At 40.9% G+C, this 72,089-nt stretch overlaps 1 protein-coding gene and 1 long non-coding RNA gene across 2 annotated transcripts; one reads left to right on the plus strand and one right to left on the minus strand.

Moving 5' to 3' along the window:
* Positions 1-36,726: 36,726 nt before the first annotated feature.
* LOC145354223 (uncharacterized) lies at positions 36,727-50,041 on the minus strand. Its single transcript, XR_013888831.1, has 2 exons — positions 49,611-50,041; positions 36,727-37,156 (listed from the first exon to the last, which is right to left on the minus strand). It is a non-coding gene; the product is annotated as an uncharacterized LOC145354223 (long non-coding RNA).
* A 109-nt stretch (positions 50,042-50,150) lies between these two features.
* emx2 (empty spiracles homeobox 2) lies at positions 50,151-56,090 on the plus strand. Its single transcript, XM_080205844.1, has 3 exons — positions 50,151-50,916; positions 52,321-52,505; positions 54,819-56,090. The coding sequence occupies exons 1-3, from the start codon at positions 50,529-50,531 to the stop codon at positions 54,984-54,986; spliced, it is 741 nt and encodes a 246-aa protein (XP_080061970.1). The 5' UTR covers positions 50,151-50,528; the 3' UTR covers positions 54,987-56,090.
* Positions 56,091-72,089: the final 15,999 nt, after the last annotated feature.

Below are 72,089 nucleotides of genomic sequence, written 5' to 3' on the forward strand. Positions count from 1 at the left end.
TATCAACTATCTTTTCTTTGAGAAAGTGTATGATGCACACCAGTCTAAAATATGAAGTATAACCCTTATAGATGCTTTGTGAACTTCTTAAATAGCACAAATATTATCTCAAAAATGAATCACTCTCTTTTCCAATTCCCGTAGTATCACAAGAAAAGCAGGCCTTTGAACAAGTCAAGCTGTAGCCTTCAGGCTAACTCCAACTTTATGGATGACACAGAGAGCTATTTTAGAAACCTGCTTTTTTGCCTTTTTTCCATGTTTTCCTTTCTGTGACAGCAGGGCAATTTTCATCACTGATTTAGATTGAAAACCTGACATACAAAGAATCATAGAGATTTGATCCGAGGGGACAATTCAGTCCATCAGGTTTCTGATGACTCTTCGTTGGAGCAATCCAAAGTTACTTTCTATTTCCTTCTATCTTTGTCTGCTTCAAATATTTATCTACTTATTCCTTTAATAATTACTATAGTTTCTACCTCAACCATTTTCTGTGGTAAAACAGTCCATGATCAATAACCCTGAGGAAAAAAAATTATCCTGACCGTTTTCCTCACTGTTCGTGGTAGTCCAACTAAAGGCAATAACTTCTCCAAAATCATAATTGTAAAAACCTCTATTCTGTGGTTCCAACTTCTGAAGATACCCAAGATAAACTACCAGCTATTGTAGCAATGTGAGAAAAGAATCCAACTGGCACTCAAAATTGACATGATATAAATGTAACAGCAACACTTTGCCTTGGTTCAGATTTGGCTGCATTTAAGTGCCAGCGGCAAGTTGTAAGCACCAAATTGACCATATAGCCAATCGCAAGGGAGAGAAATTGAACAACTTCAACACAAGACTGACTGGTACCTTGGCTTTGAGGGCAGCGGTAATTCTCAGAAGGGCCTCAAATGAGCTGGCAGCCTGGCAGGATGTTTGGGTCCAAGAAAGCACACTCCTACTCCGATGATCATGAAAATAAAAACTGAAATCTTTATCTAGCTTTTTTTTAAGCAGCCTCCAATGGGCCCTTTATGGTCCCTCTAAGGTGCACTTCAAGTGTAGTTTGGGCCAGGTAGATCACTGCACAAAATTCACATGACAAATACCAACTTGTCCTCAGGTGAACAGGAAACTGTGAATTCAACTTCTCCCAGCAGAGGAATTTAACAATAACTTTGCATCTGCTGAGAAACTTTGTTACTTTGTACATTAGTGTGCTATTTTTAAAGATGTGTTAGAATCCTACAGTGCAGAAGGAGGCCATTAGATCCACTGAGTCTGCACCAACCAGAATCCCACCCAGGCTTTTTCCCCATAACCCCATGCATTTACCTTAGCCACATCCCCTGACACTAAGGGGCAACTTAGCATGGCCAATTTACCTAACCTGCACAGCTTTGGATTGTGGGACCCAGAAGAAACCCATGCAGATATGGGGAGAACATCCAGACTCTGCACAGACAGTGGCCCAAACTGGAAATCAAACCCAGGTCCCTGGTGCTGTGAGGCAACAGTGCTAACCACTGTGCCATCATGGTGTTCTGATAGATGAGAGGTGATCTGATGGAGGTCTTGATAATTAAGAAGGGATGTTATAGGACAGACACAAAAAGATCTCTCCACTCGTGGTGGAATCCTAAACCATGCACCATTATAACAGATAGTCACTCATAAATCCAAAAAAGAATCAGGGAAAACTTATTTACTCAAGATTCTACTTAATCTTTTGATAACTGCAATGGTTTCTACCTCAATTACCAATCCAATCCACAGATGGATTTAAAGAGAAAATTGGTTGAGTACATGAGGGAGAAGGATATGTTGATAGGATGAGATGAAACAAGGTGGGAGGAGGCCTGTTGATGTGAATGATCTATCTCTGAGCAATAAATGCTATGTAATTTTAGTTACTTAGCAACATTCAGCAGATTATAACTGAACCAAAATTCAGTCATCTTCCAGAAAATATTAGATCCAAATAATTCATTTCCAACTAAGAAGAGGCTTTAAGTCAAACGATGTGAACGCGTTCATTACTTTATTGCATCTTATAGCTGGCTTATTTCTAACAGCCACAGCATAAAGTTTAATATGAATACTTCTCAGAAGTTTCCCTGCCCAATCATTTTCATTGTAACGTCAATCACTGTGTTAGTATTCAAAGCCCAGAATACTTCCCTTGAAGTACTTACCTTTCTGTTGTTGCTTTAGAGCATAGTCTATTATGATGTAACTCATTCTTAATATAAACACAGATCATCAGTGAAGCTGGTTTTTCAAGTTCAAGTTTTACAATCAGGGGAGCATTTTACCTGCCACAAAAAAATCTCAGCCACTCCAACTGATTTCAATCCATGAAAGCAAATAGGCAGTAAATCATGGAAAACACACTAACAATTTCCATATAAGTGTATACAAGCCAGACATTTCATCATTAGTATAAATTCAGTAAACTATCTTTTAGCTTCTTAATTTAGTTTGCCAATTTAGTTCTCACTTTAGTTAATCACAAACCTAACATCTATGTTACTCCCAAACTACATTGTGGAATACAGAAGGTCATCAAGGCATCTGTTGGAGACTTTGGAGTTGAAGAAGACATATGGGTTGCATAGAAGTCCCAAGAATCAGAAGATCAGAGTGTGAGCTATGGCACATAGGTTTGGAGAAGGTTATAGAGTTGGGCCAGGATTTGCAAAGCAAGGGGGATTGAATCCAGCTAGGATGGTGTGGCTGATAAAGAGTAAAATCTTAGGAAGTTATAGTTCTGAAAAGAATTTCTGAGGGAACTTGGGACAATTTCTTTTAGGGGAGAAGGATAATGTAGCAATGGGCAGAAAGATGCAGCTATTGAGTAAAATCATCAGGGACTATATTGTCACTGATCCAGAGGTGGCAAAATCTTATATAATGATGGGTGAATAAAGTTAAAAGTTAAAGTTTATTTGTTAGTCACAAGTAAGTAAGACTTACATTAACACTGCAATGAAGTTACTGTGAAATGCCCCTAGTCGACACACTCTGGTGCCTGTTCGGGTCAATGCACCTAACCAGCCTGTCTTTCAAAATATGGGAAGAAATTGGGGCCACCGGAGGAAACCCACACAGACAAATTCCACACAGATAGTGACCCAAGCCACGAATTGAACCTTGGTCCCTAGTGATGTGAGGCAGTAGTGATGAAGACTGATGAAAAGTAGCCATTTAAAACCTCCTGGAAGTCTGCCTAATTCTGCTTACACAAATTCTTCAGCATTCCAATCCAGTCCTTAAGTCAGTCTCTCCCAGCATAGCTAAAATGATCTTGCTGCTGTTACAGCAGCTATCCATTATATTCTTCTCCATTTCTTTTCAGCTCATAGTAGTTTTTGCCTTTAGCCAGGATCAATAAATATCCCTATTCTCTTGAGAACATCATGCCTTTAAAAATATTTTTAGGCTGATGTATCCGTGCACATGACCTGTCAGCCAATTTTACTATTTTTAGAAATGCAAATGACTCTCTAATGTCCTTTTGAGAAGGAAATCTGTCACCTCTATCCAGTCTGGTTTACATGTGACTCCAGACTCACAGCATTATGCTTCCCTCTTAATTGCCCTCTGAAGATGCCTAATAAGCCACATAATTCTATCAAAGCCACTGTGGTTCAAGAAAAAGGTCCATCACCATCTTCTCAGGGCAACCAGGGAAGGGCATTAAATATTAGCCTTGCAAGTGACAACCGCATGCTAATGTATCCTCCATTTAACCAAGAAAATATATGGCTTCTTTTCAGATGTGTTTACCATCTGAAAGGCAAAGACAAGTTACCTTTCAGGTGGCAATCTTCATTGTGTTTAATGACTGTACACTCAAATCTTTCCCATACTTTTTATTTTCTGATGCTGAATGCTTTATTGTGTATTTTAGTTCAGAATTTGTGTTTTGTTCATTCATTCTTGTTAACTGTTTTGTCTAGGAATTCTGAATCCTACAGCCATCGTCTGTTACCATTCTGCAGATGGTTGGTGGAAAGCCTGATGAAAATGAGACCTAAAGACTGTTTCACCTGGGGGTTTCTGCCAAACCTCTCCTGAAGCTATAGTGGACAACCTAGAGAACTTCTGGAGAAATTCCAGATTAAGGTTATGATTCACACGTGCCAAAAAACTACTCAGCTGCAAAACGGAGCTCCACAATGCAGCCAGTTTTGACAATATGGAAGCTCAGGGAGGATAGGAAAGCTGCAGGTCATTTCCAGTGACTTCTGGCATGGCCCACATGGTCACCATATTTAGAAGGGGAATTGATAGCTCTGTATAGTCCAAAATCATGCAGAATGGGCAGATGGTGATGCTACTCAGCATCTAACACTGACAGAAAACTGTGGATAGGATTCTCCCAAAAACAACTCTAAGTGCCGTATTTGCATAAAAACTGGAGTAAATCCTGCTGGTTTTTCAGTAAAACACTGAGCAGACCACTGTGAATGTGTTGACTTGTCATAGCGGAGATCAGCGCATGCGCTGTACCCCCCACTACTGCCTTCCAATTGCTGGCCAGCTCCGTGACCCCACAACGCTGGCCGTGTGACCCTCCACACCCGATTGATGTCCCTGTCTGGGCCCGTTAGTGGGGAGCTGTAAATCCTGCTGGAGTGAGGCACACCTGGTGGGGAGGAGGGAGAGTGCTAGCAGGCACAGAGACTTTGGTCCTGGGCCCGCTAATTATATGCAAATCCTTTATTCAGCTCCACGCTGATTTCTGGCATGGAGCTGATGATGCCGGAAATCTGGTGGTCAGAGATGCGCGGAGGCCATTGTACCCAGCAGGAAGCCCAGTACACGACCTCTGGTTGAGTTTCCCGGCCCGCTGCACTGCTGGGAGAATCGCCCCCTGTGACTTTAGACTTCAGGGATCCTATTAACAATCTCTATTAAATGCACACAGCTGAATATGGAAACAGGTGGTTGTGGGGACCTACCCCCATCCTCCCATTAACGCTATTTAAAGGCTTCAATATGGACTTTCAGGTGAAATGCTTTTGACTTTCTCTTGCCTCTACAGAGTTAGTTAAGTATTGTCTGCTGCATTGTTGGATCAGCTCACACGACCAGCTTGAATCAGACAAGAGTGATGGTTGGACCTTTCCCATGGATTTTAAAGGTTTCTGGATGTGGTCTCAGTCAGTCAGTTGTATTTCCTCTTGGGCTGCAGCACAATAGGGAGATAGAACAGAGTCACAAGAGTGGGACTTGGTCATCGAGGGAGCAGGACAAGGGCTCTCAAAAGAAAACCATATCACCTAGCATATTTAGAAGGTACTTCTTCTACCTCCCCCTCAGCAAGGACATTGTCTTAAGGTGGCTACCTTACCAACAAGGTAGTCATTCAGCTGAGCCATTGTCTCCAACTGGATTTGCAGCTGCAAAGCAGGGCACAGGCAGCGCTGCCAGTGACTGTCAAAGTCACCATCACCATTGATTTCTATGCCACAAGATTCTGCTAGATTGGCAGCATCACAAAAATTTCCATTTTGTTTTCATTTGTGGGACATGGGCATCGCTGGCTGACCAGGATTTATTGCTCATCCCGTGTTCAGAGAACAGTTGAGAATGAACCAAATTGTTGTGGCTCTGGAGTCACATAAGGGCCAGACCAGGTAAGGATGGCAGATTTCCTTCCTTAAAGGACATGAATGAACCAGATGGGTTTTTCCAGCAATCGTTTCATGGTCATCAGTAGATTCTTAATTACAGACTTTTTTATTTAATTCAAATTCCACACTCTGCCAAGGCAGGATTCAAACCCAGGTTCCCAGAAACATTAGTTGTGTTTCTGAATTAAATAATCTAGTGGTAATACCCACTAGGCCATTGCCTCCCTATGATATTTGGTTTGCTGTGTCCCTGCAACAGAAAGGTCATTGCAAAGAAAGAAAATTTCATTGTCTTCTCTCTAAGCAGAGAGAGCTTATGGGAGAGGTGGGAGGCAGTGGTATAGTGGTAATGCATATGTTACTCGACTGTAGGCTAATGCTCTGGGGCATGGGTCCAAATCCCACCATGGCAGATGCTGGAATGTAGATTCAATTAATAAAATCTGTTATCAAAAGCTATTCTCATTTATGGTGATGATGAAACCATTGTTGATTGTTGTAAAACCCCACCTGGTTCTCATATCCTTTAGAAAAGGAAATTTGCTGCCCTTACCTGGTCTGATTCCAAACCCATGGCAAGTTTGGGAACCGTGTTTGTGAGTATGATACTGATTTAACTTTAAAGGGGAGCAAAGTAGTAATATTTGTTAGTTTTTAAGTTTGTACAGAATTTGTAAATACTGATCCAACTTAGGCAGAGTAGGGATGCTGGCAATTGTAATTTTATCAATGTGACAATAAACTATTAAAAATAAAAGTTGTGTGCATTGATCATTTTCTCCACCTGGATAGTTTCAGGCTGAACATTAAAGTTAGGAGTATGGGGAGGAGGTGTGCGTTCATTTACCTACAGTGGAAAGCTGCTGACTTACAGTGGAGCAGACTGTGGATGTTTGCGCAGGACACTCTTAAACAACTATTGACAGTTGTGCTCCATTTCAAATCACGGGTAAGGGTGAGGTGGGATTTGAGAAGGTGTATTGACATCATCAGATACCATCATCATGGACAATTTCAATGACACCAGTTTCAACAGCCTCAATGTCTGACGCATCAATAAATTAAAGTCCTGTCCAAGGGGCCAACGAAAGGAAGCAGGCCCATATCTGTTGCTGCCTCCTGCTACATGTCACCTTCTCCTGCAAGAGAGTGGAGACAATGGCAATGATGTATTACAATGTATCTGAGAGATGCATCTGCCGTAGCTCTGAATAGCTGTGTAACGTGTGAGATATGGGTGTGATGCTTGCAGTAGGGGCAAGTGCCTATGAATGAGATGCAGCATATGAAGCATGCCGCAGTGTATTTAGAGCTGGGCTGCGTGTCACAGTCGTGGAGGTGAGCAGGAGGGTGCAGAGTAATCACAAATTGCAATCCCTGTACTCATAAGCTGGCTATGACCAACTTTTAGCCCTTCATACTTAAACACGTTGCCCACCCAATCTCTGCATTGCAAATGGGGAAAAGTTAAATTGCCTATTGTTTTCAGGTAGTGTATCATTTTCTGCAAAAAATTTGCCATGTTTATACAATCCAGAACAATTCTTTATCTTATGAAATGTAAAAACCACATCAGTCCCATGATAATGTAAAGAGTGCCATCTGTGGGCCATAAGCTTGGTTACAACTTATGTTATTAAATACACTATATACTTACACTATAAAAATCACCTGATGTGTTTGCTTAAGTATTAAAGCAGATAGCAGTGAACTTTTCAGGGTGTGAGGAATGTCAGTGCTGAGGGCCATCAATTTGTATTTTTTGCTGATATTAAAAATTTCTAGATCATGCAAAACACATTGCATGAAACCTTTAACTCTCTCTACACTTCGCCAACAATGGACTTGTGCATGTTGGTTCGGAAGAGCAGCCCTATCACACGATACAGTATATTCATTTCCTATGTAAGCCATCTTGTGGTCAAAAGCATTATCGCATGTAACAAACCTGTATATACTTTTTAAATGGGTTGAAGATCTTGCTACACACAACACATTAAGAAAGTATTTGGAGAAAACCATAACTGAAGTAAATCATTTAAGCTTCAAATTAAACATTTACTGTAATATATTATTTTAATTGTTATGAAGCTATTCCAAATACGTAAATTGCTTTATTATTGCCATGTACTGTTGGGATGTGTTGCAGTGTCATTGCTCCAAAATGACTGTGGGATCATTTGAGTTGCAGTTACAATAGCTTGAACTTCCAGTTGCTGGCAATGTGCCCAGCTGATCTTGTCAGAATTAGTAAGGTCAGCTCACTTGTTATGAATCAGGAGCACAGGGTGGGAGAATTGTTTTTGCATTATAAGTTGTGTAGCAATTTATCAAAAGAATTGAAATAGCAGGAAGTGCTTTCAACAAAATTAATTCAATCTAACAACAAAGAGCACAAGTTTGTGCACAATAGAACGTTTGCTCAAATGTTATGTCCGATCAACACTTCTCTGTGGCTGGACTGTAGACAACCACATGGTCAAAAGACTGTAGACAACCAAATGGTCAAAAGATGCAAGGCCTTCTAAATGTGTGATGTGGAGATGCCAGCCCTGGACTGGGGTGGGCACAGTAAGAAGTCTCACAATATCAGTTTAAAGTAAGCACTCACCTGATGAAGGAGCAGCGCTCCAAAAGCTTGTGATAACAAATAAGCGGTTAACCTGGTGTTGTGAGACTTTTTACTTTTAAATGTAGGTACACAGAATAATGCTGAGAATATCTTGGAAAGAGAGAGTAAACAGTGGAAAGATTCTAAGGGATGAAATTATTGAGGGCGCTGCCAGAGCTATGTGGAAGTTGATGGCAGTGACATTGAATCCCAGCTTTCTCAAACCCTCAAGATCAGAAAGCCAGTGTCACATAAATTCAATAAGTTGGCAAAAAGCTGGTAAAGTCAGAAAAGTGCAAGCTTTCGGCTTGTTAAATGAAATGGTCACCATATCCAGTATATTGGAGCATAAAGGCCCTCTCACTTTAACACCTACAACCTAAGTGTGGAATTCTCCTCACAAGCTTTATTTTTTTCTTGTAGCCTCTTAAAATTTTCAAATTAAACGTTCTTTTAGCACTAAGCCACCCTGTTATACCCTTGGTATATGGACAGTTTGAGAGATACCCTTCACATGCTTACATTCACTCAATGCTGTTAATATGGCCCCAGAAGACAATGGCCTAACCTCACCTGAACTATAACCTTAACCCTAACATGGAGAAGGTGGATATTGAGTCCAGCATTAAGGGCAGTGATGAAACAAATTTAGAATTATAGACATAAACATAGATATTTATACAATCAAATACTATGTGGAATGTGAAGGCTACTGAGCTTTAAAGACTATGAATTGTCATGTTAAGGAAGGTGACCGATCCAGGATATGTGATGCAGCTTGCGATGAAAGACACATGTTCTGAGTTTTATTTGATTTACCTTTCACAGGGAAGGAGGAACTTCATCAAGATCTGACATTAGGCTTATCCTGGAGGTAGCCCACTATTGTCTTTTGGCTCTTCTGTTGCTTCCCATCAACGAATGCCTCAAACTGTACAACCTTTTCCTCTTGAAACCCATATCCATGGCATCACCTGAGTGAACTTTTGTCAACTCCACCATCTTGATTTTGTTGTTTCTCAGCCTATTGTGAATTGAAATAATAATCCAGTAAAAAAAGGTGAACAGGCTTTTCAACATATTAAAAACTCGATGGTTTGTTTGATGAGCATGCATGTGTGCCAAAGCAGCAGGTTAAGTTTGTGTGCATAACAATGGGTGTAAATAACTTCTGGGTGATATTTCTGAAACTTTGTTTGGGTACCACCACTGGGTCCACATTAACAGATCATCTGATTTAGGAGATATCAAAAATGGGCCAGTGCAGCCAAAATTAGTGTTGTACCCATATGTGTATTATGGTTTGAAAAGACATTCATTTAATTAGTACTGGTTTGAAAGTTTCATCTAGCTGGAATACTGCATTAAGTAAAGTGCTGCATCTTGTTTTCCCATTAAAAAAATTTAGTTAAAAACACACCAGATGCAACAGCGATTTGTTGATTAATAATGGCTTTAATAACTGGAAAAGGGAACTCGATTCTGTTAGCGGGTACAAAAGTCCGAAATGCACAAAGCAAGCATGTTGTTCTGGGCAGCCTTAAGAGACAGCATGGTGATGTGGTACAGCAGTTACAAGTAGCAATTGACAGTGAGATCTGAGAAAGACGAGAGTATCTTCAATTTTCCACAGTGACACAGTGGTTAGCACTGCTGCCTCACAACTCCAGTGACCTGGAGTGAAACAGTCCTGGCTGGGGGGTTGGGTTTGTGAAAAGGCTAGCAGGCCCAGAGACCTCAGTCCCAGCTGGGTCTGTTGGCCATTGCCAAGATGCCACTAGTGTCAGGAAAACACTAGCGAGTCTGATTTCTTATGTACATGTTCATATGGAAATAGAAGTGTTGTAAAGTCAAAGGTGACTCGCTCTGGCTTCAAGTAATAATTGATTTAGTAACAATAATATATATACTTATACACAAGAGAAGGGTCTTACAGAACTGCAATACACATCAACTTCTTCTCGTTGGCTCCAACTGTGGTTCCTCCCCATCTCAGGATATACTCCTTTGCTCCCGATTGGCACAGTTTCATGCACTGCCTCCCCATAGGGTCCAGCTCGATTAAGGGGAAACGTTATCACATACATAGAGTAATAGAGGTCTACAGCACATACAGTAATAGAGGTCTTTGGCCCATCAAGTCTGCACCTGTCAAAGACAAACCATCCAACTATTCTAATCCCATTTTCAAGCTCTTGATCCATTGCCTTGTATGCATTGGCATCACATGTGCACTCCTTCCCCCACTAATTCCAGACTCCACCCATGAATGAAACAAAAAGAACATTAGCAAATGTAGGCATACATAGCACAACAAAACATCAGAGACACCCCAGGGAAAAACTCATCACAAAGTCAATCTGTCTGGAGACTATTAGGCTCTGGAGGAATGCCTCAATTCGGTACTGAGTCCTTCAGTGAGTAAGGAATCTGGGCAGGCAGATGCAAAAGGCAAACTCATCAATCTGGGGCCAACATCCTTTTCAATAGCTACTGCTTCTTCAGCTTCAGAAACCGTGGGTCACCTTGGCTCCACATTAACAACGTGAATCCCTGGAGCAGCAACTTGCAAACATAAGCCCACCCCAGGACACATCTGTTGGTCCCCAGTATCAGGCCCAACTCTCTTCCTCAAATGATCCACATGCTTTTTTACACAGTGACTTTGTTCTTCTACAACATATGAAACTGGTCTCGCTCTTTCTGCAATTTTGTCTGCCACCACATCAGATCACCTGCAAAGTTCCTGGCCATAACTAGATCATCGACCTTGAATAAATCTCTGCCCCTTTTTCTTGAATCATGGATTTCTTTCTGGGAGGCTTGTCATGCCTCCACTTCACCACCAAATCTGGAAATACCAAAAACAAGTGGGTTCCTGGGTAGTGTGTCGTGTTAGTAATTCAACCCTGTCATTTTAACCCCCGTGGTCACTTTCACAAGAAACTTGCCCCAAAGGTAAAGGTAGTGGCCTGTGAGTTTGGTTTTGTTCGTAGATGATTTGAGCATTTGTAGAGTTTGCTCTGCTAAACCATTGGAAGCAGAGTGGTAAAGGGCTGACTGAGCATGGTGAATACTATTTGATTTAACAAATGTTTGAAATGCCCTCCCTGTAAATCCTGTGCCGTTGCCTGACATTAAGACCTCTGGAATGCCATGGATGGCAAAAATCCATTGTAACTTGTCAATGATGGTTATAGCCGTGGTAGACTTCATCAATTGAACATCCAGACATTTAGAATGAGCATCACCCAGGATGAGGAACATATGTCCCATGATTGGCCCTGTGCAGTCTAAACCATGGCTGACTGGACCACTCCCACGGATGCACATTTGCTGGTGTTGGTAATACCTGTTGGGCTTCACAACTCGGGCACTGACTGACCATTCTTTCCATTTCTTTATCATGCCTGGCCACCAAAGGCGACTTCTAACGAGTTCTTTCATCATACTTTGTCTAGGGTATGCATTATGTAATTCTTGAAATAAAAGCCATTGCTATGAGATGAACCTCCACAATAGCACGGCATCCTCACTTATTGAGGGAATTCTCCCAAAAGTGCTGAATTGGTGAAAAAACTGGTGCAAATCATGACTGTTTCACTTCAATTTCAGACTTGAATCTCCCACACTCTGTGCAATGCAGAGGTCGCAGTTGTGAAAATCATTGAAAACCTGGGGCGGGAGGTGGAGTGGGGCCTATTTATGCAGAGTCTGACGGTTCTGGAACTCTGTACCTGCACAATGGCCCCGATCTGTCAGTCTCTCCATTTGCTGGCTAGCCCGGGTCCCTTGAAATACTGTTCCCCCCAGCCTCACATGGCCCCACCGCAGCTCCCACGAGCATTTCCGGGCCAGCCTTGAAACCCACCCACCCCCTCATCTGGGACAGCCCCGATCTCCAGCCATTGCCCCCCCCAGCAATCCCACCCTCCCCATCCCGGCAGACCCCTCCCCCTGCTGATGCTCTCCCTCCCCCCGTGAGGCAGAATCCCTCCAGCAGACCACTCCCTCCGGTCCATCCCAATCGCTGGCCTCCCTCCAGCTCTGACTAATCCCTATGCAGAGTGGCAGCAGAACTCCCACACTCGCTGATTGTTCCCTAGGCCCAGTCCAAATAGGCTCTGCCCCCTTGGCCTCACCCATAATAGGCTCATCCCTCAGGCCTGCCACTCCCCATGCCTTGCCCCTTAGACTCTGTCCCCTTGCCCCCAATACCTACCCCCTTGGACCTGCCCCCTTGGCCATACCCCATTGGCCCCACCTCCTTGTTCCCCCCAGGCCCTGCCCCTTTGGCTCCACCATTTATCCCATTGGCCCCACGCTCTTGGCTCTGCCCTTGCCCCCGTCCAACCCCTTTGCACTACCCGATGTCTGATGGACAGTGCCAAGGTGCCCCCTGGGTATGGGCACTTTGCCCCTTGGGCAATGTCGGGGGCACAGGCTAGCAGTGCCAGGGTTTCCAAGCTTTGGGAGCACTACCCCCCTACCACTCAGCCTCCTGGGGGGCCCCTATTGCCCCCTCCCATCTGGCAGGACCAGCACGGTCCCAACTGCTGCTGTCCTCCGGTTGTAGGAGATGCGCAAGTGTTGGGAATGCATGCGCGAATCCCGTGAAATGGCCGACACGTGATTTTCATGTGCGTTTGGATGGGAGAATTGGGCCCGTTATCTCCATGCTACACTGCAGGTAAGCTCTGATTTGTGCTGACTTAAGGTCTGATTTGCACCATCCTTGCATCACCATCCTCTTAACTTTTGACAACAACTGTGTCCCTTTCAGTCCAAGTTTTTATAAGAGTAGCTAAGATTGACAAAGTCCATATCAGGTGCAGTGCCAACACTACTTCTTGTGGTACAGGTGGTGACGGCACTGTCTGAAACCGGGGCAGGTGGCTGAGCGCATCCAATATTTGTGTCCCTGGCCTCTCCTGTACACAGCTAGCAACAGGGCCCATCTCTGCACCCTGACAGAGGCACCAACTTATCCTCTCGGAATAAACCTAGCAACGGCTTGTGATCTGATACTATGATGAAATGTCTGCTATATGTATACTGATGAAACTTCTTCACCATGTAAGTTACTGCCAGAATCTCTTTGTCAATCAGAAAACACTTCTTCTCAGCATCTAATAATGTTCTTGATGCAAATGCAATTGACTTCTCTGTTCCATCTGACATCGTGTGGAACAAGACTGCTCCCACACCACTTGGTGATGCATCACAGGTAACTACCAATGGTTTGGTTGGATCAAAATGTACAAGCAGTGTTGATGACTGTAAAGCTTGATTTACTTCAATAAACGCCTCCTTTTGTGCTTCTCCCCATTTCCACTGCTGATGCTTCTTTAAAAGTTGGTGAAGTGGTACTAAAATTTTAAACACTTTTTAAAGAACCTGCCATAATAATTTACCACCCTTAGGAATGATTTTAGCATTTTTAGTTGTGGTACTCCCTTTATAGCTTTAACTTTATCCTCTAAAGGATGTAAGTCTTTAAAGTCTAACCTGAAACCCAGGTATATAATTTCATCTGTCTGGAAAGTACATTTTTCTCATTTCAAATGGATGACCGCTTCTTTAAATCTTCTTAGAACTTCTCTAAGTTTACCTGTGCTCCCCAGGAGCACTCCCATAATTAGGACATCATCAAGGTACATCACTTCTTTAGGAATACCCTGCAATAAACTTACCATCATACACTGGAAAATGGCACAGGCCAATGAGACTCAAAGGGTAAATGTGTGTACTGGCAAAATCCTTGGTGGATATTAATGGTAACTAACTGCTAAGAATCTTTACTCAACTGCAGCAGTTAGTAGGCAAGATTGAGATCTAAATTGGTTTATTTAAGACCCCTGCTAATTTGGCATAGATGTCCTCAATTTTTGGAATGGGATATCTATCTATCTGAATTCCTCAATTTACAGGTAATTTATAATCCCCACAGATTCTTATAGTGTGTTTGGGTTTTAGAAGAGGAAAACAGCCCACCAGAAAACTGTACAGATTTTGTAACACCTATGTCTTCCAATCTTCTTAGCTCCTTATGATGGAATGCATAAGGCGCTGGGCAGGCCTAAAAAAAATTAATCGTGGCCTCAGGTTCAAATACGTTTTGGCTTTAACCTCTTTCATTCATTCCAGTTACTTTTGGAAAACCTCAGAGTAGCTGCACAGTAGCTCTTGAAATCCTCCATCCTGAATAGTTAATATCTCTAGCCAATCTAATTTTATCTGCTTCAACCAGACTCGACCCATGAGACAAGATATGTGACCCTTAATCACTAGAACAGGTAATTGTGTGTTTGGTTTCTGTAGGATACTGTAACTGTAGCTGACCCGAAGTCTCCAACCTTTCTCCTCTGTAAGTTGACAAAATAGTTCCTGAATCACTCAGTGTTAAGAATCTTGTGACTTTACAGCTTTGACTGGGTGATCACCTATGGCCTGTGAAGTCATATTAGGGGCCACACAGTTGTTGCTGATTCCCAAGGATAATTCGTACTTTCCACTGAATAGACTCAAGGACAGGGTACCACATAAACTTCCCTGGTCAAGGTTTTGCAATCACATGGCACTCTAATAACACTTGGAAAAGCAAATACATTAACCGGCCACTTCTTTCCAACACTTCCACCTCACTGAGAAAGATCAACTCCCAGAACCCTTATTGGGAGTTAGTGAAACAGTCCTTGCCCACCAGTAGCCACGGTCCATGAATGCAAGAAATTCAAGGTTGAGAATCAACCCTGATGAGAAATGTGAGATTGTATTGGTTCATTCAGGCTCTTGACAAGCAGTACGTTCTTTCCTGGTTTGAATTAGTTGGCAGCCATTCTCTTCCCTGGGCCCCAATTATTTCCAAGCCTTCAGCACCTAGGTAAGGTGTCCCTGAATTGAATGCAATGATGTTTATTACATTTAAAAAACAATGTGATATTGTATACTTTGGGGTTAAGGGTTAGCATTGGGGTAAACATTTAGGGTTAGGAATCAGGGGTTAGAATGTAAAATTAAAAACTGCTATTGCCAATATGTTGTCAATAGCACAAACTGCTATTAGTTACATCTTAGAAGCATCTATATAGACAGAAAATCTTGCAATTGAGTCTCTGTCTATATATGCTGTGTTTGTGAAACCAACTCTCCACTCACTTGATGAAGGGGCAGTGCTCCAAAAGCTTGTAATTATTTATAAACCTGTTGGACTTTAACCTGGTGTTGTGAACTTCTTACTGCGCCCACCCCATTTCAATGCCAGTATCTGCACATATATGGACAGTATAATGGCTACTCTGGTAGAAATACATTAAATTGAGCCCTAATTTATCATTTGTGTGTCTTTGCAACTTACTTGCTCAACTTCTTCGGAATTCTTTCTCTTGTGCCCCGGAGCTCTCACTACCTTGATGTTAAATTATTACAGTAGGAATACAGGTCTCAGGTCAAACAGGTATTTAACCTGTTTACCGTTTCTTACCGTGTTTACCCCAGTCCAATGCTGGCATCTCCACATCATTAAATTATTAAACATTTTCCTTTTATCCATCACAATATTGTCATCTCACACACAACCATTTCAGGATTAATGGACTCCACAATATTATTTTTTAGTAAGAACTGATGAATGGTATTTACTAAATACGTCTACCACCCTTTCAACATTGGTTATCCTCTCCTCTCAGAATTCCATCTTCTTGTTAGCTTTTATTACTGACAGATCTTTAAAGTACCTTTCTGTTCTATTTGATACGTTGGATTATATTTTAGTTTTCCTTATCCTGACGGACTTCTTTTCTTATTTTCTTGTATTCTACTTTAATTTATTCATTCTTATTTTTCTCCTGCTCATAATTTTAATTGGTTTCTAACCTATTTGTTTATCCATTGCATTGTGAAGCCCTTTTCTACTACAATACATTTATTCCATATTTCTGCCATTTTTTGTTAGAAGCATCTTACAGTTGCTCTACAATTGTGAATGCCAATTCCTCCTTCCATTTTCCCTTATGTTGCTTGTTTCTCATTCCAACTTCTGCATGCAATTTTTGAACTGACCTTTTCATTTTATAGTTGTTCTTAAACCTTATCATGTTTAAAGCACTGCTCCCATAGTGTTCATCGCATTTAGCTAATTTATCTGATTTGCTCCTAAACAGATTTAGCAGTACATTCCAACCTTGTAGGCATATTAACGCAATACTTAAGGACAAGTCATGTATTCATTTTAGAAATTACATTCCTTTTTTCCCAAATTTACATGCTGTCCATCTCAATTATTAACTAAAATCTCCCAGAACATTAATTTTGTTATTCCTGCTGAATTCTCAGTCTGACTGCAGATTTCCTCTTTAATAGCCTTTGCTCAGTACAGAAGAGATTATTCCAAGCTAATGCTGAGAGCACTTTTTATCTCGCCCTCCAACCACACTGAGCACCTTTATCACTTTCTTGTCTGCATCAACCCTCTCTAGAGCATATTTAACTAAAAGTGTCACCTGCCATTTCATCTTTTCTACTCTTCCTAAACATATTTTATCCTGATAGTTTTTTGAATAGATGATTTATTCACACATTGGTCCAGAATTTGTGGTTGTATTGATGGTGAAGCTGTCAGCATTCACCCGTCAAAAAGACTAACAGCAATTTTGTTAAACAATGAAACCCAGAAACTGCTGTCAATGATATCCTGCTTCTTCCAAGGATGTGCTGTTCTGCAGTTTTTGCAGATGCATTCAATGTAAAGTCAACCATTGGTGTAACCTTTGCACTTTTGCACACAATTCTTGCTGTAAAAAACATTGTGTTGTTGAGTGTGTAACTGAGATTTTAATGGCATACTGTGCATGGCACGGTGACACAGTGGCACAGTGTTGAGAACTGTTGCCTCAGAGTGCCAGGGACCCCGGTTCAATTCTGGCCTTGTGTGGAGTTCGCACGTTCACTCTGTGTCTGTGTGGGTTTCTTCCAGGTGTTCTGATTTCTTTCATAGACCAAAGATGTGTAGCCAAAAGAGAAAATGCTGGAAAATCTCAGCAGGTCTGGGAGAGAAAAGAGCTAACTTTTCGAGTCCAGATGACTCCAGATGATCAGGGCAGAAAAGGAGATATGTCAAGACTACCAAACAATGTTATTCAGAAGCCAATAGAGAAAATGTTGGAAAATCTCAGCAGGTCTGGCAGCATCTACAAGGAGAGGAAAACTTTGACAAAAGGTCACTGGATTCAAAACGTCAGTTCTTTTCTCTCCTTATAATTACCAGAACTAGAGGGCACAGCCTCAAATTAAGGAGGGGGGGGCGGAATTTAGAACAGAGTTGAGGAGGAACTTCTTCTCTCAGAGGGTGGTGAATCTCTGGAATTCTCTGCCCATTGAAGTGGTGGCGGCTACCTCGTTGAATATGTTTAAGTCACAGGTAGATAGATTTTTGATCGATAAGGGAATTAAGGGTTATGGGGAGCAGGTGGGTAAGTGGAACTGATCCACTTCAGATTAGCCATGATCTTATTGAATAGCGGGGCAGGCTCGAAGCGCGAGATGGCCTACTCCTGCTCCTATTTCTTATGTTCTTATGTTCTTACAGATGCTGCCAAACCTGCTGAGACTTTCCAGCATTTTCTCTTTTGGTTTCAGATTCCAGCATCTGCAGCAATTTGCTTTTATTCAAAGATGTGCAGATGAGGTGGATTGGCCATGCTACATTACCCCTTAGAGTCCAAAGATGTGTAGGTCTGGGGGATCAGCGGGGTAAATATGTGGGGTTACAGGGATACGGTCTAGGTAGGATGCTCTGTTTGAGAGTCAGTCCAGATTTGATGGACCAAATGGCCTCCTTCTGCACTGTAGGGATTCTATGGTTCTAAGTCATAATTACTGTCCACCTTTCAGTCCTGTTAAACAATTTTACATGTGTGGAATTTTATTCACATAAAAGAACATTGAAAGGTACTGCAATAATTAATATCATAGACACTTTTAAAGTTTGATTAATATTTCAACTTTTATCTGAAAACCACATGTATATCCTAAAGTATATCTCACTTTCTGCACAATGTCCTAAATTATAATCCAGACAAATTCCTTCCTTGATTTGATTTGATATCTTATTGCCCGTATTAGCTTACAGTGAAAAGTATTGTTTCTTGTGTGCTACACAGGCAAAGCATACTGTTCATATAGATGCAAAGGAGAGAGTGCAGAATATAGTGTTACAGTCATAGCAAGAGATCAACTTAATGCAAGGTAGGTCTGATGGCAGCTGGGAAGGAGCTGTTCTTGAGTCGATTGGTACGTGACCTCAGAATTTTGGATCTTTTTTCCAACGGAAGAAGGTGGAAGAGAGAACGATTTGTTGTTTGCACGAATTCTTTGACCTGATTGGTATATCAATTATCAAAGCTAGATGCTGTGAGTGCTGAAATCTGAAATACAAACAGAAAGTGTGGGGACATCCCTCTAATCCCTTAACTCTCCCATCGAAAACCATTCCTCTAATCCCCTAACTCTCCATTGAAGACCATCCCTCTAATCCCCTAATTCTCCATCGGAGACCATCCCTCTAATCCCCTCAGAAAGTGAGTTAGCCATCCAGGTTAATGACCTTTTGTCAGAACTATAATGGCTTGCCAGCCTGCCCTATCTGCACTGTTACTAGATGCCATAGATACTGCCAGATTAAAAGTAATGGCAGAACAGAGGAAATTGAAATTCAAGAGCCTATTAAATCTTTTGTGAGCCATGTTGGTCAAGATTAGTGAAATGTGCCATCTCTGTACCAGTGATCATGAAATCCCAAGCCATATTAAATTATTATATGAATATCTAATAAATTATATATTCCAGTAAAAATGCTCAATTGATTAATGAGTTCAGTATAAAAAATGCAAAATGTCTAGGAGAGAATGAGTAGAGAATAAAGCAAGATCAGCAGTCTGAATTTGAGCACAGTGAATAGAAAGAATCCTGGCCAGTGCTTCAGAAGAAGAACTTTTCCCTGGACAGCAGAATAGAAGCTGAACATAGAACACTACAGCACAAACAGGCCCTTCGCCCACAAGTTGCGCCAATCACATCCATACCTACCAAGCCATAGAACTACCTGTAACTCCCAGTCCCATTAAATCCCATATACTCATTCAGTTCGCCTCTACCACCACCGACGGCAGCCGATTCCACTCACTCACCACCCTCTGAGTGAAAAACCTACCCCTAACATCTCCTCTGTACTTGCTTCCCAGCACCTTAAACCTGTGTCCTCTCGTAGCAACCATTTCAGCCCTGGGAAATAGCCTCTGAGAATCCACCCTATCTATTCCTCTCAACATTTTATAAACCTCTATCAGGTCACCTTTCAGTCTTCGTCTCTCCAGGGAGAAGAGACCTAGCTCCCTCAACCTTTCTTCATAAGGCATGTCTCCCAATCCAGGCAACATCCTTGCAAATCTCCTCTGCACCCTCTCAATAGCTTCCACATCCTTCCTGTAGTTAGGCGACCAGAACTGCGCACAGTACTCAAGTGGGGTCTGACAAGGTTCTTATAAAGTTGCAGAGTTAGGGGATTAGAGGGATGATCTTCGATGGAGAGTTAGGGGATTAGAGGAATAGTTTTTGTTGGGAGAGTTAAGGGATTAGAGGGGTGTCCCCACACTTTCTGTTTGTATTTCAGATCTCAGCACTCACAGTATCTAGAACCTGAGCCTGGAATGAAACAAAGGTGGATCTGTTGTGTGGAGGGGAGTTGGTGAGTTAATCAGAGCAGGGGACCTAAAGATCTAATGGAGAGAGAACTAAGAGTCAAGACCTGACAGCAGAGAAGGTGGAAGTACTCAGTGGATCACTCAGAGCCAAAAACTGAGAAATGTTAAAAATGATAGCCAGGTTCTCACAGGTATGGGATCAAGGGACATCTTGTTGCACAGTATTCTCCTTGTACAAGTGCACAAGATAGTTCATGATGACACCACAATGAAAACACTTGCAGTGCTGCTTAAGTTGGGATCTGAATGATCAAAGCTTCAGATATGGTTGGTTGTATAATATTGGTCTCTAGATCTGCAAACTGAATGTTTAAATGGCCTTTACAGTGTTCTATCCACTATTTCAAACAGTCACACATTAACACAGATAAAATATAGCAGTGTTAACACTCATTCAGAGTTCACCACATACTGTTGACCGGGTTGTCAATGTAAATATTCACAAAGATACACCTTAGGATATACCTGATGTAAATGATGTTGGGATGATATTATATCGCTTTCCTTTTCTGCATCATACAAGGGCACCCCCCTTGAGTTATATGTATTATAGTATGTGCCTCTTTTGTTATTGTCTGTGCTATGGCTCATCTTCTCTTGTTATTATCATGTTTTTAGAATTCTCAGAATATTTTTCTTAGTTTTATAGACTTACTATTACTTTTTGTTTGCATTTTTTAATACCCTTGTTAAAATATTAAAATTACAAAATTTGATTCAGTAGTGTGTATAGTTTTTATGCTGAGATGAAAACATTGAACAAAGAGGGGAAACATGCTCATGGTTTTACCATTATGATGGGCTTCCCCTGGTGCAGCATACCATTGATGGCACAAGTGACCTTGAGGACACTGTAAATAAATTCAGAGATTTGCAACTGCAAAAAATATCACTCACTGAATGTTCAGTTGGTAAACCATCATACTTAGCCCACCATGCTGGTGAATGCCTGATATCCTGGCAGCAGTCATGATGTAGTCATGATGAATCTCATATATATAGATTCATCATGATTACAACATGATATATACATATTCAATATATATATTCTATATATATGGAGGGGACATGAAGAAGAACATTTTTATGCAGAGGGTAGTGGGTGTCTGAAACTTGATGTCCGAGCTGATGGTGGAGACAGAGACCTTAAACTCTTTTCAACTGTACCTGGATCTGCTATAAGCTACAGTGTTATGGCCCTTGTGCAGGAAGGTGGGATTAGAAATGGAACCTGGGAGTCTCCAGGCCAGCATGGACAAGATGGGCCAAATGGCCTCCTTCTGTGCTGAAAATTTTCTATGGTTCTATGCTGGTGTTTTGTTCCCTCAGGATTTGAACCTGCACATCAAATTAAAGGGTATCTGCTGGAAGAGAAGAACTTTCTGCTCTATACTTGGCTCATGCCTCCAACACAACCACTGATGGCCAGCATGCACACAATGACAACCATTCTGCCATGAGAAATATAATTGACAAAGCAATGGTTTCACTGTCTCCAGGTGGTGATGGCCTCATGGTTTTATCACTAGACAATTAATCCAGAAACTCAGCTAATGTTCTGGAGACCCAGTTTCAAATCCCACCACAGCAGATGGTGGAATTCGAATTCAATAATAGAAAAACCTGGAATTAAGAATCTACTGATGACCATGAAACCATTGTCAATTGTCAGAAAAACCCATCTGGTTCACTAATATTCTTTAGGGAAGGAAGGAAATCTGCAGTCCTTACATGGTCTGACTTACATGTGACTCCAGAGCCACAGCAATGTGGTTGACACTCAACTGTCCTCCAGCAAGTAGGAATGGGCAATAAATGCTGGACAGAGATGTCCAGGTACCATGAATGAATAAAAAAAAGGAATCCCCCAGCTCTCTATAGAGATTCTAGTGATCTGCTATATACGCCACAATATCTGCTATATCCTATCATGAGGACACAGCCACTAGAGAAAATCTCAGGACAAGGAGAAACAGGAAGAAGTGGGAAGCAATTGAGCATGTACACTTTCCAGCTAGACTGTCCTTGATCGCTTCATTTGACTCAAGTTCCCAAAAACATAACCCCAAATCTCCATTGTACAAAAATCTCCATTGTACAACAATCCCCATTAAAGTTTTAAAGTTTATTTACTAGTGTCACAAGTAAGCTTACATTAACACTGCAATGAAGTTATAATGAAAATCCCCTGTACATCAATTCCCATTGTGCAACAATACCCCCCATTGTACACCAATCTTCATTGTACACCAATCTTCACTGTACACCAATCCTCATTGTACAACAATCCCCACTGCACAACAGTCCCACATCTTACCATCTCTTGGATACAGGTGAGCACAATGTTCTCTTGGCCACATTGCTGAAATAAAAGCAATCACGAAACAATTGTTCTATTGCAGCTTCATCAACAAAACATCCAATAATTCATAGAAACTTGAACGAGTCATCCTTATACATTCCCTTAGTACTAGCCCTTCAGGTGCCTTTGCCTGGCTTAATGCTCCTACACAGTGCTACTCTAGTAGCTTCACTGAGGCTGGTGGAAGACTGTGACTTTCACTGGAAGATACTGCAAAGGATATGTAGGACATTATCGAGCAGTTCTGGGTCTGGAAGGCCTGGTTTTAGACTGCACCCTATAGACAACAGAAATGGGCTTTAGCAGATTGACAGGCAACAACAAAGGGTACCGGGGGAGTGGCAGTGAATAGTGGAGCATGAATACTGTCATCTTGAGAGGGTAAGAAATCTCACAACACCAGGTTGAAGTCCAACAGGTTTATTTGGTAGTAAAAGTAAAAGCTTTCGGGACACTGTTCCTCATCAGGTATTGAAGGAGGCCAGCACATTCATGCTCCACTGCTGTTCCCCCAGTGTGACACTAAAGAAATTCAAGTCACTTGTTGGAGTACACATTGCTTTACTGTTTTAAGAACTTGAAAGCCTCATGTGATAACAGAGGTTGAGCCTGAGATTTCACAGTTCTCAGGCTGAGCTTCCAATGCAGCACTCAGCTGCTGGGTGGCTTCTGCAGATAATCCAATGGTAGATGAGATGTCAGCCAACAGGCGCTGCATCATGATCAGGTCCACAGGTGTTCTCATGGAGTTAGCCATCACTTCCACATGGGAAAACATGAGTTCCAAGCTCCAAGGAAAGCCCTGGGCCACACTGGTGTGTCTTCCCACATGCTCCTGGACAGTGATAGCAGGCTTTTTGGCAAGCGTGTCAATGCACTGAGCATTATATCGTGCATTCTAGTAAGCCTCTGTATGCTGTCCCATCAAGGTCATCATCTTGGTCTTACAAGGGAACTAAATGTGAACTTGCCTCACTCACATCCATGCTCTACTTCCTCCCTGCCCTGACCACAGCCCACTCACACCCAATGACTCAATGAATATAGATCCCTGACCTATGCTACTCTCTAAAATGTGGCAGCACCACTGTCTGAGCTACTGGATGTAAGTGTGAGATTGAGGCACTGTGTTTTGTCATTATCAGGCCTTGGGCATCTGAAAGGAGAAAGGAACAAGGGTGATGTTGTAGTGAGGGGAGGAAGGGAAAAGTTAAAAAGTGCATACTAATACCATCTGCAGCTTCAATGGCCTGGACCTTGCAGTCAGTAGCAAAGTGGATGTGTTTCTGACGGTGTGAAAAATTATGATCTTACCTTTCTCATAGGATGCAACAGGAACATGTTCTCCTGCCTAGGAGCAAACTAACTGCCGGGTTGCCCATTACTTTGTCAGCCTGGATCAGAAGACCCTGGAAAAAAATGAAGGATAGTATTGGGTCGGCAAAGTCTTCATGGTCAGCAGCAATGTGAGAGACATCTGAGCAGCATAAGTTTTAAATGCTGCAAATAAACCTGATACAGGTTCAGAATTTGGTAGTCATAATTACATGAGCAACTGATGGGCTTTTGTATGGAAAATGTCAGTGGAACAGATTTCATGAATAAGTAACTTTTGTCATGATGTAGTTCAGATTGACTGTGGCTCTGAAACCATTTGTCCACAATCAGCCCAACATTTGCCAGAGGGAAGTAATTATCCATAGATAAAGATTAGAAAAAAGGGAACTTAAATTTCTCCTTGATTCCCAAAAATGATTAAAGAAAAGCTGCAAGTTATCAATTTAACATTAAAACGAACGTTGCTAAATCACACATCACAAAAGTTACATTCATCATTTCTCAACAGTATTGGGGTACAGAATATTCAGAGCATTCAATCATCTTCATCTTATCCTTATCAATATACTTCTTGTTAGCTATTTGCCAAGCTCCTTTCAAATGTGGGAATTTCCAGAGTATTCCTTATTATCAATGGAAATCAAATCAACAGAAATACTACTTTGTGGAAAAGTTGTGTTTTTGTAATTCTTCCATGGGATGTAAGCCTAGCAGCAAGGCCAACATTTGTTGCCCATCCCTAATTGCCCTTCAGAAAGTGGCGATGAGCTGCCTTCTTGAAATGCTGCACACATATGGCTGTTAGGAAGAGGGATCCAGGATGTTGACCTAATAGTAGGTATGGCAATATGGTCCCAAGTCAGGGAGATGTGTGGTTTGGAGGGCAACTTGTAGGTGATGGTGTTCCCACACGTCTGCTGCCCTTAGAGATCGTAGGTTTGGAAGGTGCTATCAAAAGAACCTTTGGAAATTGCAGCTGTATGTCTTATATATGTTATACACTGCTACCACAGTGCATCAATAATGGAGAGAATGAGTGTTTAAGGTGATGGATGGGGTGCTAATCAAGCAAGTTGCTTGTCCTGGATGGTGTTGAGCTCCTTGAGTGTTGTTGGAGTTGCAGGCAAGCTGAGATCTTCCATCAGACTCCTGACTAGTGACTATTTTTCTTACATTACATTTTTTTTTACCATTGAGATTTTGCACCCATTGCATGGATCTCCCTTGCCACCCTGCACCTCGCTTCACTCAACCAAGCATTTGCTGAAAACATACATCATAAAATGTGCACTTAAGGATCAGCAAACATATAGGATCTTCCAAACATTCATTACATTAGACATAATATTCTGTGGGCTTGGCGACCTCTGCACCTGAATTCCTGTGTGTGTTTATGACATGTAAAGCTCTGTTTTGGGAATGGAGTTTCATAAAATCTTCCATGTTGTCTGGTCTGATCATTATAATTCTTTGAGAAAGACAGAAATTTGAAATGAAACTAATGATTTTGTGCTCATAACAATGCACATCAGTTTTGGCACAATTGCAGCCAGGGCAAAAACTTCAAATACATATATTTGGAAAAAATCCAAGATGGAAACCCTTTTTGTGTGTAACATCTGGTGACAAATTCCTGTAATTTTTCAAACCTATTATGCAAGTGAAAATTTCCTTATGAGATTAAATGATCTTCCTGTTATCAACAAAATTCTTTGTTAAATTGTGTCATTTTAATGTGATAGAAATGAACATTGAAGATTAGGTGGACCATGATGCTTTATTGCTGGTTCACCACAACAGATACTCAGATTATGTTTCAACTGCTTTTAAAAAAAACATTTATTAGCAGCAGCATTAAAAAAATTCCATTAGCAATTCTATCAGGGCAAGAGTACATTTCAATAGTTATCAGTAATTGATGTTGTAATAAGCTCTTGTACCAACAGAAATCTGACTTAATAACTGTAATTGTTTTTCTAAAACTGCTGCTATCAACAAATTTCTTTGCCAAATTGTCCTATTATTAGTTAGAAAGGAGAAACTTAAACATGAATGCCAAGATTTGCTTAGGCCTCCAATATAGTTCACAAGCAGTACTTTACTGTATCCATTTTAGCTGTAATATGAAGGTGCACCATTAAATTGATAAACTGATTCTCATGCTCACATTTGTTTGAGAATCCTAGAAGGTAAAATTTGACAACTGTGTTTGAGGATAAGTTTTCTTAAAAAATCCTGTTTCATTTTTTCAAGAGCAAGAATGGATATCAATAATAATCAGCTCGTCTTTTAGGTATTCCTTCAACTTACTTGTCTTGACTATTTGGGCATGGTGGTACAGTGGTAAGTCTGCTGCCTCACAGGGACCTGGATTCAACTTCCGACTTGGGTCACTGTCTGTATGGAGTCTGCATGTTCCTCCTGTGGCTGCATGGGTTTCCTCCGGGTGTTCCATTTTCCTCCCACAGACCAAAAGACATGCTGGTTAGGTGCATTGACCATGCTAAATTCTCCCATTGTGTTCCTGAACAGGCACTGGAGTGTATTGACTAGGAGATTTTCACAGTAACTTCATTGCAGTGTTAATGTAAGCCTTGTGACACAAAGAAATAAACTTTAAAGCTGAACCCTTCCCTTCCCCAATATTACCATCTCTTCATTCCAACCATTTTAAGTGGTACAGGCAGGAAGGAAAATACTAAAATGTGTTTGTATTTGAAAAAAGTCTTTGACTGCTTTTTTACCATACAAATAGAAATGGATGACAGAACCATGGGTCCTTCCAGACTTTGAAACTCAATAATGCACTACAGAATGAAATGTGACAAAGGTAACAATTTTTCTCAGCTCCCATTAGAGTCTTTGAGAAGGATAGCACAGCAAAACAGTTAAACTTTAAAGCATTTGCTTTGGTTTGTAGAAAGATTATGTACATGTAGCAATAACCAGCCCCTCCCATGTTTAGCAACTAAATCACAAAATGGAAGCAAAATTTATTTTTTTAAAATGTCATTCATAATAAGGTCCCATTGGATCAGGGCGGAAAGCTGTTTGTTACTTGTCCTAGTCTAGATTACTGATGAACATTGTGTTGTTATGACCTTATGATAACAGGCCATGGTCATGTGGAAAATTAAGTGTTGTACATATTCATCCAGATGTAAAGTAAAATGCAAAGAATGTTCTGGATTATGTCCCAACAATGGTTAAAGGAAATTTGTGTAGGTGTTTTTGAGGTTGATGGGTTTGTACAATGAGTGTGTATTATATTAATATTTTAGCCCAGCTCCTGAGAAAGTGCAGTAAATTAATTGTAAATCTGAAATTGAAGTGTCTTCTTGATGACAGTAGCTTTATCAGGCATTGCAGCCTCCGCACATTGGATTTGCTGTTTTTATCATTCCCAAAACTACCAGTCTGTGCAGTCAAAACTGTACAGAACCAGTCTATTCAACTGATTCTGTACAACAGAAATTTGCGGCCATACTGCACAGTTATATTATATTTATGATTTACAAATGTTGTTCATTTCATTTAATTAACCTTTTTGTTTACATTTTAAATTTCTGCTGTTGGCTTCAATCAGAAAATCTCCAAAGGCAGAACTGAAGATACAGCTGAAGACAAGAGTGATTTAATAATATACTGAACACTCCATAGGTACAGCAAATGCTTCCTAACATGCCATGCATGATTATCTGATAGGCTGCTTGTGATCAATTCAAACCAAGTGTCTCTAACCTATAGAGTGTTTAGCAGGATTTTTTTAAACAAAAACCTTATTCACACAGCCTTGGTCAAACTGAGCTTCATATGGAGAAACTGAGCACAGAGAGTTAATTTCCATTCTACTGTAGGTATACAAGATAATTTATTTAATGGTATGGATTATAGAGATACTATCAATTGCTACGTGCCAGACACTGTGATAGATTTTTCCTTAGCTGTAAACAATTATTTCATAAACCTGCTTAGCTATAAAACATGTGTTCACCACATGATCTTGCAATCTTTCTGTAAGGTTTCTCTAGATCACTGGACCTGATTCTAATCAGCAGCCAATGGCCTTTAAAAATGCATTGTCCAGATGAAAATATGTTTGGCAAACTTTATTTTTGAAGAGTTGGGGAGGGAGTAGAGCCCAAAAGTGTTATGTGTTATATGTATGGTAATGAAATCATTTGGTATGGCAATCCAATGTTTGGGAGAAAAATCGAAACATGTTTGCTAAACACAGAAAATAGGAACAGGAGTAGGGCATTCAGCCCTTGAAGCCTGCTTCACCATTCATTTTGATCGTGGCTAATCATCAAATTCAATACCCTGATCCTGCCTTCTCCTTATATCTCTAGATCCCTTTAGCCCAAGAGCTATATAATTTATTTATGAAATCACACATTTTGGCCTCACCTATTTTCTAGTGGTGGTGAATTCCACAGATTCACCACTGCCTGGGTGAAGAAGTTTCTCCTCACCTCGGTCCTAAAACTATGTTTTATCCCCAAACTATGACTTAGCTCGGGAGCCCCCACCATCGAGGACATTCTTTCTGAATCTACCCTGGCTAAACATTCCTGTTTGACATGAACGTAGTGTCAATGTATCCAATTCTTACCCAGCCAGACCTGTCTGCTGTGGCGCTGTTGGGCCATCACTCTCACCTCTGAGTCTCGAGATCCCAGGACCATTCTGGGGCTTAAGCCTGAAATTCAAGGCTTACGCTTACCTGCAATATGAAGGGAGTGCTGCGCCTTCGGAGGTGCAGTTTTCTAGTTAAATTGCTAATCCGAGGGCAGATGGACATAGACGATCCCATGGCACGTTTTTGAAGATCAGCATTGGAGGTAACTCTGGTGCCTTGCCCAATAATTACTCTGCTATCAACAGTGGTGACTCTATTTTCTGTAGGTCAGGAGTGACTACATTTTAAAAGTATTGATTGGTTGTGCTAAAAACAAATTACTGCGGATGCTGGAATACTGATTGGTTGTGAAGCGCTTTGGCTCGTTGGATAGTTATGTGAAAAGAGCCAATTGCCAATTGCAAATCTTTCTTTCTAAGAACCCTCTGTGACCAACTGATCTCTAAATTAGAGATTGAGAACAACACCTCCCTTTTAAATTGTGATCCTTTTTGGAGTGGCACCTCTGTTTCACCCTGGTTTGTATAAATTAGAGCCAGTGTTCGAACTATAAACTAACAAAACCTGAGTGTTTATCCTAATCTCTGACATCATTATTCTCAACTAACAAGAGAGCGCTGCTATCTGAAAACTCCATTATGTCTAATTTCATAAATTTAAATTGCGAGTTAAGTGCGATGATGCCAATAACCCAGTGAAATGGTGGTAAATTTCAGAGTCAACATTTTTGAATCTCTTTATAATAGGAAAATACATTCTTCTCGAATGATGAAGTGTTGAAGCTGTTTAAATGGAAATTCTGAACATGCGGCTTGTAAAATAATAATTAATGGGTTATTTCCGCAGTTTTGCGTCTTACTCCTCGACGATGGTGCAATTATAATGCTTACTTAATGCTTTTTCAAACGTGGCCATGCTTGGCACAGGATCAGCTGAATCATAAAATTCTAACTGATCCCATCCTCACCTGCATTCTAAGTGAAATGCTTTCCGAGTTTTTCGTGCACCGCATCACAAACATGTTGCTTCATAATATTAACCTCTGTTGCAAATGGCCATTTGCACATAAAGACATATGTACGTATAGCTTAGTGAATATAATTCCGCCCTGACGTTCAGAATGTGGGAATAAATTAGCTAGTGGCTGAACGGTCAATCATCAGGCACCCCAAGCAGCTAATTCCTCAGTTGGATAAGCGCTAGTATTTGTCTGGAGACGGAGGTTGTTCTTGGCATCCTCTCGTCTCCACATTTGCCTTTTCCAACCGCCTCTCAATCCACAGTAAGTTCGACTGCACCAAAAACTCTGGCCGATGCCCCCGCCCTGAAGAAAAAGTTCTGCCCTTTTCGACAATGACCGAATGTTGGAACGGTGCGTGTCGAAACTTGGCCGTTTCAGTTGATGACACTGCGTGTTTCTGAGTTAACAATTCAACTTCGTGTTTGTCTCGCACAATCTAAAAAAACAATTATCAACTACTTTTAAAGGGCAGCAGCAATTCGAATATAGCAGTAACATCCATCAGACAATAAAGTTTAAATGTCATCGACCTACCCAATTCACACATTTGGCGTGGGACTGAAGTCAGAGGTTTTTTTTAATTAAAGAAAAGTAGCTTAAAAACACACTTGAAATGGTAAGGGGTTGGTTTCATGAATCGTTAAGTTCGATTAGTTCTGTCTATGTTCCAGGTGTTTGTCCCTTTACATTTTAAACCGGTTTATTGACCAACATTCGTCTTTGTGAGGCAAAACCCTGTTAACAATTAATGAGCTCCGGGTTGTATGTTAAGCGATTGTAGTGACTATTGTACCACGTCCCTCTTACTCCACTAGATTTTATTTGGTCGCTTTAAGACGGGATGCCATTTTGATAATAACAAAATAATTTTAAAAGAACACAGTCTATGAATCAAAGAGGCGTGTCACAAGCATTAATACAGCTGATTTTTCAAAGTGGATGATGCGAGCAAGCGAGGAAAAGCCGCTGTGCCGCAGCAATAGGGAACGCAAGCAGCAGCCAGCGGAATGCCAGGCATTTTAATACCATTAACCTTTTATCCTTTCCATTATATCCCGATTGTCCGGTTCAATCTGTACAGTAGGCTTTCTTTGACATTTTCAAGCAATGATTTGCATAAAGCATATAATCTAGACGCTCCAAAAAAAGTTGGAAATTAATGATCTGATCCGCCGTTTAATTTTAATGAGTACATGGAGATGTGAATGAAATCCAATTCTTCATTAGTACACCGATATCGACATATTAGATTTCGACCAATCGCAGCTTATTTACTTTACCTATACTTTTAATAAGGAATCTTTCCGATGAGATTAACTAATGACACACATGGTAACCTAAAGACAGTGAAACATATCTGAGATCATTTTATGAAAATAGCCGTAATAAGTCTCGCCCAAACAATAAAAATAATGGTTAGACAGTTTTTTTCAAGAATAGCTTCTTCCCTGCTGCTATCAGACTTTTGAATGGACTTACCTCGTATTAAGTTGATCTTTTTCTACACCCTAACTATAACTGTAACACTACATTCTGCACCCTCTCCTTTCCTTCTCCATGAACTTTGTCTATATAGCGCGCAAGAAAGAATACTTTTTACAGTATACATACATGTGACAATAATAAATCAAATCAAATCAAATCAAGAATACATTGAAAGTATATGAGAAAACCCCCACGATAAGGTTGGTGGAAATGGGTTGTATTTTGTCAAGAAGAGTATAGACAAAAAAAAAATCGTTTCAATATGTTTACCTATAAAAAAACGTTTAGACACTCTCTTCCACTGGCGATAAAACTGACCTGGTGTTTAATAAACCAACAATCTTAGATGTTATAACTGTATCACCATCCTGCGGTCTTTGCAGCTTCGAATTATTGGACCATAAGACATAGGAACAGAATTAGGCCACTCGGCCCATCGAGGCTGCTCCGCCATTCAATCATGGCTCATAATTTTCTCATCTGTTCCCGCCCAATATGTTTAAAGTGAAAGAACAAATAAGTGTATTTGTTGCAATTCCCTATGCAGGACGCGAATTATTGCAGCTTGCTGCTGTGCAATTCAGATGAACTATGTTTAACATATTTAAGAATTATACTTGCTCTTCCGCTGAGCATGATTACTATTAGAGATGGAATTGCCCATTGCAGCTGCGTTCTAAGAGTGTAAATAAAGCCTGACAACCTGCGGTCAATGGTCAGAATTTTTTATGTTGGTTTTGTGACTGACTGATGAATTACTCGTCACTAAGCTGTGTGTGTATTTTTGCCTGTCTCTGACGCCCTCAGCGTTAATATTGCCGTCAGGTGACGTCGCTGCCTGCTTCTGTGAGGACGGGTCTGTGCACTTTCTTACCTGGGGAGGTACCTGGGGCAATTGGGCAAAGGAAATCAGATGCATTAAAGAAATAAACTGGAACACACGCAGTGAGTGACAACTTTGGACAGACTAAGAGAGATGTGACCATTTTACTGATTGCTGTTGGTATAAAGGGCAGACACGGAATTACCCATTGGGACTTAATGTATAAGAGACCTTGATAGAGGGGTCTGACAGGGAACACTATCCAATCACAGCACTCTTTGTGGACGAAGCTCATCCACTTCCTAGTATAAACTTCAGGGTCAAAAAGGCACCCAACTAAATATAGTCTAGTTCGCAATCAATAGATCCGGACTTCCTTTTAAAGAAATCTCCACTGCAAGGTTTGCAGTTGCCTCAACGCTTCCTTTAACTTTTATTATTCTAAATAAATCACAATAAGTGAATGAATTTACTGCTTTAAACTGCGTTTCTAAAGTCCAGGCGCTTGATCAGAAACACATTTTGATTTGGTTTATTATTGTCACATGTATCGGGACACGGTGAAAAGTATTATTTCTTGCGCGCTATACAAAGTATACCGTTCATTGAATACGTAGGGGAGAAGGAAAGGAGAGAGTGCAGAATATAGTTTTACAGTCACAGTTAGCGTGCAGAGGAAAACTAACTTAACATAAAGTAGGTCCATTCTAAAGTCTGATGGCAGCAGGGAAGAGGAAAGGAAAATTCTCGTTCGCATCTTTTTCCCGAGTGAGGGTCGTCACTCGGGAAAATATTATTTATACCGCATAGAGTCATTGTCCGTCCTTATTCTCCCGAATCCCTTCATAAATTTGCAGCATTGGCGAGGGGGACAGCGAAGCTGATAACCTCCCAGAGCCGCCTCTCAGTTTGTGTGATTTCTCCATTTGATTAGTCGGTTCCTAAATATTTTAATTTGGATAATGGCGAAATATATTTAATCATTTCTGCCAAAAAAAAACTCAATAGAAAACAGGTACATTAGGGACCAAAATGATTCTTGGGACCATACGACTAGGGAGTGGTTAACTGACTGAGTCGGCACTCTGAGGCAGTTCTCACCTGGATTTCCTTCAGTTGCAGTAGGGGTCCTGGCTAGCAAGGACACGTCTCCCCTGAGCCTGTCCGCTGAACCGCTCTCCCGGCCCTTCCAAATGCCCTGGAGTCAATCCGGTTCTTACTGATTCTCATTTTGTTCTTAGTTAACTTGGAAAGTCACAAATACGCGCGAATCTGCACCACGCATGGCAGCAAGAACATTCCTCTAACCGATCACACGAAACGGGAAATGGAATTATCATATATTAATCCTGACAAAGTCTCTGGCGTCATGTATCATACAAATGGCCGGTGTACCCAATTATATATGTCAGGCAGAGTGATCTACACATGCACTGTATCATCTATGTGTGCAATACCAGGTTAAACTGCGGGACAAAAATTTTTCCACTTGCACTTTTTTTTAGAAAAACTGGCCCTAACAAAACTTATATTGGTAGGTTTCTTTTCGAAGAAATCGACCATGTTATTTTGCACATCCTGGTTTCTTAAACATTTATATTCCTGACGTTTCGGCCCGTTGAATGGGAATTAAATAGGATGAAAAAGAGGCGCATTTGATTGTGTGGGCGCTTTAGTACGTGCAAATAAATGCCCCGAAACTCCCTTCCAGAAGCTGGAGCTCAGGAATGAACTCATCAATGGAGGAATTTGAACCCGAGCGCAGTAATGACGCTGTGGATCAGTGCGGGGCGAATGCAGGCTCAGCTGGCTGTTTGCATTGCGAATCGCCGCACCGTCTCCGTTACTAAAAGAGAATCTACACGCAAAGATGACTTCATGGGGTTTCTAGACCCGTAGAGACGTCAGCCCCCTGCTGTCTCCTGACGGAAGTTAGGAGACATGATGTGGGTATGCCGGCGTTGGACTGGCGTAAACACAGTGAAAAGTCTGACAACACCAGGTTTTAGTCCAACCTATTTATTTGATAATATACTCACAAGCTTTCGGGGTTAGCCCCTTCGTCAGGTGAATGGAGAGTTCTGGCCTCAGACAGAGCATATAAAGCACAGACAGTTTAGAGATTAGTAATCTCTGTCTGCGGACGAAGGGGCTAACCCCGAAAGCTTGTGAGTATATTATCAAATAAATAGGTTGGACTAAAACCTGGTGTTGTCAGACTTTTCACGGAAGTTAGGAGAACCAGGGGCAAGGTTGCTGCACCCAAATCCGGGGAGGGACCGACACTTGCGCCGCCGCTTGTCTGTTCCAGTTGGAAATTCAAGTGAAAATATGTCAAATTGTTTAGCGCCCTGGTGTTGTGTTATTTTTTGGCACATTGCCTTTTGCTACTGATTGAAAATGAGCCCTTACAATAATTGATATGAAGACAAAGTGCGCGTGAAGATTAGAGAAGGCGATTAAATAACAACCTGATTCGCCGATCATGTAATATACTGTCTAACTGAGTAACTTTTGCTTTATTTTTTAAAATCCATTTTAAGGCAAATTGTTCTCCCGACTACAAATTACTCACAAAGTGATACTGATTATCCCAAATCTGAATTAGGGCAGTTTTTTTCGCGGCGAAATTCAGAAATAATCTCTTCTAATCAGCAACTCGTTATGTGTGACAGACAAGACACTGACAATGGGAAAGAAACATATTAATTATAAAGTAAAAATCACAGCGGCAATAAAAAAAATTGGGGTTTTGTCTCTAATAAAAGTCTATAATTATTTCTTGTTTCATTCTCTGGTTCCAATTGATAGCTTGGATGCACATTCCCTGCCAGTGCTGCATCAGTTAATATAAAAATATTTTTATTTGACGACATAAATCATTCCTTTACTGTTTAACGAAAGTTTCAATTTTAACAGGGTTTCCGCGCGCCATTTTTAAAAACGCTTTTCTCTGTTACGGATTCCCCACGGTCAAATTCAAGCTCGTCAGCGCGATCACCGTCCTATTTATGAACTCCCACGGCTACAGATTCGCTGGTTGTGTCAGAAGAGCTCCACTGACGCGGGACACACTTCCTTCCCCACCCTCACACTCACCACTGCAGCATCGACACGCTGACTCAATGAGGTGCACACATTCACTGTTCACCCCGCTCATTCTCAAATACAGGCGCTGGGGATGCCCTCACAATAGTATGGACGCTAAGCAAAACTCGCATTGAGGTAAACGGGGAGTTAAAATCGGACTCGATGCTATTTCGAGGCAGTCTCACTGGCTCCGGAATCGGGATGTAGATTGTATTTGAGCTGGGGATGTGGTGAAAGAGGCAACCGCCATTACAGCTGGAGTCTGAACGATCTCTTTCTTCCACATTTTGTTTGTGTAGCACATGCAATCATACAAGCTCTTTTTGAGTGACTCATACACTTTCCAATGCTTGCACTCTCGTGTTTCCTTCTCTATGAACGGTATGCTTTATCTGTATAGCGCGCAAGAAACAATACTTTTCACTGTATGTTAAAACATGTGACAATAATAAATCAGATCAAAATCAAATCTCCCTATGTACATGCTGTATAACAGAATCACTTTCACGCCCATACTTGCTAACAAGCGTATATCTTGGTATGTGCTTTGTTGCACAATGACATTCAAACACATGATCATTTTCAATGTCTTGTCTGCTACATGCAATTGCACAGTCTCCTTTTGATTTAAGCAGGACAACGGTGAGGGGTGTGTTTCAAAAACAGAAACTTGCAGCTATTCCTACTGAGACCTCACACATCAGTGGAAGGGCACTATTCCCTGAGTTCTGAATTCCAACCGAAGACCATTTACCAGACTAATACACTTTTTAAAAAGAAGTCCAGTTTGCTTATCCATTCATGAGTGGTACTCCTCGCGTCAACAGTAAGTTGCACGAAGGATCTCCTAAAGGATTATGGTGTCTCTTTCATATTGTGGAAAAGCAGAGCATAAAACTAAACGTTCTGCAATTTAACCGTGTTAAAGTGACAGTTACGCAGAACTGCCCTTGTTTTTTGACCCTGAAGTCACCTTCTTGTGTTTCTGCGTTCTGGGTCTGGATGAACAAATGGGAAGAGATGGAATGGGATCCGTAGCAAAATAAAAAAACTGAGGGCTGTTAGAATGTGTGTGCGGAGAGATCACTGACTGTCATCTACTAACTAGACCCACACAGTAGCCGTCTAACACCACAGAGACCCCATAAGGTATCTAAACAACAGAGGCATTGCATATGTATGCTCTGTGAAACTTACCTTTCACAGTAAAGAGCGTTACTATTGCTAAATCGAACGTTTCGTGACATTGTCCTATGTTTGCAAACAAAGTGCTTGACATGGACAGATCGGACCCCTATGTCCCCTCCCCCGTTTGAAATAAATGGCAGAGTTACCACCGATTGAATGCTAAATTAAGCACAGAGGGTCAAAGGAAATACAATGAACAGGAAGTGTAGCCATGGGGTAAAGGAACGCTGTTCATGGTGTAGTGCCTTTCCAAACACGACAACGAGGATTTCGCACATGTGTTAATGATTACAATACATGTAAAAAACAGTGGAGAGGGTCAGATTGTGCAAAGTAAGACTTGCTTAATTGTACGCGAAGAAATGAAAATATTGAACAGGTTACACACATGGTGCAAATCTGAGAGAATAAGACAAATAGAATCAAGACTGCAAGGATTTAATTAAAGAATTCGAACCAGTTCACATGTAGATTGAAGTCAATTCTTGGGCTTTCCCGATTATAAGATCTCGTGTTCCAGTGGTCTATAAATATTTCCTTTTGGCTACCTAAGAGTCGGGATTTATAATTGTACACAACTAACGGTATCTGACCCACTGGGTCACTTTTTGTGGATGCAGTGGGGAATCTCCGCCGCAGGAATCCCTAATGAGATATCCGACTTCACGCCACTTGTGCGGTTAAATGTAGATCTGTCTCCATCTCGCCAGCTAATTTTAGTGCAGCGCATTGTCCAGTGAAGGTTGCAAAAAAAAAGACACTGTACAAGATAGATAACAAGGGTCAATCAGTATCAATGACATTTATTGAGATCACGTGGCAGATATTGATACACAAACACATCTCCGGATCAAATTCAATTACAACATTGATATATTTGCAGTCAAAATGGCAAGTTTAAATATGGACCACGGTGCATTAGAAACAACGACAGATGAAAACACCTCATACATACATACCGCACACACCAGTGTTGACATCCGTAAGTTCCAGAGAGGTCAGCAATGAACCTGTGTGAAGTTGTTGGCACAGGGTATCGTCAGCATAAAAGAGACCGAGTACGTTACTAAACAACAGGGTTGGGTGTTGAAGACAGACTGGGATTATTCTGAGGGTTGAATAGTCTATTTTTCGGCGTTGTGCTGTGAGGACTCTCCACATATTATTGCAGAGTTCAAACACATTGAACTGTGGCGAACCGAATCTGCAAAAGAGCAGAAAAAGTTATTGTTTCATTTCACAATATAATGTGGCTAGTTAGATGTTATTGATGTTATTCATGAAAATTAACATTAGGTGAACGCTGTCCTTAGTTAGTGTCTCTTTACTTAAACGGACAATAGCCCTCTTCAAGTTTGCGAAGTTTCACGTTGCCGTTTTTTGATGGAAAGTCGCTGCATCCAGCTGTCGCCTTTTCAGAAAACCTCGTTCAAAAACGTTAGTTACTTAAATACGTTAGACATAAAACCGCGCCTGTCCTTCTAATGGTTGGATACATTTACTCACGCGAATATTTTCACTGGAAATTATTTCCCTGTCATTTTACCGATAGCAACAATTAACAGCTCCCCTTGTAAAGCTGACAGGCGCAGACACTGACGACGATGTGACTGAATTGGACGTTGACGGAAGGTTGGAATGAAAGTTACTGGAGACTCAATTTCACACGGGCTGATAAGTCACTAATATGCATCCAAAGTGTAAGACTGTCGAGGTTTTGGCGGGAAGTGCTAATATTTCCTTGTTCTTGCCGTCCCAATCCCCTGCTCTTCCCCTCACACATCCTGACTGATAAAATAATGATAATCTATTTACCATATAGTGTCGTACTCACACTCAACCGCAATTTGTTCTCATTCCTCTGTTAAAATTGTAATGCATATATTAAAAACACTCAGAATTCAACTACTGCTTTAACTATCTAGGGTCTGGACATCAGTGTACTGTTGATGTGAAATATTCAGCTTCGTACCATTACTGCTGGAATCTTCAGATTTAAATGTGTTAATTTCTTTAATAGACAGAATATATTTCAATTTTGATCTGCGGCTTTAAACATACATTTCAAACAAAAAGGCCAATATAAAAGGCATGACCGCTCATGTAACATTTTAGATATATTTTAAATTGCAAGCCGTGCCTTTTCCTGTTGCTCTTCACAATGTCCACAGCGTGGTAAGCAGTGTGGAAACGGCACTCATTAATTAATGAAGAATGAACGCATTTGTCGTCTAAAACGAAGACGGCACTAATCTTCTTAAAATCCTGGAAAAGGTGGCTGATAGATTCAATTAAGCGATTTAATCTGTAGTGTTATGTAGTTATAACACACACAAGATCACAGACAGAATCTCCCTCTCCCATAAACACATAAAACAGTCAGGCGCAAAAACAGTCACGCAAAGATACAAACACAAATATCGGACATACATTGATACAACTGCAAATGGTTCACATATATAGATTACTTATTATACATAAAAGACACCCGCACTAACCTCATGCAACTACACATTTGGTCACAAAAATCAGTGAGACACACGAACACAGCATCACACACACACTGAGCTATGATCCCACACCTTACACAGATGACAGTCAAATTTACACTAACGCGCATACACATGTCAGTTATACACTTAGATAGAGAAACACATGACACACACAGGCACACACGCATGGACACACACACACAATTAGACATGCAGAAAGACACACATACACACTTTCACACACAAAACTCACCAGGTTTTTCCTAAATTAAACAATGCCCAGGAAACAAATGGTTACCTGTTTGATCGGTTAAAACATATATCTGTTTCAAATATACTTTGCCCATGGTATGTTTATTTCTCATTCATTTATTAATAGTTATTTCCAAATAGCCAACATGAGTATGTATTTATACCTTTTTGTATTGGAACTTGCAATTCCACTGAATCCATGGCCAATTACGTTGGCCTTCCCAACTAATCACCATTATCAAAGAAGCAATAGAAAATATTATATTCAGACCAGCAAGCTGCCAATTGAACATTACTGAGATAATGTATTGAACAGCCAGCATGTGTAACAGAAGCCTATGTGACCGTAAGAGTTTTCAAACTGATAAAGAAGATTATCTCCTTCCTGTAAGTGTAAATACAGTAACTACATCAAACACGCAACAAACTGAAACAGGAGAAATGCTTGTTTCGTCCTGAACACATAAAGCTTTCGACCTCGAGGCGTCACGATGTTGTTAACATTTAAGGTTAGACTGAACAAAATATCCAATTTGCCATATTAAGGGCAAAGAGAGAGGATGAGTAGGCATAGCATAGAAATAGGGACATAATATGTCTATGTTTCAAAATAAAGGAGGAAACTATTTCAATTTAAATTACACTAACTACCTAAAGCCAACTTTAATCCAGCCAAGACTCCTGCAATATGTTATGAAAGAACCCTGCTTATTGTGACTTACAGTTTGAATAGTTTCAAAACGTTGGGGTTAGAACAATAAGATTAAACACAGTAACAACAGCAGCTTGTATTAAATTCCCCAAAGGGCTTCACTGGAATATCATGAGCCATGGCCGGATGACCAAAAGCTTGGTCAATAAGGTGGGTGTTAAGCAGGGTCTCCAAGGAGGAAAGCGAGGTCGGAGAGTATAGGAAATGAATATTGTTGGAGATATTTTATCGGCCTATTCTGAGAAATAGTCAAACAGCATGGCATAAACACGACACGTCAAACAACATCTCCATGAGCCATCACAGCCATGATATCAAGCCCTATTGATATATATTCTGCTTGTGGTGGTGCATTAGTCTCGCAACATCTTAGCAGTTGCGGCAATAATTTCCGAAAGGGCCGGAATAAGATTCTTCTAACTATATGTGGGACACTTGGGTTGTTCGCCACACATTCGGACAGGGTAGTCATTGTCTTGATAAGACAGGAAAAGACTGACTAAGTTTCTCATGCGATGGAAAAATATGTGGTTATAATGGTGCATCATGCAACAAACACATTCGAGTCAGTCAGAAGGCGAAAAATCGAAATTCTATGTGGAATGTGTGGCGAAAGTAACATTTCAATAAAGTCATATGCCAATGACACGTTGGAGGTTTTTCTCTCTCCCTATTCTACTAACTCTGCCGACGGAGGAGGTGGGGATGGGTGGAGGAGGCGGTGGCACTGGAATTTTACTCTGAGACTGCCCATACATTTCCCGTTCTGTTGATGTTTCCGTCTAACCCCATCAACACCCAAATGTCGTGCTTAGAAGGCAATCGAAATATTGTAAAGTAGGAAGCCATAAATCTATGGGGAATGGTATGTGAACCCCAGGCCATTTCAACAGGTTAGTTTCAGCATACCCAAAATGATTTGTGGAAATCTTTCTCCAGATGCCGAAGGGAGGGAGTGGGATTAAAGACAATATAAGGAGGGCTGATCATTGACTAAAGACCCTACAGCTACAAGAATAAGATATGATCTTATCTGCTCCAAGTTGAAATTATAAATCATACAAAAGGTGGGCAAGTACCAATGATTAACCGAAACTAAAAAGGATAGGGTGCTAGTTCCACATTCCTCGATGAAGCGACAACAATTCAAACGTTATTAATGGGCTATAAAGGTCTCTAGGGCATCCTGAGGCTCTGGAAGGTACTATGTAAATGTAAGTTTATTGTCTGCAAAATAAAATAAATGCCTTTTTCATGTATTTTGCGTCCTGTTTAGACCATTTCAAGTGGGATCTCAGCCGCGCTGAGCCAATACCGATATGGATGAGTAAGTGCAGTTTGAGGTTTTGTTTTAGTGAGATTACACTCAGTCTCGGAATGTGAGTTGCATCAAGAAATGACACCAGAAGCATTGCACAAGACCGGACCAATTGGAAATCCTGGGCCAAGCATCCAAGACAATGACTGGACCGGACTAATTAATGATCTACTTAAAAAAAATTGTTATATTTTATTTCAAAAGAGCAAGGCAATTACTTTTCAAAGATACATTCCAAGAATTATGAAGTAATAGCGCAGATCTCCTCTAGAAGCTGGTATCTTTTATTAGTGGTTGCGAGTTCAACTCAGATTACAGATATTAGTTGAGTGACTGCGAGAAGTGGAACTGTTAGGCCCTGTCTACACATTGAAACCAAATTTACTGCAAGTACTAAGACAGTGTTAAATATTTACGTTTAAAACGACGCTAAACAAAGCCCCCTCTCTCGGCTCGGCAAGCAGCAAACTTACTTCTCGCCATCGAAGCTGTTACCTCGTACTTTAGCCCAACCTATCTTTCAGTCTTCTGGAGAAAAAAAGAGGACCTGCCTAAAAACCTGCCAACCAACTCCCAAACACCAGCGATTATCGCCACCAAAGTTCCCTTTAAAGAATACATTGGCTCCCTGAAAGAAGGATATATGCCTACGACTCTATTAGAGTTGCTTCTAAAAGGAAGAAGGCATTGGCATGCTAAGGAATGGAGATACATATACACACTGCTCTGCACTAGAAACAGGAGCTGAAGAGAACTCGGTTGGTTGTCTATGTGCTCTCTCGCTGAAACCAGTATCCATTGGCCCTCCAAGCAATTTCTGTTTGAGAGAGGAACAATATTAAAATGAAAAGATATTGGCGCGTTTCTGTTTAGGATCAGAATCCGAACCCTTCTGACAATGTTCATGGATCTGTCTAAGAAAGGACAGGACAGGACCTCTGGAGTTGTTGAGATCAAAGGTCCAGTTTCCCATTAAGCATACTATAGAATCCATAAAATCTCTACAGTGCAGATGGAGGCCATTCGGCCCATCGAATCCGCACCGATTCTCGACAGCGCATCCCACCCAGGTCCACCGAATCGCCCTATTCCCGTAACCCCACACATTCACCATACCTAATGCATCTAACCTACATATCTTCGGACAGTAAGAAGCAATTTAGCATGGCTAATCCACCTAACCTACACATCTTCAGATTGTGGGAAGAAACCGAAGCATCCGGGGGAAACTCACGCAGACGTGGGAGGACGTGCAAACTCCATACAGACAGTAACCCAACGCCGGAATTATAGAATCATAGAATCTATAATGCAGAAGGATGCCATTCAGCCCATTGAGCCTGCACTGACAACAATCCCACCCAGCTCCTGTCCCCGTAACCTCACGAATTTGCTCTCCTAATCCCCCGACACCAAGGGGCTATTTAGCATGGCTAATCAACCTAACCTGCACATCTTTGCACTATGGGAGGAAACCAGAGCACCAAGAGGAAAACCACGCAGACACGGGGAGAATGTGCAAACCCCATAGAGCCACCCGAGGCCAGAATTGAACAGGTCCCTGGAGCTGCGAGGCAGCAGTGCTGCAACAGTATAGTTCACAAATGATCACAGAAATGGCATTGCCCCATTTAAGTGCAACTAAAATAAAACGATTTTTTTAGTAAAGGCAAAATTAAGAGGATTTATATCAAAATGAACAATAATGATTTATAACAATGAGTTGACTCAAAAATTCCAGAAAATAACATCTGTATGATTTTACAGAGCCGAACTGATTAATCATATTTTAAAATAGTTTTAGATAAGAATGTTATAATTTCTTAAAGCGCAATCGCTAATTAAATTGGATGGTTTGCTTTGTCACGCACCCATTCATGCAGATTGTCAGTTGATATGATGTCATGTGAATATGTGGTTACAATAAATGTGCCATATTTCAGTATTATATTGTACGGATTCCACCAACATGTGTTTGATTAACCATGTGCCATGTTTAATTCAGTCGCAGCAATGAAGACCCTTGCAGTACTTTATGCTGCTTTTGTCACTCAAAATGCTGAAACACTTCTTTTGGAGAAGTGGCTGCGGAATAGGGGTAATAGAAATGTACGTTGTCCGGTCTGCTTGTGAGAAGGTGATTTTAAACATGATCGCCTCATCCTGTTCACTGACATATTCAGTGGAATGATATGACTTTTCTTATCGCGGGGAAAGTTTTGTGAGCCTGGTTCAAAGTAGGGAAATTGAAAGCTTCACCGCGCCACTCGACAAACCAACCTGCTCTCATGCAGACTCGGTAGAGTTTTTATTACGCGATGAAACCAACTCCATCTAAAAACCCCTCGCCCTTGCATGTTATGCTGATCGCTTCGGATTGGAACACCACCTCGGTTCTTTCTGCTAAATCTACAACAAGTGTTGCACATGTGTTTCGATGAATCGAATATGTTGAAAACAAGTTCGTGCGATGTCAATCCCGGCGCATACATACACGCGGCGCACACACACACACACACACACACACTAGCTTTTGTAAGTATGATCACATTTGGCGTCCACATGCACTGAAATCCTATGCTATTGACACTACTTTCGTCGCCAGCTCTTTCTTTGGACCTAATAATGGCAACATTTGGATCTAGCACTTGTCTGCCACTGGACTCACCACGACTAGTTCGCTCAAAGCTCAGAAAAATCATAGGTTCCCAGTGAAAATATTTCGTCTGCACTTCTCATTAGCATGCAAATGAGTTTAGCTGCCCGGTATTTATTAATTTAGGACACTCCAGTACTTTTATCTCTTGTTATCGAAACGACTAAAGTTTTACATCTCGTGATGGAATTAGCAGATTGCGGATTGCATTTTACAAGGTTTCAGTTAGCAGAGTTAAAATCAAAAACAGAACGTGCGTACCCACATGGCACCTGTAACAACTTTGAATTCTTCAGACAAAGCAGAAGTAAAGTTACTGACACTTTAAGGAAGCAGATTTGGCTTTAAAACAAACGAATCCAACATACTTTTCGAGTCTGAGCGTAACATGTTGAGTAAGTTAATAGCAAATTAATTGTAATTCAGGTGGCATACAACTCCAGGATAATTGACTGGACATGGGGGTTTGATTTCATACCCATGTTCAATCCTAAAAATATATATCTGATCAGTATTTCAAGTTCAAATTTAATATATTGACTTCAGCAAGGGGTCCTGACTTAGGATAATCAGCATAAAAATGGGAAAGCCTGTCAGACAATTAATCACATTAAGATCATGTCGGCGCAGCAGGAAACGAGAGAAATTCTAACCGCCTAAAGCTGCTGAGAAAGACAACTGGCTGATCACCTGTTGGAGTTGGATGATATTTGAGTTGGGATCGGTGTTCCAAATGTGAGTGACGGATAACGGAAAATGTTTTATAATAGATCGACGACATTTTTGTTTCAATTGGTGGAGGAAACTTGGATTAAAATAAAGAAGATGTAGCCAAATCGTATCATTTGTGCCAACTGCACCCGAAAAGGCAACAGGATAAGCGCTGATCTTTCAGAGTAATATAAGGTTACATTAATAAACAAGGCCATGTCCAACATGCGCATGCACAATTACTTGTGGTGGTGTGGTGGTGTGACAATACTTGTACTTAAGGCTGCATTAGACACCGATGCTGTTTTGATTCTTTTTTGTGTGATTCTGTGAGGCGCTAACAATGCACTTATTGGCTTATCATTTCTATCGAGACGTGAAAAAAATAAACCACTGAGTGGCGCTATGCGCAAATATATTAGAGCTCGAAGCCAGCCAACAGCGTACACATGAAAAATTGTTTCGGTATTTTAACCTCAAATTCAAAACGCGTTACTTTGCTACAATATAAAACGTGGTGCTTTTTCAGAAAAGTAAAACATTTGTAATAGTTTGAATAAAGCGCGGAACTGTGGTCTTCTCAACACAATAGGTAATAAAGATCCCTCTATACCACCTTAACTCGCATCATTGGCAGCAGTTAATGCGATGCCCCCTCTATTCCTGAAAAATCTCTACAATAATCAGTGGTTTAATTTTCAATTTAATGCACTTCTAAGGGAGAAATATAACATTTAAATAGGCGGTTGTCTCCGATGTCAAAAACAGGAAGAATTTTCTTGATAGGATTTTTAAAAATCGTATTTTATGAAACTCCCAGTTGGTTGGGTGGGGTGGCGGGGCTGGGGGAGGGTGTGTTGGGGGTTGTGGGGGGGGGGGGGCGGCTGTTATTCGCCTGGTCTCAAGGGCTTTTTTAAAAAAAAACTGAGTTCGTGTGAATTTAATCTATGAGAGATACAGAATATTTTAAATCAAGTACCTTTCCATTTTCCACAAGTGTATCATGCATGAAAGAATACAGACGGATAGATATGTTTAGAGCATTAGCTATATTCATACTTAAGATGACATGGGCGTTTTAATTCAATCTGTATTCGCATAATTAGCGTCAGAATAACGTTACATTTGATGACCCGTCTGTTTTTAACCTTTGTTTTTAATTGAAACTGAAAATATATGGTAGATGACATTATGTATTCTCGGATATGAAACGTAAACCGTGAGGGGTTCTGTCATATTAATAAAGCCAAAAAAGGGAACCGCTTTTTACGCCAGATTACAAAGGGAGGTTCATCTCGCCCTGAGACGGTGGGACAGTAGAAAGAGAAAGTGTTACATATGTAACAAGATAAAGGGAGTTACAGATAATGCCAGCCTATACGAGAATGAAAATTATATTCAAACAACAGTTAAAACTGTGCATCCTGCGAAAAGGATTTTTTTTTGTATTTTAAAATGGATTCGTATTTTATAATTGTATTTACCTCATTAGTAACAAATAGGCTATAATCCGGCACTGGGGATATATCAACATGCTGACAAACATAGAAATCTATCCATTCCTCCGTGGGTGTCACATATCTGACTTCATACCTTACCATATAAATATTTTATCTGTGTGGACTAGTTTATATTAAGACTGCAAATGTTTCCGTTTTACTTTAGAAAGCTTAATTGTGAACAATTGAATCAGCTGCATAGAAATTGCATTAAATGAATATATCATGCTGAATTAGCTGGTTTGCTTACTCTAGCTGATATTTTGAAGTGTCTGAGTGATTTAACACTAGATGTGGCTTGAAGTTCTCACGTACAAAACACTCCTATTTTATGACCAAAGTTACAATTTTATTCCAGAACACGTCACCAAACCATAAACCATGGCACGTGTTGCATTTTGAAAGGGTTATAGCTTGGTTTCCATGTATTCAATATCCACTGGCTGGAGAGCAAGGGCTCCTGAGCATTTTTCACTGCACACTAAAATCCATTTGTCATTATTTAGTGTCCATACACCTCATTAAGTGGTACGTTTAGGCATCTAATTGTACCCCAATAGCCACTAATGTGTGTTCTGTTAGAGCAAACATTTTATATTCTTTTTATTTGCCTGGTGGAGGCCTAACTAAGGTGGACTGGGTGAAGCGAGGATATCATCTCTCTTCACCAAACAAGGTTCTGTAAAACTCATTTGACCCACCTTGGAAAAAAAGATTGATTTACTTAATGGTGACTTTTTTCAGTAGTTCCAAGTCGATGGCAATTTGAAGGAATTAAGAACATAAAATACTACCGGCGCCTTCAAATGAAGTTGTATTCGTGATTTATGAGAACAACAAGCAAATTCTTGACTGGGGTCACTATGAATACTTATTAACTGACTGCTCTGACTATTATTTTTGAATAATAACATCTTCACAAAACTATTGAGGTTGTACAATCATTTTGGAGATCTTTATAAACCTACTGTTCAAAAAAATAAGCTGCTTAGCAATCGACTCAAATACACATACGTACATACACACACACACACACACACAGTCTGTTTTCATTCGACAATGGGCAACAAAGTTGACCTGAGAGGTTGAGTGTAGCAATAGAGGATAGCGTAGCTGATACTCTTTTTGTAAATATCCGGGTTAGTTCACTTTAACTATGGCTGAATTTAACGCGAAACTCAGTCTGCAGGGAAGAACTTTGTGGCGAAGTAAGGGGATGGAGGCAATGAAGTGTAGGATAGCAAATAATCACGGTTGTTGAACTCATTAACTGTCATTCGGTGTTTTAAAAAATAATAACAGTGCGGACATATTTGATATATAATTTGACATTGTTCTCCACAACATTTCTAATAGTCACTTTCGGAGTTATTGTTCATATACCAAGGGGCCACTGAAATAAATAAACACCAAAGAACCAGTCAGCGATGATATATTAAGTAAAATTTTACACACAATTCGAAAATAGGTATTATTTTGGTCGCTTTTACTAATCAAAAATATAAACAAATACAGTTAGGTGCTGGCAATATCAATTTCCATTTCCAGAAAAGTTTCCTTTCTCCGCTGAAAAAATCTTACTTTTTTGGTAATGGTTGACTGTATGTCAGCTATGGATTTAAAAGGGAGTTCAATTATGTCAAAATGTACATAGTCACTTTGAAGTCAAACAACAGACAAACGACCGAACCATGAGAAGCCACGGCATGTCTGATGAGTAAATGTGTTTTTTTTCCCTTAATTATGCTTTGAAAATTGATTTTTATTTATCTGAATCAGCACAAGTTTAATAATTTATGGTTAGTTTTGATGATTTTTTTTAAATGGAGTTAATGCTGTGTCGGCATATCCTAATTACCGTCCAAAGCTTCCGTGAGACCAACATAGTAATTAACATTCTCGCCCATTGCAACATTTAAAAAAAATCACTTAACGTCAGAGAAAGTTACAGTATATCGGCGAAGCTTTAAAAATGCAATTATGTATTAGACTAACGCTGCAAGTGTTTAAACATAATTAGCATCCCTCTCATTTCTAGTTTTCCCAAAATCGGATAGACTAAATACATGAAAACTCTGGTGTACTGTAAGAAACGTAACACGAATAGACGACAAACCTGCTGTTTGATTAATTGTGACGCTTATTGTTGATAAAATACGGGTTGGCAACAGATATCTAAATTACACTTTTTAAAATTATGTGTCAGTGCAAAAGCTGGTTGTAAAATGCATCAGAGAGAGGGCAGCGTTTCTTTTCGATTTGAATTATTTTCTAGCCCTGATCCTTGTCTTGTAATGAAGTGTAACACTGAGCGGGTGATGGGCGGAAGAGTGTCCACACAAACAGCTGAAACAGTACCGAAAGGATAGCCTGTTATTTGTTTCCGAATATACAGCTAGACCCATTTGCATTATTTTCAGTACATATTACATGATGTAGTAATTAGGAAGGAAATTATTTTCCATGCTATTAATACAGTACTCCAATTCGAACCATGGCTGAGGTCAATGAGAATACATGAATAATTCAAAGTAATTCACGGTGACCCATATTAGGTGCTTTTATTTGGGATGAAATAAAATATAATTTGCCCAGCGTTCAACTCTCACCAAACTATAAAGCTGGGGCTGTAGATTTTGACAACAGCTACTTCATTGTGGGATTAGTGTGGAACCGAGTAGATTCATAGCACGCTAGAACTTCAAACCAAACTCCAATGTGGGTCTAGAACATGCTTTGATGTGTGGACCCGGTCACTCTCAATAAACATTAAGTCATAACTGAAGTTCTGACCCTTAAAAATAAGAGAAATATTTTCTCTCTGTGATGGAATTGGAAGATAAGATTAATCGAGTCGCTGTCTTGAATCATAATATTTAACCATTTAACAGTGCATTCCATTGTGCCAATGTTAAAAAGGCCCATTCATATAGACCATATGCATTAAACCCCTTGAGAAGACCCGAAACATTTTACAATTTTCAGTTGCGGTGATTTTGATATTCGCCTCACATTTAGGGATGTATATGTATGCATATATGTATATATATACATACATGTATATATATATATAAAAAATGTATTTACGTTCTGTATTTCTTTCCAGTTCTTGTAAACGTGGAGCAGCGAAAGCGCTTTGTAATCGGCCAGGAAGAAAACATCGTAATGCCAAAAAAATTGAACTTCAAGAGGCTTCCTCCCAGCTTTGCACGGAGCCATTATTGAATTCATTATGATGGTCAATATTAATAACCATTTCGTAATAATGTTCTTGACGTCACTGTTATTTTGACAATAACACACAAGGATAAAGCAGCGCGGCGTTTTAAACTAAAGAGGCTTTTCAATAGCCGCAGCTTGAGAAACGGCACAAGCTGCTATTATGGCAATAATTTTAAAAAATGAGCGACAATGGGATACAGTATAAAGGCGCAATCGACACTCCCCCCCCCACCCCCACAACCGCTGCCTGCTACAGTCCAAAATCATACAGTACCCTGCAAAGTGGAGGGAAAGGGGAAGGGAGGGGGGCACCACAACAATACTAAACCGTTTACCTTCACACGCCAAAGATGCGCACATGGACAAAGTCTAATTTATATAATTCAATATATCAGATGACACCTTGTAGCAAAACAGCTGTGATTGCATGTCCGATTGGTGGGCTAGCGAGTATGCAGCGCGTTGTGGGGCTGATCGTACGGAGGCGGCTCCTCACACCTAGAGTAGGCAACCTCCCCGCGTACAGTTGTTGGGGAGAAGAGAATAAAAAAATGACTGATGCTTCAATATTTAATTCTCTGCCCTTAATGAATCCGGGAAATACGCGCTTCCGGGACTCTGTGCGGTGGGTTGCAATTAAGTGCGGGAGAGTGATAGATACAGGGCTTTTTTTTTGTTTACTTAATACAGCCCGAATTATTAACATAACAGCAAAGAGAAGGGAGAATTAACGGAGCCAGGAACCACACAGACTGCGCAGAGTCGATATAATTATCTAATAGCATAATTCCCCTACCTGACCAATAGAAATATAGTCGATTCAGTCCGAACCAGGTCCCTGGACACGAGGCGGCAAACAAAACAAGGAACGATCTGAAAGTACTGGAGACTGCGCTCTCTTCATCTCCTGGAGATTTAGACTTGTTGTTTTAGGAATCATTTCTAAACCCACCTTCTAATCCCCGCGTTACTGTTATATATTGTGAGATGCGGTACATGCCTAAAGAGCGTTACGACGTGAGCTGGAGGAAAGTCGAGGGTAGGATTGAAATTCGTGCCCGCCGCAGCCTCCCCTCCATCATAAGTGTTTGTAGTTTTTGTGTTAAACAAAAAAAAATCAAGGTATTTACCAATCGCTAACCTTTGTCAGGTTGTATTGGGGGTTTTGTTTCGGATACCGAGAAGCCAAATGGTTTTTGCTTAAATGTCTGAGTTAGGGGCTGGTTTATCGAGTTTTTTTTCGGGGAGGGGGGGGCGATAGGGGGTGGGGGGAGAGGAGGAGGGGGGGTGTGGTGTTGTCTGCTACTTTGATCCATTCCGTATGGAAGGAGTCCGCCTCTCCGGGTTTAAACAGCAATTGACGCACTTAAGAGTCTTCCCTCAACCTCAAGGCGAGTAATAGCGACCAATCATCAAGCCATTACAGGGCTTCAGTGGAAGCTGTTGATGTGATATCAGCACTAATTAGCTCATGAACTAACAAGTCGTTTGCACAACTTTTCAGCCGTGTGATAAAGTGACCGCATAGATGGATTGTCTCTGGACGATGTGGACACATCGGTACTAAAGTGTTCCCGGACCAACTTTTAATGTACCCTCTCTTCAATCTCAGCAGTAATACTTTTTTTGGGGGGTGGGGTGGGGGGGAAGTATTGCACAACCGCCCTTTCTTCCTCTCTCTCTCCCGCACTGAGGATATACTGACTGGCAAACCATGTTCCAGCCAACACCTAAACGGTGTTTCACCATTGAATCTCTGGTAGCTAAGGATAGCCCATTGCCTGCTTCGAGATCAGAGGAACCTATAAGGCCAGCCGCCCTCAGCTATGCAAACTCTAGCTCAGTGAATCCATTCCTGAACGGCTTTCATACCGGCGGCAGGGCTATCTACTCCAACCCGGATCTGGTGTTCGCTGACGCGGTCTCTCACCAAACCAACACGGCAGTACCGGTTCACCCAGTCCCTCCACATGCTTTAGCTGGTCACCCTCTACAGTCATCCCATTCTCCGCACCCCTTATTTACATCGCAACAAAGAGACGCTTCGAGTTTCTACCCATGGCTAATACACAGGTACAGATATCTGGGACACAGGTTTCAAGGTACGTCCATGTTTTAAATGCACTGATTTTTCCACCCTTCTATTTTCTCTCCCTCTTCCTGTTTGCTGCTACTCATTTTAGAGACATTTCCAACCCGTCACTGAACGCACCGTGACAGCGCTGTCTTTTCGCGACTTCTCTTCGTATCGATAGCCGTCAGCTCCTCAGGCCCCCTTCAGTTAACCAAAGCGAAAGTTTGGAGTTGTAGTTTGTTGTCGGCCCCCTGTCCCCGGAGCTGGGTGGGAGCAGTATACCCGGCCTCGGGATATATCGTGGGGAGGGAAGGAAGGGGGGGTTAGGTGAGGATAGGGGTGGTGTGGGGGGCGGGGGGCGAAGCTGTTTGTGGTTGCCGATCCTTCAATAGGGTTGTGGGGACAGAGAGAGAGAGAGTTGGTCGGGGTCACAGGAGCGGGAGCTCGGGGAAGGGATTGAAGTTTGCCTTTTTGTGTGGAGTGCTGGGTTGAAGCAGTGACTCCCGCAGCAACAACACTTCCTCATAACACGGCTTTAGGGGGCAATTTGTACCGACTCGAGAAGCACACTTTGGTGTGGAGATATATATATATATGTTTATATTAAACTTTCGTTTCTGGGTCAGTTGCTGAATACAAAGGGAATAGGCCTCAAGGACAGGGGATTTGCACGGTGCCTAATTCAGGGAAATTTCAGAATTTTACAACACTTTCTTGCCATCCTTGTTTCTGAAAGCGAGAAAATGAATATTTAAAATTTGTGCTAATGTTTTCTATTAAAGCAGTTGATGATTTGCGGAGGTTTATACACATTAAATACATCTGATAGATGTGTGCGCTATTAGAAGCTAAATGATCCGTTGTTTTGTTTTGTACTTCTGCGGATTGAGCATTTTAAATCGTTCTGAGAGTAAACTAATTATATTCAATGGTCTGTGATGGGCGAGTATATTTTACCCTGAATGGAATGGTTAAAATGACATTGCTATTAACACGGACGGTGAATAAAATGACTCTTGTTTCGAACTGGGGATTTCAGTAACGGCCCAGACAGCCTCGGCTCTGTACTGGAATTAAACACAGCTCCTTTCCTGCCAATCTCTCGATTCGTTCAGAGTTACCAGACAGGGAGGGTTTAGAACGCGCGTTCGATGTGTTTATTTTAATGTCATTGAGGGATACTATATTCAACGAATTAAATGACATCAAATCGATATTAAAATGGTCGCTAAGATCTGGAGAAGTTAGCGATTCGAGATTTTTCTCTGCTATTTAAGTAACTTCAATAGAAATTGCTGCTCTCCAACTGATTATATATATAAAATACATATATTAATAGGCGCCTAGACACATTAACATCAATCGGCGGGGATTTGGTCCTATTAGCAGCCGGCTCTGAATTTTTGCTCTTGCTTTCTTGTGTGATCCTCAGGCAACGAGGCGAGCCCAGAGAGCTTTCTATTGCACAATGCATTGGCCCGAAAACCGAAACGCATCCGGACGGCCTTCTCCCCGTCCCAGCTGCTGAGGTTGGAGCACGCCTTCGAGAAAAATCACTATGTGGTGGGAGCCGAACGGAAGCAACTGGCCCACAGTCTCAGTTTAACAGAAACTCAGGTGAGAGAGAGAGAGAGCGGTCTCCTTCAAAACAATTCGGCAAAAATGCGTGGTTTTCCTTGTCTGGTTCTCTTTGCGTCTGCTGTTGGATTATTTGCCATTGTAAAATAAATGCGACCTGCAGAAAGATTACTAAAACCTCCTTGGTAAATTGGCTTTTTCAGTGGGTAGGAACTAACAGCCCACCCCCACCGCCCCCCCCGGTCCCCCCATCATTCGAGGGCAATTCGATGCTTTTGCAACGGGCTGTTGTATAATACGATGAGCAGTTGCAGATTTTAAAAGTCGCTGTTACATTAGAAAGCATTTGCCCATGAACTAAATTCTACAGAAGATGGAGCTTGCAACTTGCAATCTGTTTCCTTGCTGAAATTGTCTTTATCTATAAATCTTGAGGGTGAATCAAAATAATGAGGTGAAATTATGGAATTTTATCCCGCATTAATCACACATAACGAACGCTCAGTGATAATAGGTAGTCATTTCAAGGTGATCTGTGCAGTTGGTGCGGCCGAAACTGGCGCTGGAACTGATTGCACTCGTCAATATGCAGGGCTGTTTATTTCAGCTCATGGGCTTGTAAGGGGTGGATAGAGTTTGGGGTTTTTTTCAGTGCAGCGAAGGAGTCACACTAAAGTACTGCTGACATCTGACATTCCACGTCCCACTGAACATTTGAAGCAGTTCGTTTCTCTTAATGGCAATTCCAAAGTGAACTCTCTGCAGGTAAAAGTGAAAGCGATTTGTGCAGGAAATAAGCGAGCACACCGGCTCACACTCCTGCGGCAGGCTGTGGACAAGCGTCTGTTAAAGCTTTGTATTTTCCAAAATCGTATCGGGCAAAACATTTGAGGGGAGCGAGGGGGGGGGGGGGGCAACAAATGAATCTCCTTCTTCATTTGCCTGCCGAACAAGGAAGCGGTCAGGCTTAATTTCCTAGTTAATGTGGTTTTGAAGGTGCCTTTGTGTGATGGCGAATCGATGCTGGCTGGGGGCTTTTGTCCGGGTGTTGGGCATGGCCTTAACAAACGGCATCTCTTTGCAAATCAGCAACCTCCCCCTCAATTAGGAAGGAGAGAGAGAAAGAGAGCAGGTTCATTTTTACTCGGCGACTAACGGAAGGGGTGTGTTGGGGGTGGGGGGGAGAGAAAGAGAAGTTCACAAGACAAACGTGTGTTTTATGTAAAAGCGGGCTCAGATACCGGGATGCTATTTTCACCACGAACCTACAAACTTTCTTTTCTTCAATAACCGGATTTATGTAACTTGTACACTTAAGAGCTTTGGAAAATTTGGGACGTTTATTCCTCTTCTACCAGTAACTGACACATCCGCTCTTTCTAACAGGAATGGGTCTATTTCGAGTTTACATTTTTTTTGCGGGGGGGGTGGTGGTTGGGTTAAATTTCAGGTTTTGTAGTGTGGGCCGCACGAAGCGGAAGCATGAGCCTGGAAACTTGACATTTTAGTAAAGTTGTTGAATGCTGGAGACCAGCTTTCGCTATGACACTTGCTCCCAACTGGAACTTGCCAATACTCCAGCCATTCAAATCGAATCTTTCGCTTCAGCGAACGGGGAAATTAAAACTCGACTGACAAACTATTTTTATTTACATTTAAAAATAAATACATTTCCGCCAATTGGTGAAGCGTGACTGTAAAAAGTGAAGGCGAATTTGTTCCAATTTTCTGTTGATGTGGAAGGACAAGTGGGGGTTGGGGGGGCGAGAGACTTAGGAACAAAGGTCAGGAGAGAAAGTTCACAGTTCGAGCGGGGGGGGATAAACAAACGATTTCAATGGTAGAGACTGTACTTATACCTTTATATTTCACTTATCTGATTTTTTAAAAAATACAGTGAATCTAACCCTCTCTCCCTGATCTTGAAGCTACTAAATACAGCCAATGCCTGGCGCAGAATAACATTGCAGGCACTATTTTAGCACTTTACATGGAAATTACTTGCCCTTTGCATTTGATTTAATTTCAGTTACATTTCAGCACGCCTACTTCTCACATTTTAAGCATTCCACACGCTGCTTAAATTGGTTGAAGTGCAGAATAGGAAATATCCTCAGAGCAAGTACAAACGGGTCTGGCGAAATACCCAAATAAAATCCAATTGCGCCCCTGTAAAGCGGAACAAGCGTTTCGACGTTTCAGTGGGGGAAATCCCGAGAAAGCGAAGCCTAGCTGATAAAAGACATCAGTTAATCAAAGCTGATGTGAAAATCAAAGTAGGATGGGGAGTGGGGGTGGGGGAAGAATTTTTATGCTACCCTCCAATTCATTGCAACTTTTGTTACTTTCCAGGTAAAAGTTTGGTTTCAGAACAGAAGGACGAAATTTAAACGGCAGAAGTTGGAAGAGGAAGGGACAGATGCCCAGCAGAAGAAAAAAGGGACCCATCATGTCAATAGGTGGAGGCTGGCGACCAAACAGGCGAGTCCTGAGGAGATCGATGTCACCTCGGACGATTAGGACTGCAAATTTAAAACAAGAATCGTGTCAAACTATAGTGTTAACTTTCAAGCAGCAAGAGTTGCTGATGTAGAGAGAGAGAGAGAAAGGGGAAAAATAAACATTTTAACCAAAATGCAATTCCTGTGACGAGGCAGCTGGGGTAAGAAGAGGTCCAAGAGGTGGCACTGCGCACACCATAAGCTGTCCAAAGGCAGCCATCAATCAACTCCGGGGGCAAGATGATTGACATGCGGACTTTTTCATATTGTGTGCAGTTCGCTTTCATGCGTACTTCCAATCCAATTCCGGACTTTTTTTTTGCACTTCCGAATTCAAATATTAAAACAAAAACTGAATGGGGGAAAAATCCAAAATCCACACCTGTTTCAGAAACTTGAATTGCATGTGAGCCGTTCTCATGAAAAGACGGATTATTATAAAAAAAAACAAAAGGCGGGACTTATTTTTTATTTCTTTTTCTTATTTGCTTTTGAGAGAAGTTCTGTCAGCTGTGTGCTTCGTTTTACAGAAAAAATTGCTGTTTAAAAAAAACTGTTAAATAATAATACCGTCGACGTGATTGTGATACAGCTATATGAAGTAGGAGTGCTGCGTTTTTAGTGTTCTACAAAACCAATAAAGAAAGTTAGACATCATTTTTTTTTAAAAGAAAAGTTTTGACCACAATTTCGGTCCTTTATTTAAAATGAGAAAACTTTTTTTTGGGGTGGGGGGGTGGGGGGAAAAGTCTTTAAAGAGTATTCAGGATTTTCCTTCTGCATCGATCCGAAGCAAAAACAAAACTCCCGCGAGGTGATATTTGTTTGGCAGAACTTGCTCGCAAGTTGCCACCAAAAAAAAATAAAGGACAAATCAGCAAGGAGAAAGAAGCAATGGCAATCTGTGGGCGGCTAGGGTTCAGCAACGCACTGAGCTTCTTAATACGTGTTTATAGCGACACTAAAGTCAAAGATGTTTCTGTAATGTCTGCTATCGAATGTAGATACCTGTGTTTGTTGAGTTTGTTGCAATTCTAACACACGATACTTCCAAGAAGTATGTCATTGTCATTTTTTGTCAATAAAGGTTTATCCATTTTTGCTGCTCAGAGTATTTAAGGCAGTGAGACATGTATGGATTTTTTTTGGGGGGGATATTTTAAAAAATGAAAACGACAAGTCTCTACCCCATAATATCAACCTGATTTTTTAAAAATCTTCATTTTAACCCGATTGAGCCTGTTAACCCCTTGAAGGCTGTGTTCTATTGCAACGTTGCAGGAGAACGCAAACATTTTCCCATCATGGCTTAGCACTCAACAATGTGTAACCGCTATCGTGTAATATATTGTAAATATTATATTGAGAGGTCGGAGAAGGAAGACAGATGCGGAATAGCTATTTATCAATCTTGTTTATTTGTGTTTTTTTTAAAAAGACTGGAATCGTGTTATAATCGAAAATACTTCCTTAATTAAATTATTAAATCGTTACCTACATATCTTGGGGGGAATCCAAATCTTTGTGTTGTTTGGCAGTTTTATTGGTCATGTCATTATTTTTGTATTTCCTATATAAGGAAAGATAGTAAAGGTGAACAAACAAAAAGCATTTCGTTGGTGTTTGACATGTGGCAAAACTTCACCTCACAAAACGATATAATTTTTTTATTATTTTAATTGAAATCGTAATTAAAACTGTAGCATTTGAACTGTTTGTAACCAGCTCTTGACTACAAAACGGGTTTGGGAGCCAGGCAATGTTCTTTACGGTTCATTTACTTTTCATCCTGATAGACTGCATTAATCAGTTTTATTTCCATTGACAGAAACCTCGTCTGCTCTGTATAGCTACAAAGAGTCCTGAAATCTTTTGTGAAAGTGCAAATCAGTTTAAGCAATTATCATACCAGGAATATGAGGAAAGCGGAGGCAGCGCCATTGGTTCGTTTAATCTCTTAATCCGTGAATAGAGGGAATAGTTTGACATAACTCAGGACAATCTCGCCAGTCGTCACACTGTGATACGGTGCAGTTACAAAGTACAGGAAAAATAAGCGCTTTGTTTTAACTCGTGTCTTTAAATTGCGCAATTAATGGCTGTGCACACGCGTCCTCGCAATGGGGAAACAAAGTTCCGAGAAACGGAGAGCCCTCTAGTATACTGGAGACGTTAATCAAACACACTAACAGCGGAGGCTGATGTATATGAAATAAGATTTCTTTTTAAAAACATTATGGGCAAAACGCCAAATCTGCCGGCGGCTGGAAGTTTATTGACTAGAATGGGTCGGTTTTATTTTAATGGCCAACGCTTTCCCTTGTTCGAGACTCCTTTAGCAATTTGAGAAATATGTATTTACATTTGCAAATCTCTTTTTTTTCACATTCGTCTGCAGATTTTTCCATTCTGTTTCCCCCCCCCGATTGAACTTATGTTCTATCGCTGTGATGTTGCTTTATGGTTTGGGGATATTCGATTAACAATATGCAAGCGAGCCCATAGTTCTTGATTATAAAGCTTTTTGCACTTAAGAACAGCGTGGTCATTTTCCTAAATGGTTTCCCATCTGGATCAGGCAAAAAAGAGCTTCGTCTTGTGCTATACATATACTTAGCAGGAAGAACTTAAAGCGTCCTGCGCAGTAACAGCAATAAATCTTTTGAGAATACCATTAGCTTTGAAAAACCTAAAAGCTTTATTACAATCCGAGCTTTGAAAATAGGGGATTAGGAGGCTGAAAAGGTTCCACAATACTTAGAAGAAAAGGTTTCATGCTAATGAGGTTAATGCCCTTTGTATCGCAGGACTACACAACTTCATTACTCACTATCTCAGCGTACACCAAGCGGCGCTGAGGACCCGACTGCCGCTGAATACACATGAGCTTTCCCTGACCGGCTAAAGAAGGATTTTATACCAGGTCTGTTCAAACTAGATAATTATATCTTTTCAAGTCGGAATTAAGATAAATAACTGGAGGAAAGGCGGCTCGCCTTGATCCCTTGAACCAAATTCGGCGCACTTTTTCTAAGCATCAAACAGTGACAGGACAGTCATCTCATTAGAAGTTCCTGTATCTTGTCCCGTTGATTCCATTCACTCATTTTTTTAAGATTACAAAAAAACAAAAGCTGTGTATTAATTATGTCCTAAATGTTATTTCTTTTTAAAAACCATTATACATATAGATTTCCTGAATACTGTATTCCCCTTTAATGTATTCCAAGCTCCGAATTTCATCGCTTAGGAAAAAAAAACTCAATAATAAAAGGCCGTAATTCTTAATCCCCAGTGGCACTGTTTATTGTGCGTTTCTGTGTTAAAATCATCTCCTATTGTGGAGACATAGGATTAATATTGCCATTAAAATATCAAAGTGATAGGGCTGCTTGCGTTTGTTAAAAGCGGGATTATCCTGAATTTTGATGATAGTTCGGGTGGGTGGATGATGGGAAGGGGGGGTGGTGGTGTAGAGGGGAACAAGAGGAAGGTTATGCACCACTTCTGGGGGGGGGGGGGGGTGTGGCAGTTTAAACTTAAGCTTAACTGCCGTTATTGTTGACAACCTTCCTGTGTTATTAATACTGTACCTGGTCCCCAAAGTGCGTCATTTTATCTTTGATCTAAAGCGTTTTCTTCAATGTGTAAACGCCAGTTTAAGGTTGGAAGTTTGCTATACTTTCGCTGCATCACAAGAGCACCTTCAGTTAGCTGCCTGTGTGCACATGTAGCTATAATCCACATGTACCACGCCAATGTGAGATAAACGCTTCACTCACATGAAGGTTACAGCTGTATTTATTCTTTATTGACAATTGGCTTTTGTTTGCCATACTGTATAGATAGTTGGTGAAAATATAATCGCCGCTAAAGAAAGGATTGTAAAGCTTCTCAAATTCTTCCTCATGCTTCTCCTGGTATAAGTGTGACAAGTGAATGTAATGCGGTTTATTCAGTAACTTTAAGTTTATTTTTTAAAAGAAATATTTGATTTACGATTCAATTTTCAATTTCCTCACACCTCCTTCTCATTTCCTTTGTTCGCTTTATTCAAGCGTCTCAAACTTAATTTATATCCATACCGCACAGCGAAGCTTTACGGAAATTAGCACCGTGATTACAAACAAAGTAAACTCATTGTGAAACTTGCCCATGAAGAGTGGCTCATTAGAAAGTCATTTCCCTGATATACGGGCGTCAGCTTGATGCCCCTTCTGCCTTCAGTCAGAAACCCAAACCTTCCTCAACACTAGTGTCGTATCCTCTGATCATTATCACTCTTTAGGAACTACTTAAACCTCATATATCAATTGATTTACTTTAAGAAAACAAGCCCGCTGCGATTTGCAAGTGGGAGTTTTGAGAACCTAGTGACCCAAGCACTAACCCTAATCCGTGTGATACCTGGTCGTGGTGGGACAGGCGAAGAGTTAAAACATTTTAATGTCACGGTTTCAAGCGCTAACAAAAAAAAGGGCAGTAAATCAATCTTTTCTCATTGAATCGATCGGCTGTAATTATCCCAGCGATCCACCAGAGTGAGTCATTAAGATATCAGAAACCCGACTTGAAGAATATCCATTCATTCACTTCCTAATCTCGCAAAATGACAATTCTTAAAAATAACCAGCTCGAGGTCTAAATTTAGCATAAGATATAATGTATAATGTCCCCACTATACCTAACCACTCCTTTGCTTTGTAAATAGCTCACCTGGCTATGTTACTAATCCAGCATTAATGTGTTTATTCATAATTTATCCATAATTTACTCAAACCGAACAAAAAAATTCACAATAATTCTCGCCGTGTTCCCATTCCCTCCCCCCGTCTGTTTACACTTTGCGCCGTTTTGTTTGATATTAATACGCGCTTGACTTCAGATTGCCACCCGTTCGTTTTCAGCCGGAATAAGCAATTGAACAATACGCGGAACAGCGCCCATAGTGCCAGCACATCCAGCAATTTCGGAACAACGGCGTTGAACTGCCTCAATAATCCTGTTGCTGCACAAATTTAACTTTCAGAATTTAACCTCCTTTGCCACCCTCAGCCCTTTCCGCCTTCTCTCTTTCCCACTAGCTAAAAAAGCAAGGCTAAACTCCCCCCACAGCCCAGCACCCCCCCCCCCCGCCCTTCATTCCACACAGCTATTATTTATACCACAGCATCTATTGCTCTTGATGGACTTGACGTCAGGAAGAATTTGATCCATCGAGTTTCACGAACTGCCTCTGAAACTGATCCTTGAAATGAGAGTACACGCTCTACACAATTCCCATGGCCTTGACATAAGGTACAGCGATAAATATACACCACTAATGAGCAATTACCATATAATCACCTTCCAATTAGCTTGCATAATGATGAATTAAACATTCCAGCCTGCTGGATTATGTTTCCTTACTCTGTATATTATTTACGAAGGTTGCCCACTGAAAGAACAAAAATATCGAATTATATGGGGACTTTTCTGATCGGCGTGCCATTATAAATTCAATTGTACAGGTTTTCATTTGGCAAATGACGCACCGGTTGTCTGGAGCCATGGAGTTACTGTGTGTCTGCCTCTAAATTAATTGGAATACATTGTCATGTTTTTCTTTCATATTAAAGCTGTTTTTTTTTCTCATAATGCCTTTTACAACCGCTAATGAACGCTTAAGATTCACTGTACGCATTGAATCAGAACGGGACAAACCCAAAACATATTTTGATTGTTTTTTTTACATTAGTAGTTTTTCCATTTTTATTTGAAATTAATTTCGTCTTTGGGCGAAACAGATTGTATTTCTCCTGCTTTCTGGTCTGGCGATTACACGCTATGATTAAACGGATGGCGATATTTTTTTCCACTTTCCTTTCTCGGTACTTGTATCATGTCTAAAAGAAAGAACGGTCATTTTGACATAAGTATTTTGTTTAGAAAAATGACCTGGTAAGGGTAGGCATGTCAGACAATAACGGTACAATAACTCGTGCACATGCTTATCTGCGTTCCGCATTGTCCCTATACTCTTTCATCAATTCAGGTTCAATGGGTAGAATCAGGCTGTGTCACAAGTCACACTGATGACAGAAAACGGTTGTGTATTTGAAGTTCCTATTGTCATCTTTGAAGGATTTTTTTTAATCAAGCGATTAGCGCCCAACACCATCGGACATCTGAAAGGTGTACAGACAGGCACACGTTGGACTATAATGTATAGCCAGGGGCTTAATTATTAAAGAAGTTTCGGAAAGCTGTTCAATTAATGACTGCAGTGAGCCATATTTCATAGAGCCAGCGAACAGCCGGATACGTGACAGTGCTCATCTAGACCTTGTGGTGTAAAATGGTTTGGGCAGATTGTTTTAGCCAGCATTGCAGCTCAGCGCTGCATGAGCAGGTTCACACAGGTTCCTGATCTTAAAACTCTTTAGGACCATTCTTGTCCAGTGGACACTGCACACTTGGAAGAAACGGACAAATTCCACTTTGTGATCACAGCTTCCACCAAATATATAAACTGTGTGACCTAGTGTTATATATGCGCGACCTGGCGCTGTATATATGTGAACTAGTGCCGTTTATGCGTCCGCGTGATCTGATGCTATGTGATTGTCTGTGTGACCCGATGCTGTGTATATGACTGTATGATCTGGTGCTGTGCATGTCTCTGAGTGACATGGTATGTGTTTATGTAACTTGGTATATGTGTAACCTGGTGTGTGTGTGTGTGTGTGACCTGGTGCTGTGTATGTTGAGCTGGTGAGTGTACATGTGACCTGGTGTGTGCTTATGTGACCTGCTGCTGTATATGTGTCTGTGTGACCTGATGCTGTGAATATGTCTGCGTCTGTGTGACCTGATGCTGTGTATATGTCTGTGTGATCTGATGCTGTGTATATGTCTGTGTGATCTGATGCTGTGTATATCTCTGTGTGATCTGGTGCTTTGTATGTGTCTGTGTCACATGGTGTGTGTAAGCATGAGCTGGTGTCTGTATGTATGACCTGGTGTGTATATGTATGACTTGATGTATGTATGTGTGACCTGGTGTGTATATGTGTGATCTGGTGTGTGTATGTGTGACTGTATGCTGTGTATTTGAGTGTGTTTAGTTCCAGAGCATCACAATTTGTGCATTAGAGTTTTGTGACATTTTATTTTGAATTCAGATTGATAGTTAGGTATTTGGTGATACCAATGAGCCACGTAAAAAATAAATTACTAGTAGGAAATAAATGTGATTTGACTATTAAGAAGGTAAGGGATATTCTCAGAGGCATCTTTTATCAGTAAATATTGCTGTTTTGTGCTTCGCTGAGCTTCCTCCCCCAGTCTGATAAGCTTCGCTTTATTCCTGGTAGCTAAAAACAAAACATCTTTTGATAAGAATATGATCATATTGTCAATCAGAAAGCATTGGATTAAAACCTTATTGTTAAATTGAATACCTGAAATACCCCAACCGCAAATTAAAAGAGAGGACGTCTGAGGGTAGTTTGGTTTATTTATCAGATTGTTTTGTGTGTGGAGGGAGGGCGCGGTTAGTGTCATTTATTGCAATTCGCATTATTTTCTGAGTTATTAATCTATGGCGTCAGGATAAGTGAACCATTCCAAACTATTTAAATGGGAGCAGATTTCCCGTATTAAATGGGTTTGGCGCAATACATTAAGTATTTACTTGTCGCTTAAATCCGAAAATATGAGATAATTTAACGTCTAATTAAATATCCAAGGCAGTATCTGTACACTGCCCATAACTTTGCCGTGACCAGCCCATTACTGATTCGCTACATGGCAACCTAGCACCTACGGTGTCTGTGTTTTCTTGAACATTGAATGATGGACATTGACCGGCTTGGCATTATTTTTATTTTTAGCTAAAATAAACGTTCTTTAAATCTCATTATGAAATAGGCTATTAAGGTTTTTAATAGTCGTAGTCTACCTTTGATCTATAATGAGATATACATTTACCAAGCCTGGTCAATTGCAGCATTTCTAAAACGTATGTGTGTCCGTTCCAAGTATTTCACTGGAAGTCTTGTCACACTTCTAAGTCTCTACACGCAACGCCTGTCTTTGAATCCAGAATCAAACGCAAGGCGCATATTATAAAACTTGATGTCGAAAATGACTTTGCGTCCTCCTCCATTCTGACCTGCCTACTTTACCTCACGTTGGTGTGCTGTACAAACAGGAAATTACAATTGACTTTACATGCTTGAGAACACAATCACTTTTCAAACCGTTCCATAGTCCTTCGCCTTATCAGTTACTGGCAAGCATGATTTAATATATTCCAGGTATAGCAAACTTCACTGACATCCTCAACCTTATTCCAGCCTTTCTCAATGAAAATCCTCAAAATCTCGGATCTTTTTTCAACGGATTAAAACAATGCGTTATTCGCATTCCTTCCATACACGATTAAAAAGAGATTAGAGTCTGCAATGCTACCGCATAAGAAAAAACAAATAATTGCTCTAGTATCTCACATTTATATATCCGTAGGTGTCAGTATGTGAGATACGTGTAAGTGTGTGTGATGTGTATGTATGCATTGGTGTATTTGTGTAGATGTGTGTGTGTACATACGTGAGTACCCATATATTGTGTGTGTAAATGCGCATGTTGGGGTGAAGGTATAGTCAGCCTGTGGCCCAGGTAGTTGCAAGACGTCACCTCAGTTTTGAAATGCGCTGATTCTGATATTCCGCTGAAAATTTAAAGTGGAAAAGGTTAATAAACAATCGTGAATCTGAAGCAACGCAAATAACCAGTTTATTGGACAAGGAACTCGATTTGCACTTTGCTAGGATTAACTTCTCAGCGTACAGGACAGTCGCTAGCTTTAGGCCCTGTGAACTTGCTTCCTCAGTGGTCTAGTGTAATTTTACGGGCTCCATTAAAGATAAAAGCTGATTATAGCACATCACAGTCTCCCATTGTTTGTCTAAACCCCTTCTTAAAATATCAGAATGTTACTCTGTGATGATCGCGAAGGCCGATTGCAATTCTGCACACTCAGTCAGACAGACAATGCCTGTTTAAACACATAGATTGAAAAACGCTAATGGCGGGCTTCTGTTTACTTAAGTGAGGAATATTTGCAAACATTTAGACAGGGCGATAAATATTTCACCTATTGCTGCCGTGCAATATACCAATTATTGAAAAAGGAAGTTCTACACGAGCATATTGAATGCTGGCGACATTAGCCCTTACAGAGGTAACTGGTTTGAACTGCGGGTGGAAGGCGTAGAATCCCGCTCAGAAAAGAAGGGTTTCGGTTTGCTGATTACGTGATACACAGCAATAACATAATATATAGAACCCTACATTACAGAAAGAAGCCATTCAGCCCATCTAGTCTGCAATGTTCTCCAACAGAGCATCTTACCCAGGCCCTCCAGCTCGCCTATCCCTGTTACCATGACTAACCTCTCTAACCTACACATCTTGGGACACTATGGGGCAATTTAGAATGGTCAATTAACCTAACCTGCATATCTTTAGACTGTGGGAAGAAACCCACACAGACACGGGGAGAACGTGCAAACTCCACACAGACAGTGACCCGAAATTGAACCCGGGTCCCTGGCACTGTGAGGCAGCAGTGCTAACCACTGTGCAACCTTTACACCGGAGTAATTCTACTTTTACAGAAGAAAGTTCATTGGAGAAATAAACGCGCTATAATCCCTTTAAAATGTAATTTCATTTCGAAGTGGTTTGAAGCAAGATCGTGGGCAACAAGCGCGCGGTTTAATCCCGAGATGTGTAAACTGCCACATCTTTTGTAACAAGGATCCGGTGTCTACTGCAGGCTCCAGAAGTCGTGCTAGCAGATGACACGTCAGCCCAGAGGAACAGAAAACAGAATGGAGAAGACATATAGGTGAGCTGAGAACGCGCTAGGCATCTGTTGTCTTACTCAGTGGCTACCTGAATATTTCCCCAATATAAAACGGCTTATCTGGACAGGATTAAGCAGCTAACTTCTCGAATAGGAATTAATTGATCCTTTTTACTCCGAGAGCAATTACTGACTAAATGTATTTCTTAATATTACTTGCGGAGAATATACTGGAGAATGGTTAGATGTCCTTACTGTACACTTGTCAGTGGGGACAACACATGTCCTCCAGTTCAAAAGCATCCGGTAACCCTACAGGCGGTCCACATAAACAGCTTTCTTTCTTACAAGGATGAATCACCCGGAATGTCTTCGAGTCCAAAGGACAGCGTAGCAGAATCAGAAATCATTCATCCGTTTCAAACATACACCTCTCTACGCGGGTTGGTTAAAGGACGGCCACCAGCTAGCTAGAGAGAGGTTAGCACCGAATTGAAAGCCCGAGCAGCGAGAAATCCCCACTGACCGAACAAAGCACCCCTACATCCCTGCTCAGCAGAAAGTTAAAAATCTTTCCCGTTTTCACTACCGCCTGTTTATTTTCGCTAACAGCTTTCCTACCTGCCTGACGTTTGACTTCCGTTCTGTCCCCCCCTCCAACCCTCACCAGAATTTAAATAGGTGACTAGAATGACTGACTCCACACTTATTAGCTTGGGAATGCGAATCTTATTAAATGCTGGCGTCTTTGCACGGTGTTTTTTTTTCTGTATTTGTATCATTGCAGAAACACATGCGCGTGTGATTGAATGTGAACAAGGGAAGCAGCAGATGGAAGACAAAGCAGACTTGGTTATAGAACGCTACTTGTCTCAGACTTGTAGCAGTAAGCATTGGGGCTGGGCTGGACTTTGTTACATTGTCTAGTTCATCATGGTTTAGAGCCCTCTGAGTAACAGACAAAATCCAACCCGGCAAATTCTCAACTTATTTATCAGCCTATTCCCAATCATCAGAAATTAGCTGCAGGAGTGGCCAGCAATGTGCTGCCTAACGACACAAACTCACCAAGAACCCAATTATTGAGGTTCATGTAGGTTCGACCAGGATCTCTGGTCTCCAGGCCTCATTACCACCTTGATCTAAACATGGACACAAGAGCTAAATTCCAGAGGTGAGATTGATTGCCCTGACATCAATGCAACGTTCCACCCAGTATGGCATGAAGAAGTCACTAGTCAAACTGAAGTCCACCTGATTTTTTTGTGAGGAGAGGTTGGCTAGGTTGGGCCTGTAACTCATTGGAGCTTAGAAGAAGGTATTAGGATTCTCAGGTGGTTTGACTGAGTAGGTGTGGCACAGTGGTTAGCACTGCTGCTTGATAGCACCAGGGACCCAAGTTCGATTCCCGGCTTGGGCCACTGCCTGTGTAGAGTTTGCACATTCTCCATGTGGGTGCATGGGTTTCCTCCAGATGTCCTGATTTCCCCCCACAGTCCAAAGATGTGCAGGTTAGGCAGATTGGCCATGCTAAATTGCCCCCTACTGTCAGGGGAACTAGCTAGGATAAATGCATGGGGTTACAGGGATAAGGCCTGGGTGGGATTGTGGTTGGTGTAGACTCAATGGGCCAAATGTCCTCATTCTGCACTGTAGGGATTCTATGGAAGCTACTTCCCCTTGTAGGACAACCTATGATCAGGGGGTATAATTTCAGAGTATGGGATTTCTCATTTACTACAGAGATGAGGAGGAATTTCTTTTCTTAGAAGGTAGTGAACCTTTGGAATTCTCTACCACAGAGGGTTGCAGAGATTGGGTCATTGACTATGTTCAAGGCTGAGATAGACAGGTTTTTAATCAATAAGGGAATTGAGGGTTATGGGATAAGGTGGGAAAGTGGAAGTGATGATTATCATATCAGATCAGTCATGATCTCGTTGAATGATGGAGCAGACTCAATGGGCTGAATGGCCTATTTCTGCTCCTACATCTTATGGTGTTATGCTCAAGGGAAACCACCAAAGGAGGACGATTGCAGCTATTAGAGCTAACCACCTCAGCCCCATGAAAGTGCAATAGAATTTCTTTAAGGTAGTATGTTGGATCAGTTTTCTTAAGCCGCTTCATAAATGATCTTCACTCCCTTCAGAAGTGGGAGGGTTCACCAAAATTTGCACAGTGTTGCATTATAATTCCTTAGCATGCAACAAGATTCAGGCAATTTGAGGCTTAAACTTAGAAATGATGGGGAACATTCATGCCCTTGTAATCATCTCCAACATGAGAAAGTCTAATCACCTCCCAATGACTCAATTGCATTGCCAACACTGTATCCCTCAATTTCAACATTCTGGATGTCACCATAGTTACAACTAGAGAAGGTCATAGACTGTAAATTTTGCAGCAAGTGGCTCACCTGCTGACTTTCCAAAATCTCTATACCAACATGCACAACTCAAGGGTGTGATGGAATACTCTCCACATGTCCGATGAGGCACCACAATGCTCAGGATGAAAAAATTCACTAGAATGGCCCCTCCCCCACTAGTCTAAATGTCTAAATCCTCTTGTCCTGGTGCTCCATAGCAGCAGTGTGTTTTAACTACAGAAGCTCATCAAGAATTCTTTAGTAGTATCTCCTGTACCCTAAACCTCAATGACCAAACAGAATGAGAGGGCACGTAACTGGGAGGAGCACCACATCTGAGTTCTTTTCCAAGTCCTGCACCAATGTCTCTTGGACATCACTCCAACATGTTCATGTTGGAACTCCATACATGAGAACTTTGTTATGGAACATTCACCACATTGCACCAGTTGTAGTAAAAGTGCCAGCATTCCCTTTTCAAAGCAATAAATGACAGCATCACTTAGTAATGCCCACATAAAGAGAATGCAAATCAAGAAGAACACTACTGTTTTCTCAGTGCTTTAATGATGTCTCTCCTTTTAGGTCTGAACTCTCCTAGCGGGTCCAATCGACAACTGACCAATTTTTAAACTGGCCTTGAATACTACAGATACTGCAAAACTTAAATAAAACAGAAAATGCTGAAAATACCCTGAAGGTCAGGCAGCTTCTGGAATCTTTCAGGTATGCATCAGCAGTTTTAGTAAAAGGGGTTCGCAAGTGAGTGTTGCAAAGTCCCAAAATGCCCTCCCTGCGAAGTTGTACTGGCAGTTCATGTCCATGCGATGGGAAACAGTTAGGTGTTGGTCAAGAAGTAACAGGCAGACTGGTGGTTGCTCATGAAGGGCAAAGTGACTGAGGGATTTTGTTTATGTAACTGACATATGCACTATCTTTTCAATGTACCTTTAAAATTAAATTAACTTTAATAAGGAAATAAGGCTATGATGTGAAGTTGCAATTAGCAAATCACGCCCAGTTGATGACTAATCTGCATTTGATATGTTAAAGTTTAAAGTTAAACTCACACTCCCTTCTGAGACTCTTAGCAAACAATTTTGACATGTTGGCAACATGTTTGGAGATTCAAACACATGCTATCTTTTTAAGCATAACATTAAAGTATTTTTATTCTGAATTAAAATATGACAGGGAATCAAATGTTCAAATAAAACTTTCCAAAAGGAAATTTGACCTTCATATGTCAGGGTAATTTTAACCTAATTCACTGACTTGGAATCCCATGGGATTAGGTAGAATGTTAGTTTTACTGCCCCTGTTGACCTCAATAAAGAATAAACTCAGATGGGTGTGAAACCAATGTTGCATCCAAACCCACTTGTCTCTGGATGGACTGGTTAGGTTAATTTTTTCCCAGTGTGTCCAAAACATTTTGGCTGCAATAAAGTCTGTCAAACCCTGAAAGAGGAGGATAAGAAGGAAGATGAGACGTGGTGATTTTTGGATTCATTCAATAAGGTTAGCAGTGGAAGAGAGTACCATATCAGAGGTGAGCAAGATTCAAGACCCAGACTGACATCCCTGACCTTAGTAAGAAATAACAGTGCTGGAGGTTGCAGTTTAGTAGGGAGATTGTCAGAGAGTTGGGTCACTTGCTGGAAGAAGACCTAAAAACCCAGTCCTGAATCTTCACTACTTTGTGTCATTGGGAATAATCACATTATTCAATTTCCAACCGTTCATAAGCATCAGGATCCTTTCAGGTTCTTTGCTCTAGGAGCCAATCAGCTGTGCATAGGCCACGCCTTAGGCGATGCTTACTTGAATAAATAAACATATCAAATTCTCCATGGATACCCAGGAATACTAAGTCTGTGCCTTTTACTCTTATTGATTCCTTACCTGGGATCCTAGCAGGCCTGAGTGCTCACGCGGAGAGGTGTGCCATTGAATCATTTTATTAATATTCAGTTAGTGTGCAATTGCCAGCACTAAATTATGCAGGTGAATGCCAAGTTTCCCAGCACTCCCCATCTGATCCTTTAATCTTCAAACATCCCATAATTTTGTACTTGTCTGAAGATAAGTTTGATGGCTGGCTTCTAGGGACAGAAGCTATAAACTTGTCACCATGGTTAGTGACATCCCTGTAGGCTCCATCCAACTGTGTGGGGTAGAGATGTAAGGACCCTCAGGCTTCTGTTCAAGTAACTATTAGGAATGTGGTTAGCATTTTGAAAATGGTTGGTTCTGTTCACTCCACAATTTCAACTCCGCTGTCGACAGGGAGCAACCACCTGAAGGAGCAAATGATGGAGCGAACAAAGATGAACAGAAGGGAGGGGAAACTAGATTCGAGCAAGATAGACTGCTACTTACCAAAGAATCTGGAGAGGTCTGGAAATCTTCTTTATGATCACATTATCTGGTGCAATCCCAAATTCCATCTCTTTTTTTAATGGGTAGGTGTATTTTGTATAGATCTACAGTTCTCAACATCATTGAACTTACTATAAAAATATTTTAAAAATCAATAATATCCAAAGGGTTTTGTGGAAATACTGATCTGAAGATAACCTATTTTACTAATACTTTTAATTTTGCCAGTGAACCTAATTCACACCATCACAGTATTGTCATCTGTACATGGCTAACAAGTGTGTTGCTTCCTTTACATGGTTTCACTGAGGCAGGTGTGATATACTATTCTCAGGCTTCAACACCTCAGGCACTGTCAGTATCTGTGAGATTGCACAGTGCGAGGGTATATCTCAGATCACATGCTTCAGGCCGCTGTTCAATCAAGGAGCATGGAAATAGTTGTTGGTGGTGGTGGAGCCTTCTGGGTAATCCAGCCTCTGATTTCTCTGCCATTCCTGTGACAACATAAAAATGGACAACCACAAAGGCAAATTAGTAGTTATGTGAATGTGTATAAATGGGCTTCACCATCAATGTCATCTGCGTGGGAAAAGAAATCTCATACTTTTCTTAACTACTGGATGTCTCAAAGCATGAATACTTTTGAAATGGACCCTCTTGTAGGAAACACAGAAACCAATTTACTCACAGTGAGCTCTACAGCGAGCAATGTGATCATAACCAGATAATCTGTTCTGTTATGATGCCAATAGAGAAGCAAATACTGGTCAAGGCACCTGCAGGTACACCCTGCTCTTTTCTGAAATCGTGCCATGGGATCCTGTTCTGTGTTCTTAGATTGTGTTCCTTTTGTATGAGCTCCAAGAAAACCAACCCATATACTTTCCATACCTATCAAGCTATAAGTTTCAGTGTATATATGTTGTATTACTTCATTATACCTTGTGAATACTGTACACAAAGTCTGAACGTACTTAGAATCATAGAATCCCTACAATGCAAAAGTGACCATTCAGTCCATTGATTCTGCACCAACTCTCTGACGGAGCACTTTACCCTGGCCCTCTCCCCTGCCCTATCCAGTAATCCCACATATTTTCCCATGGCTAACCCAACCAACCTACACATCTTGGGACACTAAGGGGAAATTTAGCATGGCCAATCCATCTAACCTGCACACCTTTGGACTGTGGGAGGAAATCAGAGCATCCAGAGGAAACACGGGTAGACACGGGGAGAATATGCAACCTCCACATAGACAATGACCTGAGGTCAGAATTGAACCTGAGTCCCTGGAGCTGTGAGGCAGCAGTGCTAGCCACTGTGCCATCATGCCTCCCCTTGATTAGATCTAATTTAGTTGCAATTATATGCCAACATATTTGGGCTAAAGACCAGTCGATCATCATCAGCTTTTAAGCTGATGGGGATGGGGAGTGGAGGGGTTGGGGGGGGGGCGGTGCGGGTGATGAATGGTAGAAACAACAGTGCCCCACAAAATTCAGCCCAGCAAGTCCCAGGTCATTATCACTTACTACGTAAAAAATGTCTTTCCTCACATTCCTACTGCGCAAACCTTTCAAACCTTTTGATTTGTGTCCCCCAGACCTTTAATATTCTGATCCATTTGTATATGTTATTAATTATAACAAATATTTGAAACCAGGATCAGACCTCATGGTCCTGGGAATTTTGAGGAATAGACACTTCAAAGTTGAACTTGCATGGGAAATACAATGAGAACGAGTTACCTAAATTTTGAAATATGCATATTAAATTACTTGTACAATTTCCAACACAAATTTGCATGGTTAATGGTTAATTGCTTTGACTATATTTTCTTCCATATTTTTTCATAATGCATATAAGTGACTCTGGATCTGGTGAGACTTTCATTATATTTATTAAAGGATGAAAAGTTATTTTATATCCTTATTTTGGTGTTTCAACTTCTTGTTAACATTTTAATGTAGACACACATTAACTCTTATTATCTGTATTTATCTGTAGTTTGACCTTGAGAAGAAGCAAGTGTATCATAACTAGTTTTGTGGTGTTTTTTGGCAAGTAAACAGGTTCCATATTTATGCTGCTTTGTAAACTTGCTGAAACTTAAAGTTTGGAACAATTTGCATGTTTTCAGTACTTTATGTGGATATGATTAGATTTGGAAGCCGAATGGAAAATACATTTGATAAATGCATAATTACTTATCAAAGAAATGTTATGGTTTGGTCAGCACTTTTACATATTGCAGTTAAAACAAAGCCAGGGAACAGGATAGTTTTTGATAAGAGAGGGGATTAAGGGTTATGGGGAGAGGGCGGGAAAGTGGAACTGAGCAGTGACAGATCAGCCATGATCTTATTGAATGGCAGGGCAGGCTCGAAGGGCTGGATGGCCTACTCCGGCTCCTATTTCTTATGTTCTTATGTTCTTATAGTGCAGCAGTTCTCACCTCCAGGATCTGGGCCTAGTTTAAATTCAGAAACTTAGCAGTGTCATTGAATTAA

Source organism: Carcharhinus amblyrhynchos, chromosome 17, assembly GCF_965287045.1.
Source record: "Carcharhinus amblyrhynchos chromosome 17, sCarAmb.v2.hapA, whole genome shotgun sequence".
NCBI classification, from domain to species: Eukaryota; Metazoa; Chordata; class Chondrichthyes; order Carcharhiniformes; family Carcharhinidae; genus Carcharhinus; species Carcharhinus amblyrhynchos.

Bases quoted from the DNA above. Each gene is read 5' to 3' on its own strand.
- emx2 (XM_080205844.1), top strand. From the start codon at position 50,529: ATGTTCCAGCCAACACCTAAACGGTGTTTCACCATTGAATCTCTGGTA. The intron at 50,917-52,320 runs GTACGTCCATGT...TGTGATCCTCAG, and splicing joins TCTGGGACACAGGTTTCAAG to GCAACGAGGCGAGCCCAGAG. The intron at 52,506-54,818 runs GTGAGAGAGAGA...GTTACTTTCCAG, and splicing joins TCAGTTTAACAGAAACTCAG to GTAAAAGTTTGGTTTCAGAA.